This window comes from Mytilus trossulus, chromosome 14, assembly GCF_036588685.1.
Source record: "Mytilus trossulus isolate FHL-02 chromosome 14, PNRI_Mtr1.1.1.hap1, whole genome shotgun sequence".
Lineage (NCBI taxonomy): Eukaryota > Metazoa > Mollusca > Bivalvia > Mytilida > Mytilidae > Mytilus > Mytilus trossulus.
In genome coordinates this window covers 33682331-33754419 of record NC_086386.1, presented here as the reverse complement: position 1 = coordinate 33754419, position 72089 = coordinate 33682331, and the positions used below count along the sequence as shown (strand labels likewise).

The 72089-nt window shown below is 32.4% G+C and overlaps 3 protein-coding genes and 1 long non-coding RNA gene across 6 annotated transcripts in view; all 4 read right to left on the bottom strand.

Moving 5' to 3' along the window:
- Positions 1-3917, bottom strand: part of LOC134696009 (endonuclease V-like) — a 9141-nt gene extending 5224 nt beyond the window's left edge. Inside the window, exons 1-4 of the mRNA XM_063557530.1 lie at positions 3835-3917; positions 1445-1597; positions 723-909; positions 1-39 (exon numbers count right to left, since the gene is read on the bottom strand). The exon at positions 1-39 is cut by the window's left edge and continues 96 nt beyond it. Of these exons, the coding sequence (XP_063413600.1) occupies positions 1-39; positions 723-909; positions 1445-1527 (309 nt within the window). The 5' untranslated portion in view covers positions 1528-1597; positions 3835-3917. The remainder of the gene's footprint in view (positions 40-722; positions 910-1444; positions 1598-3834) is intronic.
- Positions 3918-14646: 10729 nt separating this feature from the next.
- LOC134697687 (uncharacterized) lies at positions 14647-15105 on the bottom strand. The gene has a single exon (XM_063559970.1). It carries the CDS (start codon positions 15103-15105, stop codon positions 14647-14649), a length of 459 nt encoding a protein of 152 aa, XP_063416040.1.
- Positions 15106-22589: 7484 nt separating this feature from the next.
- Positions 22590-59315, bottom strand: LOC134698152 (uncharacterized). 3 transcript variants are annotated; one of them, XM_063560457.1, is made up of 6 exons: positions 59225-59315; positions 42631-42777; positions 34018-34980; positions 29395-29571; positions 27220-27669; positions 22590-25667 (listed from the first exon to the last, which is right to left on the bottom strand). In XM_063560457.1, the coding sequence occupies exons 2-6, from the start codon at positions 42719-42721 to the stop codon at positions 24358-24360; spliced, it is 2991 nt and encodes a 996-aa protein (XP_063416527.1). In that variant the 5' UTR covers positions 42722-42777; positions 59225-59315; the 3' UTR covers positions 22590-24357. The 3 variants fall into 3 exon arrangements, with proteins under 3 accessions (XP_063416527.1, XP_063416526.1, XP_063416529.1); XM_063560456.1 differs by lacking the exon at positions 59225-59315 and adding an exon at positions 44070-44212; XM_063560459.1 differs by lacking the exon at positions 59225-59315 and having other exon boundaries at positions 29395-29559; positions 42631-43498.
- LOC134696474 (uncharacterized) lies at positions 45761-49300 on the bottom strand. Its single transcript, XR_010102953.1, has 3 exons — positions 49151-49300; positions 47406-47490; positions 45761-46222 (listed from the first exon to the last, which is right to left on the bottom strand). It is a non-coding gene; the product is annotated as an uncharacterized LOC134696474 (long non-coding RNA).
- Positions 59316-72089: the final 12774 nt, after the last annotated feature.

Below are 72089 nucleotides of genomic sequence, written 5' to 3'. Positions count from 1 at the left end.
TGCTGTTAATTTAATCATCTGACAATCTTCATACACAACCTTAAAAAAATAAATTATTATCTCAGTACTATATGACTGCATGATTAATAATATTATTACAATGTATGGTTGAATAAAATAACCCACTGTCTTTCACAAAATCTTGTAGTCCGAGCATGAGCCTATACTAAAACAAACAAAATATCCAACTTGATTGGTAATAGAAGCAAATGATTTCTTTGGTTTGACATGCTGAACCGAAGCTTTTAGTCAGTAACTCTTTGAATGTAACTATATACTTTTTTACCTTTGAACAAGGTCGATGGTAGAGCACAAAAAAAACAACAACATTTGAACCCAACATATCTATTTATATCTGTCTAAAGCAAGGAACCAATGATCCATTTTCTAAATGATCTTTTACACTTATTATTATGATACATTCTATAAATTTCTGTATGGTGGGAGTTTATGCTTTGTCTATTAGATGTTTGAATAATTTCTTAAAAAGAACCCTTATAAATTTTTTCTACAATCGGCTGCTAACTGTCTAGCTGAGTATTAACATTTTATGTTACAAATAAGTGCCAACATTAAACAGAAAAAAGTTCTGAATAGAAACCCAACATTACCATGTTTACAATTAATTTAACATAACATTACAATAATTGAATTTAAAATAAAAGAATTAATGAATTTCTTAAAAGTAAATGCAAATCAATGAATGAATGAGTGATCTGTACCTCTAGTTGTGGAAAATTGAGAACAATTAGTGCCGCACATGCATTCACATTATCTCCCTTGACAAAGGAAATATCAACACCACCTATCAAGAAATTATCTGAAGTTTTTCCATGGCAACATGATATTATCTTTGTTATATCACTAGAGTCTGTTAAAACCATCTGTTTCTTCAACTTCATCTGTTCTCTGTAAAAGTATCATGAATTAGTCAAATTATAACCTCAAATCAGGTATAGAATAAAATATTATCTGGTAAGAGAGGTTTTTCTTCATAATTTCTTTCTAAAATCTAAGACAGATTCATTGTTTTTAATTGTGATAAACAGTATTTTTCACAACCTTTTATCACTATGTGGAACAAACATTTGTAACTATTTTATCACATGGTTTGTAATGAAAGATAAGAATACCCGAGTGTAAAAAATAAATAAAAATTGGTCGATAAAAACAGCCAGGGTCATCCAAGGAAGATGATGGATGAAGAAGTAATTGGAACTTTATTGACCGTATTATATATTTCTGATAGTTTTCCTGACCTATTCACATATCTCTAAGCTGGAAAGTTTGACCTATTCTAGTGGCACATCCTCTCCTATTGTATTATAGGAAGAAACCAATCTTCAACCAGTCATAAATATTATGAAATGGTATAGAGTTGCACACCCTCTCTTCATATCTTGTAGCAAACACGGACAATCATTATTTAAAAAAAGTGAAATACCTCTCCCATTTAACTTTTATTTCATCAGGAATCTGACTTTGCTGTTCTTCCTGTCCATCCACAGTACTTCCTGAATCATCCATCTGAACTAGTCTTTATCTTGTTCCCAATATAGCACGAAATACCAAATGTCAATAGTACATGTATATATACCTGAAACATGTGAAAGTAACAATAGTTTATTATCTTCTTTTTATATGTTCTCTATAGGCCAGAATAGACTGATATACTGAGTCTAGAAATAATTTTTATCACACCATTCAATGATGAGTTGGAGGTCCTGCATATTGAACTTTTATAATCATGATAATAGTAAAGATGAATTGATTGATGGAATGGATGCCACAATTACAACATATTAACAAAATAAATCACTTATATAGATCTCACTAGCTGCAGAAATTTTGAAAAGTGCAAATAATTTTCATTGTCTAGTTTAAAATGTCTAATTTATGTTATTACTTATAATGTCATTTAAAATGTCCAATATAAGTGAGTGAATCTGACAATATAATGGACAAATTGTCAGTCAAAATTCTGATTGAGGTAAATACATGTACATTCATGTATCTGTTAGTTTCAACCAGACAAAACCTTTTTGAAAAATAAGATTATTTGCCTTCCTACCTATTCTTTTCTTTTATCAGCATGTTATTGGAAACACATATGACGTTGTTTTTTTTAAACCTTAAAGAAAACAGAAATTCACCAAAAACCGCTGACATCAGGTTCATGTAAATGTAGTATTTGTCTCATATTGTTTTGAATTTTTATGACAGAAAAATAGAGCAAGAATTCCCAGTAGATGTTTTGCCGGCTCAACATATTGATTGAAGTTTCATGTTTAACCAGGCCTGAAAGCAAGTTTTTTTGCAAATTGCTTTCGAGACATTTTGACCGACGAATCAGTACACTTAGAAATGTTTTGAGGCATAGCAGGAACTAGATAAGCAGAAGGTGCCAAGACAAACTAAGTTGGGAAAAAGTTTTGAGAAGCTCCACTCATAATATTCAATAATGTTGTGAGTACTTTCGATTTGAATGGTCAACATGGTCAACAGATGATCATGGACAATAGACATCAGCAAACATAAGGCGATTTATAATGCAAACTGTGTAACTGAGTGGACCATATGTCCATCATACCTGTCAACTGACCCGTATTCTGTTGGTGTGACCCGAGATTTTCACAATTCTGAGGGATCACCCGGGACACCCGCCGGGTCATTGAAATAACCCGGGAATTCCGAAATTGACCCGACTTCACCCGTATTTCTTAGCCTTGAGATTGATTTCATAAGTAATCTAGCTATGTAAACTGTCAAATTAAGTGACCCATTAAGTGCATGGCTTCACTTGACAGCGTTGGTGTCAAACACACTGTTAATTAACACCAATTACCGTAGCTGTAGGTCCTAAATAAATTGCGCTATTGATTTACAAACATACTAGAGTTACTTCCCCTTATTTGTCACCATTCAAAAACCATGACTCCATATCACATGAAACTCAATAGTCTGTTTATTTTACTATCTTCTGCAGAATAGAAGAAAATAAACATCAAAATCTAGGTAAGTCTTTCATTTCCTAAAACAAAGACTACATATTACTTTTATATATCTAGGTTCTGGCATGCCTTTTAACTTTCCTAGATGAGTCAGTTTGGCTGTTTGTCTCATAGTAAATGATGTGGTGTAAACACGTCCATACTGAGTTTTCAATACACGTATTTACACTTTTGGTATATATTTAGCTGCATTTTTCCTCCGAATGACCTAGTACATGTAACACCTCCAAATAACCTTTTGACATCAAGCAACAATCACCTTTTGGTTGTGACGTCAAATGTTTTGAATTATGATGTCAAAGTTTACAGGAACCCGTGTGATGTTATGTAATGGTGGTCAAATTTGCATACAAGTGTAAAAACAAATGTACGTCTATTCCTTTTGATGATATTTATTTTCACAGTGAAACTTCAATTATGACAGAAACTTCTTTAATTAGATGGCCGAAATTGTACATTTTTAAATGACCAAAAACACTAGCCTAAAGATATCTGATCCTGTGCATAAACAATTTTACTGATTCAATGTGATATATTACCCAGAGAAACTGCAGTACCAATTAGACACAAGAAAGCACATAGAGATCAGTAGTGTCAAACTAATCATTGACTTAGGATGAAGATCAGGATCAAGGCTGAACTGGCACCAGGACAGAAATGTCTTGCTTCCTGCAATTTTTTTTTTGAAGTTATAAGAAATAAAAAGCAAATGCAAGACTTTTTAGAAACATTAACGTGATATTTCATGAAAAATAGACATCGATATTGTAAAATACAACATTTTTGTTACATACATTTCTGTGCACTTATAACTGAAATATACCTTTAGTAAAAAAACACAGAATATGAAAACTGATGAAATATTTCGCAACTGAAATTATGCCGGATATAAACAAAGTGCATGTAATAAAAGAAATTATGCGGAGCAAGTCCGATGTAAATCCGTGGAAGCAATACAAACGAATGCTAGTATTTTCGAAAGCGAGGCTGAGAGAAAGAAGACGTCTGAAAGATCCTGAGAGAATTTTTCGTTTATTCCAGTGTTTAGTCCATATATTCCCAATTGTATTATATCCGTGTCACACCTTGTATAGTGCACTTAAATATTTATAAGTTTAACTTCTTAAATAACAGTAATTTTTGATATTTTTAAGGTTTTAGTTTTTCATTTTTGTTTGAACTTCGCGCCCGGGGTCCGCCATCTTTTCCCGTGCTGAAGACACCTGGTAAATACCAGTTGTACAACAATATAAAACCTATGTCACTTGTTAAAATCAGAGGCAACTGTTTCAAAATAAACTTGGGTGATGCCAGAAACAAAGATTGTAAAAGAAAAGCTATCCTAATTTCTGATAGCAAAGGAAATACATCCAACAAGAAATCTCGACAGAGAAATTTCTGGATCTTACAATTATTTCTCATCCAGGGTTACTAATAGATAATACAAACTTTATTTGGTCAACATTGAAAAGAACTATTAAAAAAAAGGAGAAAGCTATTGTATTTTTATGGATTGGGACTTGTAACCTTACATCAAAAACCGACAAGTATATCCAGCTGACCAACGATACCCCAAAATATCATAGTAAAATTGATGACATAGCTGACAGGTTATCAGACTGGAAAGCACAAATCCAGGCACGCTACAAACATACGAGAGTCGTAATACTAGAGTGTCCACCCTACAGTATTGTAGCATACAACAAAGCAAACGGTCACCCAAATCCTGCGGAAGGGAAGGAACAAACGTCTAGGCTAGAGGAACAAATTTACTACCTAAATGCACTTATCAGGAAAATCAACAACAAAAACCTGAAAGTTACAACAAAAACAAAACAAAGTAAAGTGGATTTAAACAACAACCAAGCAGAATCTGACAAAGCAGGCAAGACCAAACCAAATCACTACACCTCACCAAACTTCTCATCCGACGTATTACGTCAAACAAAGTTTAAAAAACAACAAACTAAGTACTACGTAGACTATAAGGTATACACAGACGGAATACACCCGGGTCCAGCATTGGCAAAACTTTGGCTAAGAAGAATCTGCCAAAGAATTATACAACTCTGCTATTAACAGTTTTAAACCAAGCAAGGCTCAAGCTTGCTAACAACAAACATCATTAAATATTAACAATCTTAAAACGAGCAAGGCTCAAGCTTGCTAACAACAAACATCATTTAGAACAACTCTGCTATTAACATATTTAAACTGAGCAAGGCTCAAGCTTGCTAACAACAACCGCCATTTAGTACAACTTTGCTATTAACAGATTTAAACTGAGCAAGGCTCAAGCTTGCTAACAACAACCACCATTTAGTACAACTTTGCTATTAACAGATTTAAACCGAGCAAGGCTCAAGCTTGCTAACAAACAACCATCATTTAGTATAACTTTGCTATTAACAGATTTAAACTGAGCAAGGCTCAAGCTTGCTAACAATAAACAACAAACATCATCTAGAACAACTCTACTATTAACAGATTTAAACCGAGCAAGGCTCAAGCTTGCTAACAAACAACCATCATTTAGTATAACTTTGCTATTAACAGATTTAAACTGAGCAAGGCTCAAGCTTGCTAACAACAACCACCATTTAGTACAACTTTGCTATTAACAGATTTAAACTGAGCAAGGCTCAAGCTTGCTAACAAACAACCACCATTTAGTATAACTTTGCTATTAACAGATTTAAACTGAGCAAGGCTCAAGCTTGCTAACAATAAACAACAAACATCATCTAGAACAACTCTACTATTAACAGATTTAAACCGAGCAAGGCTCAAGCTTGCTAACAAACAACCATCATTTAGTATAACTTTGCTATTAACAGATTTAAACTGAGCAAGGCTCAAGCCTGCTAACAATAAACAACAAACATCATCTAGAACAACTCTACTATTAACAGATTTAAACCAAGCAAGGCTCAAGCTTGCTAACAAACAACCATCATTTAGTATAACTTTGCTATTAACAGATTTAAACCTAGCAAGGCTCAAGCTTGCTAACAATTAACAATTAACATAATTTAGAACAACTCTACTATTAACAGATTTAACCTGTCAGTAAACCTAGCTTTAAAATCAATCCATCTAATACCTATATCAAGTACATCAAGATTTGAAAAGCAAGATTACTACTTGCCTCTGTAATTACATAGTGAACTCAAACATTACATCTACAATAAAGACTGTAACCAAAAGTTACCATTGTGCTACCATAGCAAGGATATAGCTTGCTGGCTACAATTTCCTACATCAAGTATATCAATATCTGAAAAGCAAGACTATAACTTGCCTTTATTACACCATAGTGAACTTAGAACATTCACCTACAATAAAGACTGTATCCAAAACTTACCATTGTGCTTACATAGCAAGGATATAGCTTGCTGGTAACAATTTCCTATATCAATATCTAAAAAGCAAGATTATTACTTGCCTTTATAACACCACAGTGAACTTAGAACATTCACCCACAATAAAGACTGTATCCAAAACTTACCATTGGGCTTACATAGCAAGGATATAGCTTGCGGGTAACAATTTCCTATATCAAGTACACCAGTAGCCGCACTCTAGTATAAAACCTAGATTTAAAAAGCTTAAGTTTAGAGAACAAAATGGCCATGGCAGAACAAGATGAAAAGCAAATATCAAAAACATTACGTAGAAGTGAAAGATCTAAAACTTTATTGAGACCCCCATCACCAGATAAACATGAAATAGAAGGAAAAAATAAAGGGTATAAACTTAATAGGCAAAATGCTCTCTCCAAGAAGATAGACAAATGTAAGTCAAAACACATAGAAGTCAATCTTAAAGCTGGAAATCTGTATATAGAACTCAGCACAGCAGCATATGAGGTATTCAGAACCAAACTCAAGACCTACCTATTTACAACCCCCTTTAATAAAGCATACCATACAACACGACACCAAAGTCATGAAGAAAAGGGACTGCAAGTTGAAGACATCTATAAGATATACAAAAAAAAGCCTGACGGAACCTATGGAAAGCAATCAAAATGCACTATAAACTCATACAGGACGAATAATTCCATCTTAGTTAATGGCTCTGAAATCAATATATTTATAGAAAACATACTAGAGCCAATACAAGAGTTCATTCAGCAAACACAACCTGCATTAGATGAGCTGAATAGAAGTATGGCTGAAACCATGAAGCTAACTATAACAGCAGCTTGTAATGGCCAAAATGAAGAAATAGAGAATATAAACCATAAAGACAAAGCAGCACCAAGCAATAAAGAAATTGTCAAGAACCCGAAACCACAAGATAATGAATTTGACAAAGATGACGTCCAACAACAACAACACAATGAGAATGAGAATAGTTACAAATGCCCAATATGCAGAGAAGAATCAGAAAATAACACAATAGCCTGTGACGAATGTAATGAGTGGTTCCACTACACCTGTCTAAAGCTTACAGAAATGGAGATACGTAAGATTGATCCAGACATACCATACATCTGTGATCTATGTAATGACGAGGCTCTCTTTAGGAGCACAATCACAAAATCTGACAGAGACCCTAATCAACATCAAGCTTCCAATCAACAAGCATCCAAATGTATAAAGGTACAACAGCAACCAACAAATGCTATAGAAATAGAAGATCAGAGTGAAAACAATGAAGCTCAACAAACATCCAACCTGGATTTACCAATTATAGAACTAGACAATGATGAGGGAACTCAGACTGATTTGTACAATGAAGAAGATAATATCATTAGAGAAACAAAACAGAGAACAGCAAGCCCTGAGCAGAAACATACGCAAATGGATAGTAACGTTCCTGAGGGAGAATCAGATGTCATGAATAGACCATCTCAGCACCAAATAGAGGAGCAAACCTCAGTAAAACAGCCAGTAGAAAGTGCTAGTGTAAATACACATGAGAATAATAGAAATATAGATAAACAGACCCAGAAACAACCAGTTAAAAGAAACAACATGAAAAACCAACAAAACCGAAAATTGGAACTAGAACAGATAGCCTACATAAGCTCATTAGAACAGCGTATCAAGAATCAAGAAAAAACGATAGATTTACTAAAGAAAAACATGGAGATCATGCAAAATAATGGACAGCCAACAGATAACATCAATAACATGAATAGGCAACCAAATATAGAACGAGGTAATCCAAATAGAAGCAATATAGATCAAATGAGAGATGAACTTGAAAAACAGATAAGACAAGAAATGCAAGGCCAAATGATGGAAATGAGGCTTAAGCAGCTAGAAAGTCAGATGGTCCAATTCATGTGTCTTAACACATCCATCACAACCCAAATGATGATACAGTCTCAAAAAGGCCCCACTCATTCACATCGAGGAGAAAGACATAATGATAATTACAACCAGTTACAACATCATCATGCCATGGAACAATCTAGAATATATCAGGAATTGAGGCCAAGTCAATTTCGTCAAAATGACCCAAGATGGTATGACTCTGGACACAACCAACAGCAAACAGATCCACAAGGGTATAACTCTAGACAAAATCAACATCAAACTGATCCTAGAGTGAATAACTATGGACACAGCCAGCACCAAACTGATCCAAGAGGGTATATCTCTGAGCAATTGTTTCATCAAAATGACCAAAGATATAACACTGGACATTTTAGACATCAAACAGATCCAGGAGAGTATAGCTCTGGACAAATCCAACACCAAACTGATCCAAGAGGGGATATCAATGAACGAATCCTACATCAAAATGACCAAAGAATGTATATCTCTAGACAAAGTCAACATCAAATGGGTCCAAGAGGGTATAACTCTGGACAAATCCAACATCAAACAGAGCCAAGATGGTTTAACTCTGGACAAATCCAACACCAAACTGATTCAAGAGGGGATATCAATGGACGAATCCTACATCAAAATGACCAAAGAAGGTATATCGATAGACAAAGTCAACATCAAATGGATCCAAGAGGGTATAACTCTGGACAAACCCAACATCAAACAGAGCCAAGATGGTATAACTCGGGACAACAACATCACCAAAATGTCGCAATGTACAACTCTGAAAAAAGTCGACATCAAAATGATCCCTATTAATGGACAAAATCAATCTTTCTTAAGCAGTCAGGTCCAATCTCATCTAAGACGTGACCAAGTCGGTCCAATTGATCCAAAACACTACAACCCAGTGTACCAAAATGATGTACTAAGACAAGAAATGCAGAGAGCTCCACCACCACCCTATCACCAAAATAGTCATCACTACTACCATAATAGAATATCACAGGGAAGACACGGTGATAATGGGCAAAGAAAAGAAAAGTCCAACCCCGAAATTAGCTCAAGTCCGCTAAGACATGCCGAAATAGAAATTAAACTGGTCCAAGCAATTGACCAACTTACAAATCCAGAATCTCTGCTAAATGAAGAACAAGACCTGAAAGAAACACCAACAATTATTGCAACTCCTGACAATGAAATAACAGTTCCTAATAATCAACAGGGTGTCCATCCTTCAATGAACCTTCCTCAACATCCAACAGAAGAAGAAAAGCAAAAACAACAGCATTTTTTAGAGAAAATAGGCCAACCAAAGGAACCACCAGACATCCAAGAACTTGGACAGGAGACCGAAATACTACTGAGACAATGCTAGATATTATCTCAATGAACATTGAGGGAATCAAAGGCAACAAGGTATATATGAAAGAACTTTTAAAAACAAACTCAATCCTTTGCCTACAAGAACATTGGTTACACGGATATGAATCCGTAGCACTAAAAGAAATTCTGCCAGACTGCGACTATCATATCTCAAGCTTTGATGATAACCTAATTGATTTGGAAATGCAAAGAAGAAGGGGGAAAGGGGGAGTAATAACCATATGGCCTCAATCAATTGCACATAAGGTCAGGAAGCTAGAAAAAGAAGAAAGAATAATAGTCACTGAAATTCAATCTGAACCAGTTAAAATCATACTAGTTAACAACTATATGCCAACAATGGCAACGGGATCAGATAAAGAGTACAGAGAACATCTTGATAAAATTTCATCAATCATTGATAAATATGAGCAAACACACAATGTGATCATAGTGGGGGATTTGAATGGAACACTCATGCCAAGTAGAAATAATAACCATGACAAACTACTAAAGAACTTTTGCAGTCAGCATCAGTTAAAGCATACAGTTAGAAATACTCACAAACCTACGTTTTATCACCATAATGGAAATTCAACCTCGCAGATAGATTACATCCTAGAAAACATCAGAGGCAATAATCTTTTAGATTCAACAATAATGGACCAAAATCCACTTAACAGTTCAGCACATGTACCAGTAAAGGCAAAAACCAACCTGATTGTTAAGGGAAAAACTAAGAGTAACAGCACAAAAAGCAAAAAGAAAACTATTCTGAAATGGGAGGAAACAAACATTGAAAACTACCAACAGAAAGTAAATCAAGTAAGGAAGAAGAATAAAATGCAAAGCGAAACTGATGTAGAACAACAAGCACTTAATATCATAGACATTCTACAAGAAGCTACTGAAATGAGTGTTGTCAAGAAAATAGTGGCCTTGAAAGGACCAAAGTGGAAAGCCTCACCAAAAGTAAAGGAATGTATAGAAAAGAACAAAAAAGCATTCTATGCATGGAAGCAGAAAAATAGACCAAAGAATGAAGGAAATACAGAATATCAAGAAATGAAAAAACATAAAAGAGAGCTAAGGAAACAAATAAGAAAAGAAGATCATAATGATAAACAAAACTTTTATAACAAGCTTATGAATAAACCTGATTCAAAAGCCTTTCATAGACTGATCAGGAGAAACAAGCATGAATCCAAAGATGCAAACTCCAAAGTCATTAAGAATGAGAAGGAAGAAGAAATCATGAATCCAGAAGAACAGTCACGTATATTTGCAGACTACTACGAAAAGCTAGCAGTTCCATCAAAGGAGGAGCACTATGACGAAGAATACTTAGAGGATAGCAAGCACAGGCTGGAGCTAATGAACAACATTATGAAACATCAAATAGATACCTGTAATATTACAACATTTAGTGAGGAGGAAATAATAAAAGCTGTAGGCAAGCTCAACCCAGGAAAAACAGCAGATGAATACTCACTCACAGCAGAACATTTCATCTATGCAGGTAAAAGCATAAGCCAAAATATAGTGTCTCTATTTAACAGCATAATGCTTACTGGAGAAATACCTAAAGTGTTCAAAACAGGAATTTTGACACCGGTACACAAAAAAGGAAAGGACTCCACCCTACCAACAAATTACAGGGGAATAACTGTTACATCAGCCCTAGGGAAAGTATTTGAATATGCCTTACTTGACAAAATGATAGATCTCAACAATAACCAATCCGAGCTACAATTCGGATTCACTCAAGGACTATCTCCAATTATGGCAGCATTAATAGTGTCAGAGGGCATAGTCCATGCAAAGCAACAAAACCTGAACCTGTTCTTAGCTACACTTGACAGTCAGAAAGCATTTGATGTGGTCCACCACATGATTCTCATGGAAAAACTATTCTATGAACTACCACCAGACATCTGGAGAGTGGTTCAAGATTTATATACCAATATGTCATCAAAAATTAAGTGGAACAGCCATCTAAGCAAGCAATTCTCAATAAAACAAGGAGTAAGACAAGGGGGAGTTTTATCAACCCATTTATACAAGCTATATATAAATGAACTACCTGAGGAGCTAGAAAGAAGAGGTTTAGGATTAAATATAGGTCTTGATTACTGTGGAAGTCCATTATGTGCTGATGACATTGTTCTAATGACAACAGATGAAACAGAAATTCAGGCAATGCTAAATATTGCCTACAAATTTTCCTGTCAGCATCGATACAATATTCATCCAGAAAAGAGTACACTTATCAAAACAGAGAGGATAAAAACAACCAAACAACAACATCCTATAACTCTGGGAGAAAAACCAATAAAAGAAGACCAACAGACAACCCATCTTGGAATCATCAGAGCAAGTAAGAACGAAACAAAACTAAATATTCAAGAGCATATCAGTGTAGCCAGACGGACACTATATACTCTAATTCCTGTTGGACTGAATGGATAAGAAGGACTTAACCCTATTACAGCATATAAGATATATCAAGCCTATGTACTCCCAAGACTACTATATGGATTAGAAGTACTGTCACTAAATATCACCCAAATGTCGGAGCTGAAGCAATTCCACCTCAAAACTCTCAGATGCTTCCAATCATTACCAATTAGGACATCTAGTGCAGCAGTTCTCATGCTAATTGGAGCCCTTCCAATTGAGGCAGAGTTACACAAAAGACAGTTGAGTCTTTTGTATTCCATACTAGCATCTGAAAATACAAAACTGAAAAGTGTAATGGAAAGACAGATGACCATTAATGCAGGGAATGCTGATAGCTTCTTTTCAAGAGTACAAGAAATCCTGAATTTCTACAATCTACCTTCAATAGCAGAATTCAAAGAACATCTGCCCTCAAAAATTCAGTGGAAAAAAGATACTAACAGGAGCATTGCTGAGAAATGGACAAACCTCCTACAAAAAGAAATGGAAGAAAAATCTACACTGAAACATTGTAACATCCAAAGCCTTAAGATACATGGAGTCCATCCAGTATGGAGAACATTACCTCCAGTAACATACGAGGTCAAAAAGGCAAATATTAAAGCTAGGTTACTGACAGGAACATACCTTTTACAAGAACATATTCAAAGGTTTAATGGAAATAGTGATGATCAAAAATGCCTGCTTTGTCAAATAGAACAGGAAGACTTAAAACATTTCTTACTCAGATGCCCAGCATTAAATGAACAACGTCAAAAAGTGTTTCCTGCACTGAAACAAGCTATTATATGCAATATAGGCCAGAATAAATGGCAAGAGAACTTCGATGGAAACAAAGAACTATTAATGCAAGTAATTATTGACTCAACCAAAGTACGGGAAAATATTCAAATTCTTAATGAAGAAATCTCAACAGAGATAGAAAGAATAAGCAGAAAACTGTGCTATGACCTCCATTGTGGCAGAACATTATTACACAAAAGGATGGCAGTATCAAAGCAGTCTGAGGCAAAAGACCCCGGGTGTAATGTCTAAATAACCATTAATTTATCAATTAACTTTTACCCCCAAAAAACAAAATAAAAAATTGAGTTGATTAATTATCAGACATATATATCCTAAATGGAAGCCTAAGAGTAAACTTAAATGGACAATGTAACACAAAAAGAGGAATATTCCATATTTTAGTTTTTAAAAGGCCTTAACTGGTAATGATTCAGATCAAATATTTTAGATTTTATAAAAGCTTTATGATTCCATATAATCAACCTCTATTTTAACTGTAGAACACAACAACTAGTTAAATAGAAATAAACTGATATAAATTCTGCATATTATGTACAGTAACATAACAGTTAATTTTAATTTTAGTGGTTTAAATAGTAATGCTAAATCCCAGACCATTAATAGCAATCTATATTTTTTATCTTTTTATTTTTTTTGTGTCAAGAAATAAATAAATAAACTATGTCCTTTTACCTCTCAATAGTAAATCTATTTCACTCCTTTTTAATCTGTGCGTTTTAAGATATTATGACTACATTATTATATGCTTAATGTACATAGAATAGTAGGTGTAAATATTTTTATGTTAGCTTTTACATTAATAAACGGTTTTAGGACAACGATAATCTTTTAAGGATTGTATATATTTTAACCTAGTCTGCTCCATATTTTTAAACAGTAATATAGAAATAAGGGATTTCTTTTTACCGTGTGACACGGGTGCTCCGTTGCGGAGGAATTTACTTAGAGAAGAAGAAGAAGCTAGTTCCAAGTCCGATTCGTTCCAAACCAGTTCGTTCCAGATTTGGACAATTCGTACCAAGTCAATTGTCAATTCGTACCAACTGATTTATTTTATTATTAATCAGACTTAACAATTTGTTCCAACTGATTTAGTTCATTATTAATCAGAATTAACAATTTGTTCCAACTTTATTATAATGTTTGTGTTCGTAAATCACTGAATTTGTGTAAATCAACCCACTGTTCATGGCAAAAATTGTCAATTCCTTGTCATTTTTTTATGTATATTTCATATAATAGATCGTTTTCAATCAGCCTAAACAATTTGTTCCAACTTTCTTTCACTGTTTATGTCCGTATATCACTGTTTTTGTGTAAATCAACCTATAGTTCACGGCAAAAAATCACCAATTTCTTGTCAATTTTTATGTATCATATTTTATGTTTTCATATTAAAAGATCGTTTTCAGCAATATCTTAGAAGGCTTTTATGGTTCGATTTTAACAAATATTTATGTTGAAAAACGCAGATTTATATGTACAATATTTGTTTATTTAGACATAGTTTTTTTGGGTTGTCTTTGTTTTTTCCCTTTTCATGTCAGCTTATATCATATTTCGGAATAATCTGAATCTTTTGCAATAAAAAAAAAAGTTTTAGGTTTACAAGTTTATTTGATATCATGTCATTGACACATATATATTAATAACAAGATATAACAATAACAATTCATTGATAATTGTTCAAAAGTCATGCAGTTTTTCAGAAAGTTCTACTAGTCAATGGACGGCACAACGATTAGAGCAACGGATGACATCAGCTGGCTTACTGTTAGTTGCTGGCTTCTGTAGCTGTCCCACAGCTCCATCAGCTTGGACTGGGACCTCTTTGTGGCTGCTCTTTGGTAGCGCGTCAGTTTGTGCTCCGACACTAACTGTATCTGCATGGGTAGGTACCTGGCTTCATCACTCAATACTTTCAGCATCACATACAAGTGAAGGCTGGCACCCTTGGCCTTGCGGTTTAGTCTGTTTTGCCAGCCTTCCACGTCGTTGTTAGAACGAATGGGTTGGCCAAAAACAGTCCAAGCACTGATGGGGAAGATGGTGCTGTCTATCCATCTGCGTTGAATGTATGTCAGCAGGCGGTACGTGCGGTTGTTAGGCTGAATCCGACTTTTAAGCTTTTGGAAGGCTGCTGGAATGTGCTCTTTTGGTAGATAGGGAAGAGCCATCAATTGACGGATAAACCGGTGAACGTTGTCTTGCTTAGAGTAGGCGACCTATAAAGATTAAAGAACATGTTAACTACATGATATACGTATGAATATGTGTATTTACTATAAATATATCGGCACAACAATGTTAATTAATTGTGCAAAAAAGTTGCTACAAATGAAGCACTTGCATTATGTACTAATGAATTAGTTCGCCTTTTACAGCTGACTATGCAATGTGGGCTTTGCTCATTGTTGAAGACCGTACAGTGACCTATAGTTGTTAAGGTCAAGTTACAGATTTCAGTAAAATTTGGCATACAACTCTGGCTCAATGAACTTCAACTGAAAATCGAAAAATTAATGCGTTTATCTCAATTATCATTTGAAATATTACTGATTGAATTCTTACAAAATGGGTGAACATTTGTATAGAAAGCACATAAAATCGACGAAAACCCTTCTAAAATTTGTCTTAAAATAGCCAAATCTCTAATTCTACTCCATAGATTTTTCTTAAAAAACTATATGTTGTTGATACATAAATTTCCGTTATAATGATGCAAAAATAGCATTATGCTACACCGAGATTTTAACTGCCCTAATATAAACTAGAAATAAATTTCAATATTAACTCAAGTGACAAGGAGATACAAACTAAACTCATGGAAATAACTACATTCACCTAGCTCACTCAAATCCATGAAGAAAGGGAAGCCTTCTTTACACAGTACTTATCACAAACCCATCACTAATCAATACATCCAATATCACACCTGGCATATCAGACCATTTTAAATGAAAACCTTACTATCATCCTAGCAAACACATGATCCGTTATATTAACACAAAGGCAAACTGGAACAGCATTAATTAAAAGAGGAAATTACGCTAACATCAACAATACTCCGACATATGCATTATCGTGGAATTAATGCACAAGACATTTATGGACTAACACATCCCATCTAAAGAATTCGCTCAGTAGTAAGCAATTCTGAGTTGACTTGAGTTATCATTGATATTTTCATAATTTTAAATTTACTGTTCACAAAACTTCAAATTTAAAAAAAAAAAGGATTTTCTACCTCAGGAATAGATTACCTTAGCTGTATTTGGCAAAACTTTTCTGAATTTTTGGTCCTCAACTTTCTGCAACCTTGTTCTTTATTTGGCATTTTAAACATTTTTTTATTCGAACGTCACTGATGAGTCTTTTGCAGACGAAAAGCGCGTCTGTCGTTTATGTAAAATTTCAAGCCTGGTATCTATGATGAGTTTACTTCAAGAATAACTTACCCTCGATAAACTACAAAATAAGGAAACTGTTAATAACAAAATAAAGGCAATACCTAAATGCTTAACGAGCTAAAAGTGAACAAACTAAAGACAGTTCCAACATGAAGTAAAACAGCAGGTAAGGAAATCACTAAGCTATTACTACAATGACACTATCATTAAAAGCCTTTAACAGTTCAAATACAAAAACTAAACCATAATGGTTCCAGGAAAACGAATACAATTGGTGTATAATTTTATTTTAAACGAAGGCAAGCTGGTCAGTTACAGCAAAGGGGAGACTGAAATTTTTCTTCAACAATTCAGATCCGTATTCACAATTGACAAATCAATATCAATACACAAAACTTCGCAATACATCGGAGAAACCATACCATAACTACTAAAGTTATAGAAAAACTACGTGAAAAATATGTGAATCCACCGAAAGCGTCTGGACTAGGCGATATAACGGAACAATTTCAAAAAGGGAAACAAACACGTTGTAGAAAACTACAGACCAGTCTCATCAACATCGGTACCTTTCAAGCTCAATCATGGATTCAGATCTGTCTATTCGTTCGAAACACAATTGCAAGTCAACTTACATGACTCCATGAACACATTCGACGCTAAACTACAAAATGACATTGCAACCCTAAATATGTTTCTGACATAGTGGAAGATGAACGTGGTAGTAGAAAAAGAACAGTCTGAAGAAGTAAAAGAGGACTCATGAGTTCCACGTGGAACAATAATTGGACCATAACTCTTCTTATGACACATAAATTACCTCCTGGACACTGTCAAATCATCAATACGGCTGTTCGCCGATGACTACTTACTGTGCAGAACCATTAAAACAGAGGAAGAAAACAAACTACTGCAATATGACTATACAAACCTGGAAGATTGGGAAAGCAAATTGGCGATTTAACGCAAAATGAAATGCTACATCCTAAGCATCAGAAACAGATGCTAGAGATTCTACACGTCCAACAGCCACAGGCTCAAACAAGTCTAGAACAACAAAAACCTAGGAGTACATTAGTCAGTAGATCTGAAGTGGAACACACAAGTGTTGTAAAAAAAAGGCCATCTCAACCCTAGGATTCATTAGAAAGAGCATAAGATACTGTCCACAGGAATGTACAAAAACTGCTGACATTTCTCTAGAACGTTTAACTATGGAATATGCACCAACAGTATGGAACCCCGATAGTGTAGCAGTTACAAATAAGTTAGAAAAAATAAAGCGGAATACACCGCGAATCATAACCGGCGACTTCAAACAGGAAAAGATGGATGCATAGCAAAAATGTTTGCTAAATCAGAACTCCAAAAATTGCATTACTGACTCACAAGCCCAAATCTTATAATTTCGTACAATGCGGTTGAGTCTCTGGATCCTGCTATTGATACAAACGACTTAAAAAATTCAGCATTACCAAGACCAACCATCACAACAAAAAAGTTTGACAGTTACCAAGCAATTAAAAGTGTTGAAAAAACAAGTGAGAAACAATATAAGTTGTTCTGACATTCCAACCAGTAAAACACCGCAGCATGCAAATTCATTCTTTGTGTCCACAATAACTAACTGAAACCACATAAAGGACACAATTGTGCGCGCAACAAGTATAGAGAGCCTTAACCCCAAAAGCAGAGAGAGATCGGTGCGATGACGAGGTCGACATTTTTTCTTAAGGTCAATTGGAGGCAACAATAGTTTAGTTAAGTTCCAATCCCGTAAATCCATTTTGAAATGAAGATGGGTCTTTTTTGGAAATAAAAATCAATCGAGAATGGCAAGATGAGACGAATACTTACCAATCAAATAAACATTTTGTTCGTGTTTGTATTACTGACTGAGATTACTGAAGCCAATCGACCAAACGTAAGTACAATCGAGTTGGCAAATGCCGGTAGACAATCGACTCTCGTTCTAGCAATGTTTGCAAACCTATAAAAAATATTGCTATGAAAGAAAATGTTTTGTGGCTTCATAAAATCCTCTTTACCCAAGAGTTACTGGGAACTATAAATATGGTCTTCTTCAAAATACAGGTAAAACTCTTACAAAAGTAGGGCGTCTGTTTGATTGAACGGGATGTCCAAGTAATTACACGTAACCACGTCCGGTCAGAATGGGGAAAGTAAGTTAAATTAAAAAAGTGCCACACCCTTTGTACGTTAAAAACTCTTGCAACATCTCTTTTGGTGGTCCGTATATGTTGCCAAATTTCTGTCCCCGACAATTATATAACCTCAGTCCGAACGTGCCAGACCTTCATCCCGGACAATCTATATATTAGAGGACCTATCTATTGAAGTTATTGTTGATTTGTTCTCGTCCTGAACGTGAATTAAATATTAGTCCCCAACAGGCAATCATTTATCTTAAAAAAAAACCAATATGGGTTTTTTTCAACTTTCAGCTAAAAGAACATATTTTTAATATTTTTTTTCATAGATTTACCACACAAAGATCAATGACGAATATGGTAAACATCAAAAAGACATATGAGCTTTTATCTTTATAAACGCCTACAAAAACATTTTCAAAACAATAGCACACATCATTTTAGATGCTTATCAGAATTTATTTATACATGTTTCTTTCTTAACAGGTTATCTTATGTGATCATTGTTATTTTATATGATTTCCATTGAATTATTTGAAATGTTTTTCTGTTAAAATCTCCAGTGGTGACATAATACTTTCCATAAGACATGTATGACAGATCTTCAACCGGTACTAATGATCAGGGGCCAACAATTAATAAAATTCTTCCTTTTGATCAACCTGCATTAAAACCAACAATCGTTTAAGGCATTCATACATTGTATAACATGAATGAATTAGCTCGTTTCAAATTTCTTCGTACATAAATTAAAAACTTAAATTCACCAATTATCTAAAGCACATGCAATCAATTACACAACTACGACGTGTCACTTCAAAAGCAAAATAAGTACAAAAGATACGTGAGCAACTGTATCAATTTACCTGCTTTTCAATGTAAACAGAATGTTCAGAAATATGATTATGATATGATGTAATCAGTAAGTGACATGCAGCTTAAATTTATCCACATTATGGATATACATGCATTTTATTTCAAAAATAGATCCAAGTCTCAAGTATATATGTTAAGTTGTTAAGAAATTATTATAGAGTTTTAGCTTAATACAACTTCCTGATATAAAAATAAATAAAACTACGGTATATTCATAAAATGGTTGCTACTATTGTCAAAAAAGTTGCTAGATAAAAGAATAAACTAATGAAAGATTTGGTATTACACAACGAAGACATTCATACCAACGTGTGCAAACTAAAACCTTTCTGCTCAAAGAATCATATTAGGTAGAAAGTAGATACATCAAAACATTATTAGCATGTTAAATTCGTCATTCTTCAGATTTTGTAACTTAACTATTAAGAAATAAGCAGAAATAAAATAATTAAAGTAGAGCATTGAAAGGGTATTGAAAGGGTATGTTTTCTAAACAGAAAAATAAGTGAAATGCTATCAGAAGTAATAAAAAACTAGGGGCCTTAAATTTGAACTTGTATCATATTAAACGCACATAAAAGTTTATAAGATAATCGAGCAACATTTCTTTTTGAAGTAAAATGAAATGAAAAGTGAACGATTTTTATAAGAACTTGCTTCTGATACCTTCTTGCATGAGGATCAATTTTATTGTATATTCACAATACCACGATATCTTTTTAATAAGGACCGCATATCATCTCTAAATTATTTTGTTAATAGCTCATTCATATTTTTTATAAGCTTAAACACATTTTTGCCAGAATCAGAACTCTCATCGATTGTCGAAATGGTCATCTGGCGCAAGACAAATTGCTACTGCATATTTTATTAAAATATATTTTTGGGTTTAATAGTTGCATAAAAAAGTAAATAACAAAAATACCGAACTCAAAGGAAATATAGAATTAAAATAATGACATTGTGTAGTCGCACCAATGGTTCACTGTAGTCATATAACACTGCCGCTTAATACTACATGTAAACTGAAATAACACAAAGGATAATATTGTATTAATTGAAATTGCTTATTCCAGGATCGTGTCGGACATTTAAAAAAATACACATTCCTTTACACGTTATATACTGTATCACTCTGATTAAATGATTAGGTTACACAATAGAAAGTATATAGACTCTTTGATAACAGTAACGATACGACCAGAACACTGCAACTTAAATTGTAAAAGCCCAGTTCTTCAACAGATTGAAAAATGTAAATAAAAAAGATTGAAATCATTCATGTTTGTTTATCAAGATCTAACAGCAATGTAATAAAAAAGTTTTGAAACTATCAAGATGAAATCCAATGTAATAATTAAAATCACCAGCCCTGATTACGATATAAAACCCACTTAGAAATAAACAGTTTCTTTTTTGTGTTCATCATATTATAGAAATGCATAACGCTTGTTGGGTTTCAACAGATCTGGAACGTCACAACTGTAATCAAGGTATCCAATGTAAACACAAATGCTAGACGTTTATTTGTCAAGATCTAACGAAAAGTTTTAGTTAAAACACTTGTCAGACTTAATTAGTGCAATAATCTTTGTAACCAAGACACAAATAATTGTCCACGACACATTCATATTTACATTTAAACCGTCAAAAAATAATCAGTGTTGAAGTAGTTTTTAATTACATCACTATGACTAAATCCTATGTGACATAAACCAAACGTCACCTAGCACTTATTTACTTTAAACACAATGACTGAAAATTAAATTAGAGGATGTAAATAAACTCATTATAGATACCAGGACTAAATTTAGTATATACGCCAAACGTGCGTTTCGTCTTCAAAAGACTCATCAGTGACGCTCGAATCCAAAAAAAGTTAAAAAGGTCAAATAAAGTACGAAGTTGAAGAGCATTGAGGACCAAAATTCCTAAAAGTTTTACCAAATACAGCTAAGGTAATCTATGCCTGAGGTAGAAAAGCCTTAGTATTTCAAAAAATTCAAAAATTTGTAAACATTAAATTTATAAATATAACCATATCAATGACGATTCATGTCAGCACAAATAGTAACAGAGACCCAATTTTCTTAGCATTCATTCAATTCAGATCTATCGTAACTTGCTAACTCTTCTTATGAGCGTAACGATTTTAATCAGATTGTCGATAATAATGAAAGTTTTCAATATAACCAATCTTCATATACCTTCATTATTAACTTCAATTTTAAGTAATATACAACCAGTTGTTTTATGTTGACCGTTCATGTTTTCATTTTAAGCTTACTATCGGGTTCGCTATCTCACTTGGTGTACACACGGGTAGTATTTCAGATATGTCTATATTCATTAATATATCATTTAGGTTTGTTCTCTCTGTAACTGTGCATTATTTACATGTATTTATTTGCTTAAAGTCCGGCAACAAACAGTTCATGTAAATTTAACGACGACAGCGCAATATGAATGTAATGCAAATATGCTTAGAATTTCTACTGTCATTCATCTATAAAATAAAGATATGTTATATAGCGGCAACAATTGTTTATTGCAACAGGTCACATATGAACCCCTGAAAAGGTTGTTGCAAGTGTTACTTACTTACACGCTCCTTACGTCCATTTAATACCGGACGTAACTGAGTATTATAAATCCCACACGGTCAAATGCACACCTACCGCCAGCATCGGTTTTAATATTTTTTAATTCATACCCGTTGGAAAATAACCATACTGCTATACTCAACAGTATACTTTGGGAATTCCAGGGATAGTGCGTAGTCTTGTATTATCAAATCTATTGTGTTTCTTATAAAAATCTGAACTTCTAATTTATTCAATGAACCAAGCTATGAACATAGCAGGAATTTAGGATGAGTTGAGTGCGTCTCTGTGTTAACAAAACATAAAATCGTTATCATTCTATAGACCACTAAATCTGCACATTGGGCAGGTCATTATACTTTAGATGTGATTTTCAATTTTTCAATTACTTTCTGTTCTGATTGCTCATAGCTTCCTTTGCTGATAATTCTGTAGGAAGAATTACTTGGAGATTGTTTAACTCTATCTATAAATCTGTAAATTGTATAAACTCCAATTAATTGTTCATTCTAACAGAAACGTTTTAAAGGATTTTGTGGTTTTTAAATGTAATTTGTCAGTATATATATATTAAATATACTGAACTAAACAAACTATAATACACGTTTCAATGTTTAATAATCATTTATAACAAAATATAAATAAATAACGTCAAACATCTTTAGGCATGCACACAAAAAAATAGCAGTAACTTGCATCTCATGTTTTATCATTTAAAAGTATGTGTCTCTTCAAATTTCAATAAAGATAAACTTTAAAATGTCTGAAAATAATAAGGAAAACATATATATCACAATGATTAAACAACATGAATAAAAAGCATTAAACATTAAACATTTTTTTGGTAAAAACAACCACTTATAACAGTAATTTATCATTTTCATGTTGATAGTGGAAGATTATATTAAAATTACAAACGTATCATTTTCTCGGCAGCCTTCAATTTCCTTGACAAAAAGAGTATTTTTCTCATTTTTCTTTTAATGCTATTTGCATTGTATTGAAATGCTAAGAAGATAAATATTGCACTTAAGTTAATCATACAAAGCAATGAGTTGTGTATACATATTTTGTTTCATACAATCCTGCCTTTGTTGGCCTCACCGAAAAACGAAAGCGTTTTTAAAAATACACTGGTGCTTAATATGAACATTTATTTCAAAATGTGAAGAAAAAAAAGAATTTGTTCATTATACATTTGATCAAAGCATATTTTGAGCAAGAAAATCCAAAAACCGTTTGCAGCAAATAGCAGAACTTTAAAAAAAAAGATTAAATTATAACCAAAAACAAACATGTAGACTCATTACAACAATATATAATCTCTTATTTAGTGTATTTGTATCTTAAAAAAAAAAAATATGATAAAATACTTTCTTAAAAGCACATGCGACTTTAATCTAATATGGAATAAAACGTTTCGTTAATGAGACGTAAATCATTTATTTAACTTTAGTTTTTCTAGAAACGAGATCATATTTTTAATTATTTGACGACAGAAAATAATGAACATTTTGCATTGTTCAAGCATGCATCTTCACAAATAGTTTGTCTTGTGTAGATTTCAAAGAAATTTAATATCATATGATTACAATTTGAGTACTGAACCAGCTATCGTGTCTCTCGTCGTCGTTAGTCAGATTACTTTAGTAATTTTTAATGAACAATCAGACGAGTGAAACTAGTAGAACAAGAAGTTATACCATCAAGAAAACTACGACAAAACCTAATTTGGTAGAACTCCTATAATTCAATCTATGTTTCTGTGGAATGTTACTCGGATTTGTATTTTTCCTTTCGTATTTTGTTAAGCAGTATGTTATGTTTCTTTCGCTGGCATCTTCTTCTCTTGTTGTACACTATGTAAACATTGCTGAAACAATTGTGCTTTTTTGATTCATTAAAAATATACATCATTTTACATGCATGTTAAAATGTATCAAAAACTGAATGGTAATCTGTATGAATGATAATGAGAACGCAATACAAATATTCATGAGGCTTCACAGATTTAGAATTTCCCCATTGTACTTGCAATTAATTACTTTTGTGATATCCTAAAAATATTTATAAGAAAGTCTACAAGCACATGGTAGAATGTGTGTGTGTGTTTTTTTTTACTATGCCGCAAGAGGAATAGACAAATAACCTTTTAAATAGAAATTGACAACACACCAAGACAAAAAGGCACGAGAAAAATTATATGTATCCAGAAAAGGCTTCCTGCAAATGTTGACCAGTGTTGTTCTTAATGTCGTCATATTAATTAAAAGCTTCTTTATATGTAAAATGTGATGAATATTATGATATTTGTATATCTATTGCGTTACAATCAGGTGGTAACCAATAACAGCTATTTATCTTCAGATTCAATCTTCTTCTTCTTTTGTTTTAGGTGAGATCTTTTCAACGCCTTTCCACTTCAATTTCTCTAATTCTTCAGGATCAAAGTAAGACAAAGGGTCGTCATAATCAATGAAATCATCGTATTCCATCTCAAGGTTGTCAGAGGTGATACTTCTACTTGGTGACAACGTTAATTTACTTTTAGAACTATGAACACTTCTCGGTGTGGAATTCTTTGATGATTGTGTCAATGAACTTTTTGGACTTTCTCCATCGGGTTGTGGTAATCCTTTGTTCCTATCACCAAACTTTCTTCTCTTTTCTGAAGATACAGAATTAGATGAAGGGAAGTTTTTATGAATTTCATTTAATGACGTAGGTCTTGGTGGACGTTTTTCTGATATAAATGACGTAGTTTGATCGATATTATCAGGCGATGACGATTCGTCTGACGCACCTGACGCAGGATTTCTTGTTTCTTCTGTCTTTGCTAATGACACAAGTGGTATATCTACCTTTACAGGTTTGTCAGTTTCATTTTGAACACACGGTGATTTAGAATTAGTCGGCGTAAGAGTATCATGTGAATCGGGGCTTTTGACCGGGTCAAAAGATTTTTCCTCCACAACAGGGGTATCATCGGAACCAGGGACTATTCTTTCTTCTATGTCTTTAATCACCTTATCACTTTTACTTCGCCGTCGTCGCTTAATTAATAAATCATATTTACTGTCAGGTGATGTTGGTGTTTTTGCTTTTGATGAATGTTTAAATCGCGGTGATGGATGAACTTTCGGAGATCGCGGTTTTCTATTTAGTAAAGGACTAGTGTTAAACAGACTTTGTCTTTCAGAACTATCATCTTTAATTGCATTTAATTTGGGACTAGGCATAGGACTATATTGTTTCAGGATAGGTTTAGGACTACATTCAACGGTTGCTTTTACTTTCACTTTTAATCCGCTTCGATTACTTGATACAGATGAACCACGTGACACTCGACCATTGCTGTCCTTTTTCTTTACACCTCCTGTTAAAGGACGCTCCATGTCATAGTCAATTTCGACACCACTTCCAGCACTATGATGACTCGGAGAACTGTGCATGCTGGTACTTTTGGCGATATGAGTGGGCGTTTCCTCGTGGGCAGCCATTGAATATTTATGTTTTTTATGATAGAAAAACTTATGATAAATAGCAAGAACACATAATATGAGAACTACGGTAAGACAGAGTGATATTCCAGCAATTGTTATGGTACTCTCCCAAATGCTTGACTCGTGGTGTGAGGTGAGAGGTATGGTATCAAATACAACCGATGAGGAATTGTCAACTGAAAAGAAAAAGAAATACAACATGTAAGTGAATTGGGAATTTATTGTTCAGTGGGGTTCGTGTTTCATAATATTTCAAAGTTGGTTGAACATTACTTGTCTTTTATCAAAGCACTGTCCGGTCTTTAAATGTATAGTATGTGAGTGTCCTCTTTCTTAAGTTAACCGTTTTAATATGACAGGTATAATTAACTCTTTTGTACTTAACTGTGTTATAATTTCAATAATGCCAAAATATATAAGTACATTTCAATGAATTCCTTTGTGTCCGTGTTTGTTTATGTGGTTAATATATCAGTTATTTTTTTTGTATTCAGTAGTGCACCATGTGCGTTTTTCTCTTTTCTAAATAAGTAAATGCACATTTAGATATTCAAAATTACGTAACACTTATTTTTTATACGTAACACGAAGCTGAATATACATATTTTCGTGTACAAAAATGCGATTAAAAGTGTGTTTGTCTTATTACATAATATACAATTTTGTCTAACCCTATGAATGAAAGAAGATCAGATTAATTTTCCTTTTTTTTGGCAGTTTATGAAGATGATATAGTAAAAATGTTTCAAACATAATGTGTTGGATTATTTGTGACAATCTATATTTGTATATTTTGTTTAAATGTACCAGGAATTCCATAATAAGTTTTCTTTTTCCTTTTGAAAGGTAAAAATGTTTCACCAGTTAGATTAAATTAAATCAAGTTGAATCAGATTTTGTACAGACACAAATAAAAAATGTCCTGCATTTGTATTTTACTCAATAATGTAAAATAAAAAGACCTTGTTGGATCTCATGCGATTACCTCCCTTTCTATTTTTTTCCTTGACTTGCATATTCTGACTAGATTTATAATATTTGAATATCGGTTAACATCTGTTGCCCTATTTATGTAATTTTGCAAGGAGATTTAACAATATTATTGTTGCAGTTTCTTTCTTTGGTATTGACGTAAAACCCCTGTTCTAGATTATGGAGAAGGTGGAGTGTTTGCAAAAATATTTAACTCCGCCACAATGACATTATTTATGTGCAAGTCCAAAGCCACCTGTAATTTAGTGTTTGTCGTAGGTTGCATTATGTATAGTTTTTGCTTTTCGTTTGTTGTTTTAGGACATTAGATTACTCTGTTGAATTGTTTTAATTTTTTCATGCCATGGTTTGCGGTATGCGTATGCAGGGTCTTTGCCTAGTGACCCCTAGTTGCATCTTCTCTGATTTAATATTGACAATCACACCACAACTCCTTGTTTAAATGTTGATTGATATTAGGATGATGACGTGATTAGAAATTGACGTGTAAAGTCCATAGGCATACTAAATGCATAACCAGTACGATAGTACATGTTTATTTGAAATGATTATGAACCATGCTTTGTGACTCACATGTTGAGTCGGATTTTAAACGGGCTAGTTTAAAGGGAATCGAATGGTCTTGGAAGTCTTGCCGTCCTTATTGTCGCTTGCTTGAAGCGAGCATGCTACGACTAGCTCACCAAGTAGGTTAAAGATTAACTTATTAAGACATTTTGTCATTTTTAGACTTACCTTCCGACTTGTATGTGGCAATGAAGCCATATGATGAAAGTTTATGTGATAAAAGCCCTTTACTATGTGGATCAACAGCAAGAAGCCTACGGTGATACAATAATGGTACTGACACATTAAATCTCGTATTGAATTGAATAAGAAGCTTATTCGATGACGACACAACTTTAGAAATTTTGATTAGTCCATAACTTTGAGCAAGTAAGTTATCATTTGACTTGGCGCCATCTCTGACACGGAGCCACTGCTCATCTATCAGAATGTTAAAATACTGAAATTTGAGTATTATAATGTGTCCTTTTCCCACAGCAATAGTCCATTGAGATATTCCTTTGCATCTTCCTGTGCCGATAATTTCTCCTTTAGAAGCATTCAGAGTGCATCCACCACACGCACAACTACCCTCTAAATGAAGATGTTTGAGTGGTGTATCCGGAACTGTATCTTCTTCTAGAATTAACAAAAAAGTATTAGATTAGTGCACTAGTATATGAAAATATATTTTACTTTTTGTCAAGAAATAAATGTAATCATTCATAGAAAAAAACCGCTATGTTTAAATTTTGAACACACGCATTTTCCCCCCTTAAAATAAGATTCATCAGTGATGCTCTGGCAAATTAAAATTTTGGTGATGACCAAATAAAGAACGAACTTGAGGATCATATCTACGTTTAATAAATCAACTTCCCTTTATTACTCATTTTTATCATATTAAGGAAAACAGGAATTTGTTGTTTTACAATTACGTGTAACGGTTCAACGGTATCAATATGTAAGAATTTAGTTAGTCATTTGGTTTGTTTGAATATCGTTGATTTGTATAACTTTAGACTTCATCGTCCTTTAATTAATAAAAGAACGGTGGCACACCAGTAGAACATCGCAGGAAAAATGGTAACAAGTAGTGTATCAAATAAAGGCAACAGTAGTAGTAAACCGCTGTTCAAAAGTCATGAGAGAAAACAAATACTAGTATCCAGGTTGTAAACTGAAACCGAGTGAAACCTACTATAAGATGAGAGAAACAATGAAGTGTAACAAAAACCAAATGATAATCTACATAGGACCAGACTTTCTGATATCAACTGTCATATTCCTAACATTGGACAGGACATTTTAAGAAAAAAACTGGAGGCTTGATTCTGGTATTAGGGCTAGCCAAACCTTCGGTTTATATAGGATTGTTAAAAAATATCGTTAAAATGACAACACTACAGTATAGAACGCAAGAACACTCAGCATAGAGAAACGAATTAATATCTACATAAAACAATATTTTCTTGCAAATGCTGCATGAATTAGGTATAAAGAAAGTTCGAAAGGACCCACTTCTATAATGTATTCACTAACAGCACAACGAATATCTTGAAAAGAACATTATGTATAACGAAATAATTCTCAAATTGCAAATTACAGTGAATAAGTTATCCCAAAAAGTATATCATTCATTCCGGCGAAGGAATACGATCATAAATTGTTGTTTTAATTTACGGTGTTGGAATATTACACCACGAAGTAAATATAAACCTTCAATTATTACACCAATGCAGTCTTAATACATTTAACATAAAATGCTCAATAGTGCCAATTATTTGTCTCTTTTAACGCAAATCGGCACTATTTGTTCATTGTACGTTTATAAACTACAAAATGTAGAACCGATTAGTGGTTCAGATTTTAATTCAATAATTCATGACAAGTTTAAGGTGTACAAGTGAATTATAAAAGTTAAATGTTTACATTAAATGCCTGAAATGTGTTTATACCTTTCGAACATTGTATAAGAATATAAAAGATATCAATGAGTATATCACAGATTCATGTTGCAATGATAGGGTATACATAAGATTGACTACGAGTTATTCCTGTAGTAATGAAAATATCATTTCAACATCGAGTTTTGCTCTTTTTCGTCTTCACTATTTGGCACAACTTTAAGGAAATTTTGGTCTACAGTGATCTTCATCTTCGTACATTATTTGGTCTTATAACACTTTTTGATTTGAGCGCCACTGATGAGTCTTATGTAGACGGAATGGGCGTCTTCCGCAAATTTAAAATTTCTATCCTGGTACCTATGATGAGTTTATTCATGTACAAGGTAGTAAATATCGTGCGTATCCAACTTACATGATTTTTTTCCATTCTATCATGTACAGGCAGTAACCTTACCTGAACACTCAACTACACATGGTCTGAACTCTACAGGGAAGCCATTACAGAACCTCCCTCCATTGGCAGGTTCAGGATCTGTACATGTTCTTCCACGACTCCGTTTACCAGTACCACACGTAACACTACATGTACTCCATTCAGACCACACTGCCCATTTACCATCTATTGGCAAAACTGTAAATAATTGTAAGTATGATTAATAAAGATTTTAAGTTGTGCGCAAACGTCAAACTTATTGTTCCATTACTTTTCATTCGACTTGTGGACTTTTCTTTGTCATGTATAACATTTTAGAATTGTTCGAGTTACAAAAATAAAATTGACAAGCATTTGGTAACATGAATTCCATGTGGAGCAGGATCTGCCTAACATTGCGAAAAATCTAAAGCACCATTATTTTTTTTCTGCCGTTTTTTCGTGTTGCTCAGTGTTGAGTTATTTATGTTGTGTCTTTTTGGTTCTTGCTATAGCGTTGTTTATTCCTTTTCAACTTGTGAGTATCAATTTTCCTTTGGTATACTTCGACACACTCTTATATACAATATAAAAACATTTTGTGATATTCCTACAGAAAATTGTTTAAATTTAAGCAGTTTGAAGTTCAAAAAGAGACAACAAACAACAACTAGAAAAATACAAAAGGAGACATCGAAAAAGTGAAAGAATGATTTCTATTTGATACAGTTGAAAATGTATGTGAAACATGGGAGGAAATCAAAATATTTAAAACACGACTGAGGAACGGACACTGGTATATAACAAAATAGGGGTTAAAAGCTAACCAATATAAAATGAAAATAATAATAACTTGGCATAGTTAGCAATTAATTAACACAACGACAACTTCGACCTTTCTGAGTTATAATTTAGGATTTCCTTGTAAAGAGCTGTTTCACCAATCATAGTAACGATAATATATAGCATTTAAACTTTCTTGGCCGAAAGGGTACTTTGTACGATAATATATAGGCTTTCTTGGCCGAAAGAGTACTTTGGAATACAAAACAATAAGAGAATATTGATACTTTATCCTTCACCTACTTGTAAGATGTGAATGGTAAATATGACAAATGGGCGAAAACTTGTAGAACAGTCTGAATAATTCAGTTTCGAGTGACATCAAATCAGTCACTGTAGTAACCATAACTATGTTATTAATTTAGAAATACCTTTGGGACATTTTGATTTTTTCCCTGGTTTACACTGTATTGACAAAAAGAAATAATAAGTGATTTTGAATAATCACTAATAGTTTTAGTGATTTTTTAAAATCCGTGAAAGTTCAGTGATTTTATATCTTGGAAATATCCACAACTTGATATCAGAAATGTGTGTTTCTTAATACAAATTAAATTGAGGTATATAGATATCATTCAATCACTTGAGAAATGTCTGAAGATAAATTAACAGTGAGGTAGGTATCTGTTGAAAGTTGAGATGACAATATCTGCTAATCGAAAAAGTAAAACATATAAAGTACAACATAAATGTAAAGTGTCAACCTGTATGACAATCTAAAGCAATCAATATACTTTTTAATCACGTATTGATTTTCCAATCAATCGACCCAGTGCATGAAGCTGAACAATAAAGTGGGAACAACATGCAATATCTACATAATGATAATCTTAATGACTAGGTGTGTACCGGGAAAGAACTCAAGCAGAATGAAAATAGCAGGAAGATTGGAAACTCCAATTTCAAAAGACATAGGATATAACCTTATTTCAAAATCTCAGATACCACTTATTTTCGTAGACTTGCTTCTTAATGCGGATCATCATTACGCTTTGATAATCTTTTATTTAATGTCAGAAGATCAAAACTTGTTGCAAAAAAAAAACATACGAGAAATCATAAATCTTCAGCGGAAAAGAAAAACAATCTCAAAGATAACTCATCATTCTTTTCGGAAATTGGAAACACATACTGGGCTTTGATGATGCCAAATACATATCACGCTTATGTCTGTGTTTGGAGAAAGGGCCGTCATTAGTATACAATAGTATCATCGATGACGAAATCATTTCTTTCAATACATGGTCGAACATATTTGATAATCCTCGTTAACAACCATTTAATATTTATTCAAAATAGGTCTTCTAGTTGGTAAAAAACCCCTCAATAGAACCATAAATTAATGTATTTTGAAACACTCCATTAACTTTCCTTCCTTGGGAATGCTTTTAAATGCAGGTTGTAAAAAGCGTAAATAATATATTGATAACAACATAGAAAATCATGCATAAAATACAACATATTTATTTTATTTTTTACTTACTCAAAATGATCCCATGAGAGGTGTTAAATGAGGCGAAAAGTAAAATAAATTATTTAAATATTATAAAAACGAAGGTAAATGAAACACTGTATTGACTTCCTAAAGATAATAACATATATAGCGGTAAAAAGCACCTGGTTAAGTTGAAACGTCCGGGTAACGTATTCATATTGAAATCGCCCATAAATTATAATATATTAACTATTATTTGTGGCTAATTTAAATAAATTGAAATGTATTTGAGGTTAGTGACATATGGGTGATCTATTAGCATTAAGATCATTCATCATTTGCAGAGGATCTTGTTAAATATCACTGGAATAGTACATTTTTGTTATTGTTTGCTTTAAATCTCTAGCAATGAAATATATGAGACGTTTTTATTTTTGCTTTCAGCTACGACAGCCACCTAGATTTTTTTTATCATCAGAATAGTTGGTGGACAAGCTTAATATGAAGAAAATATATATGTTACAGCTCTAAAATCATAAGTTAGAACACAAACGAACAAATCAGTGAAAATAGCGGAATTGCAATTATTCAAAACAGGAAAATACAGATTACATCAACGGCAAACTTTTCTAATTCATATACCACATTACCATGCAATACTTTCTAGTGGTAAAATGTGACGATTACACAGACAATTTTATCTGATAGCAAAAGGATATTTGGGTGATTTATATTTCTTTTATGTCGATTTTAGTATACTGTAACTCTCGTGAATTTTAAAGTTGTTCGCTTAAAATAAATTTTATTACAGTAGATTTCCGCATATAATGTAAAGAATTTCCGGAGCAGACCGTAACTACTGGAATATCTTAATAGGAAATTATCTCAATGGGAAATTCTAACTAATGTATTTAAACATATTTTATAAATACACTGATTTTTTTTTATATGATTATAATTATATTATAGAGTTTATGTAATAATTTTGTTTGTCTAAACAAGTGTCTACACATACTCTAAGTGGATTTAAGATTTATATATAAGATCGTTCTTCGACAAAAAACAACATTCATGATTAAAGTGTTTTATTACATGAAGGGATTTTGAAGTCTCTACATTATAATTTTAAAAACCTAAAAAAACCCAAAGAAGCCAGTTGCTTGGTATAACTATACTAAAATGGGCTTATCTTCCGGATATCGACAAATCTGATGTGATTAGCAAGTATTATTCGAGATAAGATAACTAAAATCACAGAGCACCATATTTATCAGTTAAAGTGCCAATAATCTTCTTAAACATCGATAGGTTAACATGTTTTGAAATAATATGTTGCTTGTCCTTATGAAATCAATATTAAGCTCTTTGCTAGACAAACAAAATATTGACTTTCTATCTTGACTTGAACCTGCTACAGATTATAACAAAGACACCCAATAATTGTCAATCTGTCAACTATAATATTAACCTGGTCATCAAAAACTATCAATGGCTTCATATTATCACGTTGTAATTGGCAGAATGGAATTATTTAGAAGGAACAAGAAGGGTAGATGACACACAGAACTGTATCTTTCTATGTTACAATGTATACCTTGTTATCTTTCAATTCTTTCAATTACTCTAGCATTCTAGCATATTTAGGAAAGAATTTGTATTGACAAGCCATCTTTACTAAGTGATTTTTAAAAGTACACAAATTCAAAAACAACCTCTAGTTTCCTCAATAGAAAGTCCAAGAATAATTTGTCATTCCAATTTGGATGATTTTGTCTTCAGTTTCTAAGAAAGGTGCACATAAACATGGCTTTACTGGCAGCTAATTATTTCTACTGTTTCCTGGCTATTTAAGTACTTTATATGAAGCCTCAGACAGCTGATTATTTTTTGCAGTTTCCTGACTATTTGAGAACTTTATATAAAACGTTATGTGATATTTAGGACCAAGTCATTACAGATAAATTGATATATGAGTAAAAGTCACGACATTAAAATTAAGCTTCCATATCAAAAGTATAGAAAAAAATAAATAAATCGAAGTTGATATATTTGCGTCATATCATTATCTTTTATGTACATGTTACATAAAATATTTAAATTTCAGAAATAGATTGGGTATTTCAAAGTATTGCATTGAAACTAAATTTCTAATCAAGAAACGAAATGTGTGATTAATATCTGATTAAAACTTGTTTGTACATATTCATGTAGACAACAAAATCAGTATTCGAATTACGTAAATAGTACTTTTCATGTCAATGAAACTAACCATTGATATTTAATTTAAAACTTTTAACACATTTTAACGAAAAATCTGTAGTATGTTGTGAAGGCTTTGTATAATATATCATAAAAAAAAATTGAATAGATGAATGTCTAAAATTTACCTGTATTAGGATGGGCGGAAATGCATACATCGTCCTGCTCAGTTACAGAACCGTCAGATGCCATATTGACGTAGACAAAACAATACCCAACTGCTTTGGCGTCAAAATAACCACAAGGAAACAAAACAGATGATTGATTGTTGAATGCTGGCTTTTCTGTGACGTATATACGGTTAAGAGGCACTGCTGGCGATCCCGTCAAGGTACGACGAAGATAGTACATTCGGAGCTGGTCCCTATTTCCTGGACAAGTAGGTTGTACATACTTCACAGATAAATGACCTTCACATGGAAATACACTTGAAGAATAAATGCTTATTCTATAAGCAGTACTCCATTGCACATGTAGAATATTTGACTGAACTATTACTTCCGAATCGTCATACGTATTACGTAAAACGGCAATATAGCGTCCTGCAACTTCAAAAGTTTCACATGTATACTCAACGCTTCCTATTTTCGTATCTATTTCGTTGAAAACTTTCGTATTTTTTATTTCAAAATTAAGTTTTTTAGTAGACGTTTCGTCATCCTTGGTATACTCTAAATCTAGATGAAAATTATGGCGTTTCACGGGTGATTTACATTTAGCTTCTGACGTATACCACATTGTCAATGGTTTTGTTTGTGCTATGTGGTGAGATGGAGTGAAGATGAGTTGAAATTTTGGCCACGTGACTTGAAAGGAAATTGTAGTAAGCAAAGGTCCTCCAACATACATGTGCAGTTCGATATAATGAATAGCAGCATACTCTATTTCTCCACAAGATATCTTTATTTGTCCAACTGGTTTTCCACCTTCTAGAGGACGTGTTGTTATCTCCTTCTTTGTTCCCTGTGCTCCAGCCAGTATTCGAATATAAGCATTTGGAAGGGATACAGTTGGTGGTGTTGTGTAGTTGATATAGAGATCTTCCGAGAAGGCAACATAGACTTTCGGAACAGACAGTGTATAAGTTCCATCTAAAAGTACAAAAATGATAGGTTACAAAGCAAACTCAGCACAAAAAATACTATCCTTTTTCAAATATTAATATTTCGTTTTTTTTAAAAATAGCTAAATTAAATGACATATTACACTATGTATAAGCAATCAGAAAAAGACACAAACTAATTAGTTGTAACAGATCTAAAGCAATGTCACTAAATCCATTTACCTTTTAAAAGAAGTTTATATGGTCTTTGTAATATAGGTAAAAGATAGAAAAAAGGGCCATTCAAACTCATAAGTAGGAAAACAAACTGACTACAACATGGTATAAGAAGGGAATATCGGTCAAAAAGACAAACATCAGTACACATAACAAAAACATAGAGAACTAAAGACTGAAAATCACGAACACCATAAAACGTAAAGGTGATCTCAAGTGCTCCGGAAGGGTATGCAGCTCTGCATATGGCATCCTTCATATAATTAAAGTATGTTATTTCTTAAGGTGGCTCGTGGGTACAAAAATTTTAGCAAAAAATTAAACCTTTATTTTTTCATTACAAATTTTATTAATTACACTATTAGTTGTTACTTTATGATATGGTACAAAAAACAACCCCAAAAAATTGTTTGGTTTGGCCCCAGATGACTTTAAAAATTGAAAAAGCTCCAAATTATCTCCCTTTGGTGCAAAAATACCATTTGTTGGCCTTAAATTTGAAATATCTTTTTTAACTCATCGGTGACCTATATTTTTTATTATTGTTTTCAAATAAGCTGTACATAAACTAAATAATTGTAAAATTTAAGCGATTTCTTATATTAGGTTATTTTTTTATTTTATATTTCCTCTTTTTCTCCTATTAGTTCAACAGAAAAAAAAGGACATTAACAAAAATGTATGCTTCTTCCAGAGGCAGATTTTAGCTTAAATGAACTGTGACCCCATTTTTTTATTTCATTTTTCTTTTAAGTATATGATAAAGATCATTTATGAAAAAATATAGGGAAATCCTATATTAGAAAAAAAAATCATTTATACCCAGGAGCCCCCTTAAGAGGTGTTTTTTTGTTGTTGGAACTGGTGGGAAATTGAATATGCTTGATTGTTTATATCATATCTTTTCACAATTTGTTTATATTCCGACCGATTTACAACTGGAGATATACCTCTCTAAAATTTGAGGAAGGTGTGTTGTCCTTTTGTTATTTTTGTAGTTTGGTGGCGGTCTTAACTTCTTAAATTTATATTGGGAAATGAAGTAAACATCACGATTGGGAAATGAAGTAAACATCACGATGACAACAATTCAATGTCTGACCGACAAAATCGACGGCTGATTATTTCTACAATGCTAGTGTTCGCCTCATAAAATCATTGCATTGTTTCTTCAAACTGTAGCAAGCTTTATAATGGTTTCTCCGCTATGGTATAATTGTATTTTTCAATGTTCCCTTTATAAAACATAAATTATACATGAGAATTAGTTATTTAATCTGTATTGAACATTTGCGACTTATGTCTCAATAAACATCTGCTTCCACTTGCCAGCATATGTTTTGCAAACGAAGTTTTAATTGATAAGGGTTTACCAAGATTGACACGGTATCAATTGAATGAAAGGGGTTCTTAAAAAGCCTTTGTCCAGTTCTCATAAATCTGATTTTATGATGATGCAAGGTGTTCACACTAATTTCTATTTCTTTCAAAGTAAGAGGTTTACAAGAGTGTCAAAATTATCCAGTCGTCAGTGTCAATTGAATTTGAAATACTAAGGGTCAATCGTGTTATGTTTACTTTTCAGTTTTGCTGAAATGCACATCCTTGTCAATTTCCACCTGCTTGCATAGTTCACATTCCGAGCTCATGCTGGCGACAAATCGTTTAATGAATGAAATATTTATTTTTATTGTGTGGCCATATTGTCTTTTATGTCCTGTTTAATGATACAAACCGCCAAAATACATAATAAAATAATGTTATAGGTTTTTAATTTAGATGAATTTGATATCCGACAGTGTATTCAGGTAGAAGATACAATAAGCTACTTATGTAGGTAAATTCACACCAGGTACTGTCAGATACGGTACGGATGAATGAACGTAAGCCGCTTCGGCTAAAAGCCTTCTTAACAAAATGAACTGATGTCTTGGTCCTGGATTAAATTAATTTTGGGGTAATGCACGAAGATGAACTCACAAACACAGCAGATGCAAACCACCCTTTTCATAAATAGCTGATTTGTTAAGTAACTTTATATATAAAATTTTGACATTTTTGTAAGTAAGATGGTGATATAATCTGATTTTTGTTAGTGTTAATGATCATGTTTTAAGTCTGCAACCTTTAACATTATAAAATTATGTGAAACCTTGTCAAAGATACCAGGTTTATAATTTGGAACGTCAGACGTGGCATCTTACATCCTTATCCTATTTATACCGTGTTCATACAGCGATACTCATGAACTCAAGATTTCTGCCAAATATGAAACATTTTTTTTAAATGTACTAACTGCCTTGTCATGGTCTTTTGGATAAACATAACTAGGTGGCAACCCAACGACACATATCGAAAAATACATTCAGAAGTCAACATATGCTCTTTGACAATAAAATCTGGTTCCTATATAGCATATAAAAAAGGAGATGTGGTATGGTTGCCAACAATTATCCACCAAAGTTCAAATGAGGTGGATTCATGCAATTTTAGACAATCACACGACCTTCAACAATGGGTTAAAATCGCATACCGTAAACGGCTTTTTAAGGACAATTCAAGTAAGAAAACTAACGGCTTAATTTATAACAATGCAATAAACGAACGAAAATCAAATACGAAATACATGAACAAACGACAACCACTGAACCACTGAACTACAGGCTCCTGACTTTATCTGTTTTTCGAAAGAACAAAAAAAGAAAGGAAAATCTTTTTAGGACAGGCATTGACACGTGGATGATTCAATACTAGTTTAATATAGACGTGGAAGTACATGGGTACGTCTGTTGTGACGTTTTTGATTTTAACGAGCGCAACCTATGTATTACTGGTAAATTATTAAACCAGGGATATCGTTACCATAAATTACTTAAAACCTTTATTTAATTTTTCCAGAGATATAAAGATTTGGTATTGAAGTTTGGTTGTACCTGTAGAAAACTTATTTCAAACGGGGTAGCACATCCTGTTTTTTACGGAAATGTTGTTAACCGTGCCCGGAAATTTAGAAATGATCCATGTAAACTTGTCGCTCCTTTAAATAAACTTATTCTAAAAGGTTACCTATTCAACACTGTAATAATATCATTGAATATTGTTTTTATTGGTATAAATATTGATTTTCACATTCCCCATTTCCATTCTCAATTTTATTTGTTATCAGTAAATTAAAAGCTAACTAAATATTACTAGTATGTTATATATGATTTTTATAGTTCGTTCTTATGTTAACTGTTATACCACTGTCCCAGGTTAGAGGGAGGGTTGGGATCCCGCTAACATGTTCAACCCCGCCACATTATTTAAGTATTTGCCTGTCCCAAGTCCGGAGCCTGTAAATTCAGTGGTTGTCGTTTGTTAATATGTTACATATTTGTGTTTCGTTCAATTTTTTTTACTTAAATAAGGCCGTTACTTTTCTAGTTTGAATTGTATTATCGGGGCCTTTTACAGCTGACCGTTATGTGGTACGGGCTTTGCTCATTGTTGAAGGCCGTACGGTGACCTATAGACTAGTTGCTAATGTCTGTGTCATTTTGGTCTTTTGTGGATAGTTGTCTCATTGGCAATCATACCACATCTTCTTTTTCATATATAATATGTGTTAACATAATGGATTTCTGTGAACTTTTACATATGTTATGTCTTTTTAAGTGTCGAAACATTCACACATACATTTTTATTATCGCATATAAAATGGACAATTAATGCCTTGTTTGAAAACTTTGTCAGTCAAATTTAACCTAATAAAAAATAGTCATACACCCGCCTTTCCAAACACAGTGTTTAGTAACAGTACTTAGATATTAGAGTCAACAAACACTTGAGTATCACTTTAATTGACAATTATAACTGTACCCATCTTATTAAATAGTCCAGTATTTGCATAGGATGTTTATAATTTGTCTTGCTTAGGAAATCAATGGCTGTTTAAAAATCATTTATACTGGGTAACAATAGCATGTTAAAGTTCTCTACTAACAACTTGATAAACATGTAAACCGAAGATTTTAATGGAAGAAAAGTCAATATTTGTTGAAAAAACATTCAAGATCAAGTAGGAGATTTAACAGGTTTATCTAACGGTATTTGACAAGGGCTATTGGAATGGATTGATTAATTAATTTGTTTGTCTAAGATGATGTATTTAGAATCTGCAAATAACGTTAACTTCTCAGTTGGTCTAAACTATTTGAACTTTAGCATGTATTTGTAAACCAATGCAAGGAAACTGTTGAACTCTCCCCCTGATTTGAAACTGAAATATAATGATTTTTGTAAAAAAAAATGGAAATCAGAAATAAAGAGATAGAGAAGGTAGAACCTTTATAATGAAAGGAGTACGGACAATAAGATCCTTATTTAGACCAAATATAACTGCAAATTTAAAAGTAACATATATTCTAAAAAAATCCAGCTAGACTAAGGTACAAGGCGTAACACATTCAACAGAAAAAAATCCAAGCACAACATAAACAACTTAATCATTGATAATAAAAACTCGTAACAACGTTTCCCTTCCTTGTTCAGTTTGTCGAAGCAAAAATACATCGAATTGGTCTGACAGACACCATGTCATGAGATTTTTCATTTATTAAAGAAACTGCACATTTATACCACGACGGGTTAAAGTCATATCATTTAACAAATCAAAATGATAACTATTTAGTGAAACCTTGGACATAATATTGTGTTAAAGTATCCTCTTTAGAAGTGTAACATTAAAAATCTATACACAAAATCCGGCTTGGTGGTCGTTTAAATATGGAATTATATATAGCACCTAAATGTTAATTCCCCATATCATACCGGTTCGATTAGGCTTCTTTCTACATCTGTGATCACAAGCTTAACGATGTGGCTATGAACAGTAAAGCACGCAATTATAGCTTTCGCTAGAAGTGTACTTCAAACAGGATGAACAACGAGAAAAAAAATGCATTGAAACGCTCCCGCAGGTTGCATCACACGGATTGATTTTTTATTTGATAAAATTTCAAAAGAAAGAAAGACCAGTTATTCTTCTCTGCTGGCTAGCGTTGACATATGTTAAATTATTTGAATGCTTTTTTTTATTGAAATTGAATTTCAGAAAATCGCATTGTTTATTTTAATTCTTAGTCTTACAACATAACTTTTCTACACTTGAGGCTGTTAAACGGTTAAACACTGAATCAGTTTTCAAATTTAAAGATATAAAGCAGACGTCTGTCGATAAGTACAAAAGGGTATTTAATTCAAAGTCTTTAAAGAAACAGGAAGTGCTCAGAGAAAGTAACAATAAAACCAACAATTTGGCACTCCGTGGTATATGTACTTTTAAACCAAATATCCTTCAGAGGGAAATTTCAAATAAAAAACTAAATACCATTTGTTTCCCGTCGTATTTATTAAGGAAGAGTTCTGTAGGTCTCAAAACAATTTAGAACTTTTTACAGATTTCGTTTTGATAGCATCTCAATGATAAGATCAACTAAACAATAAAGCTAAAAAAGGAAAGTAAAACAACCCCATAAAAGATGAAAATAAAAGACAGTATTTCATTTGACATTCCTTTCATGTGCACACAAATAAGTTTGTTTACCATGTTCTAGAATGCTCGATGAGTGCTATTTCTTAATTGTGCTTATTTATGCATGTTACATTTGTATGTGTGTTCTGTTACACATTTGGATTACTTTGCAATATCTGATTTTATGTACATAACTATTTGTCGTCGATTAAAGTTATTATTTACATCTTGGACATTTTGTATAAAAACGACATGGCTTCTTCTTATACTTACTCTTCATTATCTAGGGTTACAAGCCTAATACCAAATGTGTCTTCAGTTTAGATACCTTATATTTATTTTTTTAATGTATGTCCGCCCAGTCTGACTGCAAACGTTAGATCCCTGGTACCTGGTACAAGACATCCAAGCAACCGCTCTTCAGAAAGGTGAATAGGTGAATTGCTGTCAAGCTTAATTTATTACCCTACTTAACATGCGCTCGTTTTCCGGTGGCAGTAAAATTTACACACCCCTTCTCCTTGTCCATTTTGTACTTTCATCTAGGTTATAATTTATTTATTTTTTTCACTGGGCGTATATCATAAAATAACCCATCAATATGCGTTTTTCATAGGGCTATTATGAGCCATATCAAAAGAAAAATTCAAAATAATTTCTCTTTGATTAGCCAAACCCTGTAGAGAAAAGACTATGGTTAAATAACCTAAATTGAGCATAACGTCATCAACAGGTAGACATAAATGTAGACCACAGTAGGCCATTGAACAAATTGTAAATACACATGGCAACACTTTAACTTTGAAGAATCCGTGCACATTTGACTTTTTTTCGGGATTTTTAGTTTCTTCAATAAATCAATGTATCCCATATTGTTTCATTTAATATGTCATTTCTCCTGAACTACAAAATTTTGTCACTTAATTTATTAAAGTTATAACTGACAAGTTGTATGGACAAAACCTCTTGAACTAGACTTTAAAGAAACTTGTTATCATATTGTAAATACAAGATACTTATAAGTATACGATAATTTTATCTAAGATCTGTCAATAACCTCTTTTATTTAAGATTTAAGATATGTTTGATCAGTAACAATTCAAAAAGTCTGACGTCGTTGTTTTGACTTCTAGCTTTAATTGTTCTCTACGTTCTTGTAGATACTAGTTTTGCTTTGTCATGGCGGTAATTTTGATGATAAAATGAAAAATTATCTACCCTTAGTAATTCTTCTTGCATAATTTACTTACTAGTAATTTGAATGCAAAAGTGTACTTAATCAATTAAACGAATGGCATGTTTGCTTTAAAATTTATATGTTATATTTTTAAAACTAAACACATACTGGTAGTTTTACGTATTATACCTTTCAACTAATTTTAAGCAACTGAGAGGGGTAAAAAAAGAGGCGAAAATACCAAAGGGATATTTAAACTCAAAACTCAATGCTTAAAATTTGTGTATAATTATTTTTAAGCTCAGAAATGCTGCAATAATGAAACGGTGACTGTACATGTACTAGGGACTACTAAAATAGACGTATTGCATGTGTAATAGGGACTGTTATACTAGACGTCTCGTACTAAACTTTCTTAAACCTTTTCGGTCAATGCGGAAAGAGGATTAACATTCCACAAAGATAAATCTAACTGGTATCTAAGTAGAATTTATATTTTATAACATTATATCATTATTTGACATGTCAGCAGATGCACTCAAATGCACAAATGCACAATAACGTTTTTTTTTATAAAAAAACCCAGTTTGAACAGCCTATAAATCTCATATATCGTGTAAAAGTGACATGCTATTGGGTTTCTATTAAATATGTATGTAACAGCTTTCCACATGAAATTACAGCAAATATTATTCAATCTTACATACCTGGCACATCAATAAATGTTTACGACATACTTTCTATTTATATTGTGTCAAGAAAACTCTTACCTGGCGTATTACACTTGATTAATGGAAGGTACAGACAAACCGACAAACATACACATAGCCAGTCATTCCACATCTCGTCATATCCCTTCATCAACCATGCAAATAACAGTCGTCCACATTCCGCTCAAATAGTCATTAGAGAGCAGTCTAAATTAAAAATATTAGAGAAGTTGTAAATCAAGCTGCTTCCAACTAATTTCATGTGTAAATCCCAAAATCAAATTCAAGCACTTCAGAAAGGCACATAAAAAAAAATGAAAATCATCCAAAAAATACCACAAAGTGACACTTTTGTCCTATTCTGTAATATGCAGTAGTCTTGGTAATACGCATGCAATTTGAACGTTTAATTAGCTTCTGCGTATATTAAACGACGAAATAAGGTATGTAAAATCCACATTAAAGATTGAAAAACGAATAAAAATCTTCTATATAAAATCAACTTGCAGTTGACGAAACACAATTTTAAATTAGTCACAATATTGAGTTACAACATTAAGGTGAAAAACCCAATGAACCAATCCATCGCGCAGCTGTAATTCGCGTCTGTCTTTGTTGATTTCATTCACGTGTAGACAAATGGTCTTTTTACCTGATCTAAATAGAACAAATTCACCCCACACCTGATCACCTTATTAAATATATAATAGACTAATCGCTATCTTGTCATTTCTCATAAACGTTAGTCCAATGTCACCAAGTTTTTCTTATCAAGATACACATTTTTTCGATCGATTTAAACATTTTAAATCTTAATACAACTTGAAAGGATATTTAAGCTGGCCCGTCGCTGCTATCGGTTGCATGGGCACATGAGCTTCAAAGGTTGACAAATATTATTTGTGCACCTTTCATCTTTTATTGAATAATTCACTACTGCGGAAAAGAAAGATTATTACAGGTAAATTGAATCAATAAATTATACATAATAGGAGCACAACTTTATGTAAAGTATATAGTATATAACCTCGACAATACTCTAGTTACTTAATAAGAGTGGGGAATACTTGATCTCTATGCTTATACAAGGAAGAATGCTCGTTTAAAAAAATACCAAAGTTTTATATGAGACGTATTTTATTGCACTTAATGGCAATCTAGAAAAACAGTCTTGCCTTTCATAAATAACGATAAACTGAATAACGTATTCAGAAACAGAAACCTAACTTTAAACTAAAAATTATAAATTGCAAATAAACAATTTTCAAAAGCAACATATTAAAGACCGTACTACTTACATTTTGAAATATAACTTCCTCTTTTTATTACAAATCTTTTTTTATCATTTCTGTTAAAATTATTTTAAACGCTATTTATTTTTACCTTCATATTTTTCCTTTTTTATATGACAGTTCATTTTTATGACCATAAATATTGTAACGTGCTCATTTAAATAACTCTTGAATTATAACCTTTGAAAACCAATAGCATATACAAACCACAAAGATCTATATTGTGAGGATAAATCCCAGTGTAATGCTGATAAATTGAAAGCTGTTCGCTTCGAAAGCTTCTCATTAAAAATTAACATGAACCTAAATTACAGCTATTTTCTTTCGTTTGTGAACTTGTGACAAAGTGAAATATATCAATGAAAAAAAATTGTATGTCATTGTCGAGTTTGTGACAATGAAAGTGCATGTTTGCTCTCAGACCACGACCTCGTGGAATACATTAGTTGAAGTGTGAACAATAATCTGTTGTTCACAAGACATTGTTAACAAATGTGTCAAACTTTAATGACAAACCGTCATAATTGAGAAATTCCGATATTCGTACCTAAGGGGCATTATAAATCATTATAGAAAAGGAAACAACGTTACGATATTGATGTAATATAATTCAATTATAATTTATATATATAGTTAAAATTTGACCATAATTGCTGTATCTTAATAATTATTCATAACCATGCAATAGCTGAAAATTCCTGACACTATTTTATCCAGCACACACTTCCCAGTAAACAATCCAACGTTGGCATTACGTCGTGACAACGTAATACTATCGTTGTGACAACGTAGTGAAATTACGTCGGTACAACGTAATTTTGTGAACTCCAAGGCACGTGCTGACAACCATCCACACAACGTTGTCACAACATAATTTGTGACGTAATTTATGACCTTCATTAGACGTTGTGACAACGTTGCAACTCAACTGTAAATGACCCTTGTCCTCATTTGATTGATAAGAGCAATAAAATTTCATTGAAGAAGTAAACAGGGCCTATATTTTCTTCTTTTCACCTGTTTTTTTAGTAGTAAAATTTTCAATGTAGGCAAGTTGGACACAATAGATATAGGAAGATGTGGTATGAGTGCCAATAAGACAACTCTCCATCCAAATCACAATTTATAAAAGTAAACCATTAACGGTCAAGGTACAGCCTTCTACACGGAGTCTTGACTCACACCAAACAACAAGATATAAAGGGCTCCAAAATAACTTGTGTAAAACCATTCAAACAGGAAAATCAACAGTCTAATCTATATATATATATAAAAACAAGAAACACCTATAAATTACATTAAAAAAACAACAACAATGTTGATAAGTGCTTTACTTCCAAACTGCCAGCAGTTTCCAATATGGTTACCTTTTAGTCAGGTTTAAATATCAAATGTATTTTGTCCAATTCATGATTCACACAGTTTAACGTTAAAGTTTTATTTTTATTTTTTGCAATACTGAAGTACAAGATTTACACATTTACATTTAACAAAAGCAACTTTCCTTCTAAAATTTTTAACACATAATACTATTCAAAAGGCGAGATTTTGTATGATGGCCAATGAGACAAGTAAAACCCTCTTTCCTAAAATCAAATATTAAATATGTTAGCAATTATGGTAAACATACAGCCTTCAAAATGACACTTTGGTACATGCTACAACTTCTAAATGTTTAGGGTTTCAGTGTCCTAGACTAATAGTTTCACTATATGACGGTGGAAATTCTAGAATCTAGATTTCGTTTTGACAATGGAAACATTTTTTAATGAATTATTCAGAAGTACAAAAAACTACCACATATACCTTAATATGTACTGTAGAATCATTCAGCTGGATTCCCTACACAAGAACAGGCTACGAAAAATGTTTGGAAAAATCCCCAAAGTCTGTAGTTTTCAAATATATATTTCTACACAACTTATACAACTCGTCTAAACATCAACCTAACAATGTTAGGTCTGTAAATTTGCTTTCACAAATTTTTTGTTCTTCCCTCGCCGAGATTCAAACTCATGCTACTATGATATCGTGACACCAAATCGCCTGCACAGCAGCCATACCACTAGACCACACGACCAACTTATACACACTTCTAAAAATATCCCACAATGAAGAAAATAACTGAAATTCAATCAAACCAACTATTGCTTTTTTCCATTGACATACCAGAGAAAGACCTATCCAAAAGTTAGGACTTCTTTTTTCTTATGTACATGAACCAATAATAAAATAATAGTATGTTTCTGATTTTTTGAAATTTTATTCCAAATTCTAGTCTTGTGTCGGTTGTATACGTGGCATTCAAAGTTTTGGTTTTCTGCCCTCTCATCAGCTGGTCTTGTGTTGGTTTCCAGTCTCTGAAAAAAAATTCATATATATATTATAAAATATTTTTTTTTATCCCAACTTAGGAATAACAGCAGTTCTTAAAAAATATCCTTGTTTAAACATAATCAATATTTTTTATGCGCGGTCGGTGGTATAATGAATCTTACAGATTCATAATCATGTTGTGTTGTTACTGAGATGTTTGTATCTGCCAATTTTATAAACATATTTTGATAATGTATGTTCGAAATTTGAACATAATTTCAGCAGAATATGATATTTATAACTTTTAGTTAACCTTTGTCCTTGTTTAAAAGAAAATATGTTATGAAATTATGGTTGTTTCCACCCCCAGGGACAACCTTTTTTTAAACCCCCAGCACAGACAGAATGAAAAATATATAAGAACAACACTCCCTTTAATTTGCATCTTGGTATTTCAAAAACAACCACCTCAGTATTAAAACAGGCGTATTAAAAGGAAGTATATGGTTTCTCAAAATTGTCATTCATCAATTCATTTAAGATATTCTTAGGATTTTACCTTAATCTGACATGTTAATAAATTTATCATTCACATCATAACAGCAAGACCTTACACTACAACTCAGGTGGGTTTTGCTTCGTCTACCCGTTCACAGTGGGAGTGAGCACCGGGTGGGTAAAATTACTAGCTTGTTAAATCAAAAGACTTGCAAACTTACAATCAATTGAAAAAATCAGATAAGCAATTATAATCAATATTTCTTACAAAAAAAAAAGAATTATAGCTGGAGTGGGCACAGGTGGGTTGTTCACAATGGGCCGGTGGAAAAAACAAAATCCACCCAGGCTGTTGTGTATATCATATATGCCAATGAACGCAATCTTATTATTATCTATAAATGAACCAATTATCATTTAATTTATAAAATTAATCAAAGAATAAAGTGTCCATGAGCCACAAATGATGTTATCATTGAAGGACATACTAGTAACTTATAAAGAACAGTTAAACAGATGGTCTCAAAAATCAAACTCTGCGTTTTATGATAACAAGCATTGTGTATAAATGTCATAACATGTGGTTCAGGCAAACTAAAGTTAGAGTTCAGAAACCAATTTTGAGTTCAATGTTCATGTACATGTATGTACATACAGTACAAGAGTAAAACCATATGGCCCAGTGAAGGAGGGCATAAAAAGAGCTGATCAACTGATCATGATGTTTACCTTTTTATATCTTGGTCCATCTTGTGCATTCCACAACCTCAGACACATGATCACACATTGGATCTGTGAATTTTTATACAAGATTCTGGAAAAAAATCATAAATACAATCAATTATCTTCTATATTGATCAGTCTGTGTACATACTACATGTGTGTCAGTCCAACAAATCTTTGGGAGAACTAGGTACAAAAAAATGTAAGTGAAAAATGTACATGCATTCCATACCATAAATTGAAAAGCAAATAAGACTTCGCTATATACTGTTTTTTTTTAACCCCAGTAAACTAGGTTTTACCCTAACAAAAGGATAATTTTACCCAATTTTTCCCAACTGGTATGTGCACATGGATCTTAGTCTAAATAATTATGACATCTTGGAAGGCTTTTTTTTTAAAGTTTCTGTGACGCGTATCTATGACAGTTTTTATTGGTAAAATTGTCTATTCCTATGTCAGACCCAGTTAAACATTGATTGATTGTTGGTTTCGTTATGTTCAGTGGCAAATATTTCATGCAGGTCTAGGACGACCACCAGTTATAGACTAGTCTTCACACTTGCGACTGGTGATACATGTAGTATTATCATTAATAGGACGAGTTTGTAATATGCCAAGTTTGTAATGTGCCGAGATTGTATTAAATGTGGCAAGTTTGTAATGTGCTGAGATTATAATCAGGTAATGGGGCGAGTTTGTTATGTACAGAGATATCTAAAAAAAATGTAGCTTCGCATTTGTGATATTGATCAGACTTTTATGATTCCAACAATATTTAAAAATAAGTGCAAAAAAAACTTACAGCTTTTAAATATAAGGATTATAAGTGGTGTCATGGAGAGAAAACAATTGCCCTCCCCCTTTTTTACTTTCTATAGTCAATTGCTTAATATATCTTTAAAAAAAACACAAGTTAATGGAGAAGTTTGAAAATGGTTTCATAAAACACAAATGTTGGCTTAAATATCCTGTACAATGTACCAGTGCAATAATATATTGACATTAAAAGAAGAAGTATCATATTTCAACTCGGTAACTATAGTCGCCGTCACGTAAAATTGGCACCATGATTTTTGTCAAAATTTTCTAAAATATCGACCGCGTTTACTCGAGATCATGTTTTTCAATTAGCGGGATAAAAATCCAATCCAAATATATACTACTGTCCTACCTTTTATTGTGTTTGCACTGTATAATCCTGACCTTCACATTTTTCAAGATTGTTTTCATTGTAAAACCGCCATCTTGGTTTCTATGAGGATCCCTTACTACATAACATTCGTTACTCTCCAGGTAATATCATTGTCATTGATGATACGATTTCCCGCGCTTTTTACATAGAGATGACGCACAGCTCCGAGAGACACAAGAAAATTGAGAGCACGTGGACTCCACGGCAACACTTCCGGTAATAACAATGTCGGATTCCACCATACAAAATAATCCTGGATTTTGTGAAGGTCAGGATTATACTGTGCAAACACAATAAAAGGTAGGACAGTAGTATATATTTGGATTGGATTTTTATCCCGCTAATTGAAAAACATGATCTCGAGTAAACGCGGTCGATATTTTAGAAAATTTTGACAAAAATCATGGTGCCAATTTTACGTGACGGCGACTATAGTCAATGAGTCAACAGATTTGAACGAGGCGTCCTACACGGCGACAGATGTTATATTTTTTTGAATTATACTTGTTGTTATCATGGAAAACCTTTTTGAAGTAATGTGCAATTTATATTTTACCTTTTTCTTTGTTCTGGAATCTGAATCGAGATAGATTTCACTGCAACTTTTATCACTGTTTTCAAAATTCAGGCGGTAAAAGTGCGCATGCTCAGAGTTTTCGTAGTATGCGGCGGTAAAACCCGAGGATTGCTGAACATGCACTATTATAAAACGATTATAAAATTATTAAAAATAATAAATGACAAAACTTGATAATGGTATAAATATTTATATGAGAACATTTAATTTGAATTTATAATATTTTCTTGGATATTTTGGTGCAAATAATTTTAATTATGTCTGTGCGGGGAAAAAGGGGTGATATTTTGAAAATCGAAAAAATCGTTAGCACATTTCAATGAAGGTGAATGCTGTATCTAGTCAGACTCATAACCACAAAATTCTCCCATAAAACCAGATTTTAATGTGTAAGCTGGTATTTACAGGGTCTGTTCACTACGTTATTATAATGTTGACAGAACGTAACAAAATGTTACGTCGGATTATGACTGTTATAAGCACGTCGTCACAACGTAATAAAATGTTACGTCCTGACAGGGTACTAAATTTACGTAAATCCGACGTAATTTTATAACGTCGTCTCTACGTCTACATCCAACGTTGGGATTTTACGTTCCCACAACGTTGGTACGACGTACAATCCAGACATGACGTTCAGACGACCATTAACCGACGTTGGGAGTACGTCGTGTGTTTACTGGGTTATCATGTAATACTTGCTTCTGACATCTGTATTTACAGAATAAAATTGAGAATGGAAATGGGGGATGTGTCAAAGAGACAACAACCCGACCAAATAAAAAAACAACAGCAGAAGGTCAGCAACAGGTCTTCAATGTAACGAGAAAACCAGATTAACCTCTACAAGAAATACTGCATGTGAACACAAGTACATAGATATAGGAACATGCATGTAATTTCAAACATTTGTTTTTTTTTTGTTGTTTTTTTTTGTTTTTGTTTTTTTATCTGAAAGCTGTTTACATTAATTCTAAGAATATTAACCTTGTAAAGTAAAACAATTTAACTAATGAACGAGGGTACTACTAAAATATTGAATCAAAACGGAATGTTCATTATTTCCAAAAAAATACGGTTATTTCCTTTGTTTCAAATTTCTTATGACAACCGGATCTCTTGTCAATATCTAGGTATTTATAATAGGAGCTCTGATGTATATGTTAATGTCAGCAATCGAACAACACAAATGGCCAACTATACTTTTTTTTTTTTTAGATTGTTTTGTGATAAATTAGGCCGTTGGAATTGTTTCTAATGTTTCATGTCGTATCCTTTAATGGTCGTCTATACAGTATGGACTATTCTCATTGTTGAAGGCCAAATGGTGTTCTATATAAAATAATTTAAGAATATTGTTTATGCATGTTACCAATTTAAAGGTATGATAGTATAGAGATGTTGGTGAAATTTTATTATAAAACATAAATCATAAATAAAAAATAATCAATATCATTACGTCATAGCCTTTTCTATAATGATTTCATACGAAAACACTTAATGTACGAAATTTCATATTATTAAATTATGACAATTTGCCATTAGAATTTGACACGTTTGTTGACAATGTATTCGGTAAACACCAGATTATTGTTCACACTTCGGCAAATGTATTCCACACAACTTCCACGGGGTCGTGATCAGAGACACAAACATACATATCCTTTGTTATACACTCAACAATGACATACATTCATATTTCATTTATTCAATATAACACAAGTAAAATAATTTTTAATAAATATGAACAGCTGTTTTTTTTATGTTCATGCTGATTTTTAATGAGGACTTTCCAATTTGCAGAGCATTCAAGTTATCAGCGTTAAACTAAAATTTACACTTCTTCCAAGCCAACAGTGATATCATACCCGACCAACAGTGGTAAGACCCAGACAACAGTGATATCAAACCCATACAACATTGATATCAAACCCATACAACATTGATATCAAACCCGACCAACAGTGGTAAGACCCAGACAACAGTGATATCAAACCCGACCAACAGTGGTAAGACCCAGACAACAGTGATATCAAACCCATACAACATTGATATCAAACCCATACAACATTGATATCAAACCCGACCAACAGTGGTAAGACCCAGACAACAGTGATATCAAACCCATACAACATTGATATCAAACCCATACAACATTGATATCAAACCCATACAACATTGATATCAAACCCATACAACATTGATATCAAACCCGACCAACAGTGGTAAGACCCAGACAACAGTGATATCAAACCCATACAACATTGATATCAAACCCGACCAACAGTGGTAAGACCCAGACAACAGTGATATCAAACCCAGACAACAGCGGTATCAAATTTACTAGCGAATTTAATGAAGCCATACTGACTTCTCGCCACTTATTTTGTTATCCATATCAAAATGTTTTATTTAATAGTAATTACAAATGTATATTATTTTATTATTAATTTCAAGTAATTTGAAAATGCTCATCAGGGAAAATCCATGTGGAATAACAACAGAAAATGTTAAAGAATGAATTAGAACACGATGACAGATATCAAACAATAGTCAATGCATGACACAATGATAAAGGTGACAGTAAAAAAATCCAATTTGTTATTAAGCTAGAAATAATTATGATCTAGCAGACTGCAGTCTCAAAATCTTTATTTCCCCCGAGTTTAACCCTTTCACGGAATACTACATTTTTTTGGTTGTAAACACAGTCTAACATTTCTTTATATGCTTTTAACTAGATTAATATTAGAAAATCTGGTATGTACTTCAACACATATAAATTGAAGTAAAACAACACCTTCTTGAAAATGGGCGCTTGTGGGTGAACCGGAACGACATATCCTTCAGAAGCACATGAGTGCATCCATGTTTTTGTTGGGATCCATGTTTGTCTGTCTCTGTATGCTGCTCTTTACTTTGCTTTGGTTGATATTAAAAGCGTTAAATGCTTATATCTTTGACTTCAGATGTTTTGATTACCATTTAGTATCATTATACTTTTTGTTAAGCCTTTCAAATTGATATTTAATTGAAAGTATATAGTTTTGAAAGGCGTTTTGCTATTCAATTCAACTGGGTAAAATGAAAGGAATCAAGCAAAAAGAATAAAATGGCGGGAGATACCATGGGGAAATTCAAAGCACACAAGGCGGAGAGAAACTGACAACGACATGACACCCCCCCCCCCCCCAAAAAAAAAAACCACGAAAGGCGAGGTCCGCCCACAAAACAATACACAGAAACTTAACTAAAGTTACAAGTCCATTCGAAAGTATTCATACACATGCCAAAACTGTCAAGGTTTTTTACAAATAAATAGAATATTCAGGTTAATACAGATATTATAAAGCAATAAACGATAATGCACTACGGGAGTTGACATCGTAGTCTCGAATATATTTTTGGTATTATATGCATAACCAACAGAGAGAGAAAAAAAACTAAATTAAAGTGGCATAAGTCTTTAAATTTGAAGGATAATTGTATTATATTACATACTTTTTACATTAAAATACATGTTACGCTTCGTTACATAAATACTATTAAATATTCACTTATGAATGTTTGTATAAAACTAATGTGTTTACACGCATTAAAACACTACTTTTATCGTCTTTATTTTTAATAACAAAACCGTACGTTTTAGAATCGTATGAATTAGAAAATAAATGAAATGGAATTGACTAAAATAAGGCAAATTTTCAGCGTTGTTTATGCTGGTATCGTCTAACTTTTAAGCTTTCAAAATTAAGTTTAAAAGTATTCCTAAAGTATAAAGGCAAATGTGAAACTGCATTAACATAATGATAATGCCAATGAGACATATCAAGCCTATTTTTTTTTAAAGATTGTGAGTATGTCACTTTATTGGGAAGTTCTAATGGTAGGTCAATGATACTTGGTATGCAGTTGTTTTAGCATGGGGATATTATTTTCACTTCAAGTTATTGCCTATTGACTTTGAACTTTTTTCCATAGTTTACATGTTAAGAGTTTAAAAAAATAAATATGTACAGTAGCGTATATATCAGAGTAATGTAGAGGATTGGCTTAATATGCAATAAATAGGATTATTTTAAGAGATACAGCCTCGCTTTTAGAGTACGCAATACGTTTTTAGTATTGTGTATGCAGTGTTGCATTTACCAAGTTTTTGCATTATACTATAAATTTACACAACTGCCAGTCACACAGTTGTATCTCTGTTTCAACAGTTTATCAATTCTTATTCTGATAATTATTCTGAAACACTTGAGCAACACGACGGGTGCCATAAGTGGAGCCGAATCTGCTTTCCCTTCCACAGCACATGAGATTATTACCAGGTTTGGTATGGTTGGTGTTAATCAGTCTTTGGTTTTATGTGTTTTTTTTGTAGACTTTTTTTTATTTTATCGTGTGTTTTTCTATGTTGTGATGTTATGCTATTGTTTCAGAAAAAGGGAGAAGGTTTGGATCCATTAAAACGTTTAATCCCGCTGCAAATGTTTGCACCTGTCCTAAGTCAGGAATCTGATGTACAGTAGTTGTCGTTTATTTATGTAATATATACGAGTTTCTCGTTTCTCGTTTTGTTAACGTTTATATAGATTAGATCGTTGGTTTTCCCGTTTGAATGGTTTTACACTAGTAATTTTGGGGCCCTTTATAGCTTGTTGTTCGGTGTGAGCCAAGGCTCCGTGTTGAAGGCCGTACTTTAACCTATAATGGTTTGCTTTTTAAATTGTTATTTGGATGGAGAGTTGTCTCATTGGCACTCACACCACATCTTCATATATCTATTGTTTGGCTTTCGGTTTTTTTTGTCATATCGTTTCGTTTTCTAATAAATTCGAATAACCCCTTGGTATCTTCAATCTAACTGATACAGATTATCAGACATCATCGTGTGTCGCGGATATTTCCCTGGAGACATCAACCTTTCCAGATATGTTGTCCATTAAACTCTCGTTAAGGTTCAGAAATGTAATGCATGTTGCATGTGTAGACAAAATTAATATATGATGCACGATATTTGTACACCAATGCTGAGAACAATCATAATTTAAAACGCATTAACTATGTACGACGGTTGTTTCGGTTTAAATCTAATATATCTGTTAAAAAATAGGCCAATATCAATATAATGCGAATAACGAGTTCGGGATCAGAGGTTTATGAAGATTCCAGCGTGCATTTAACATTAACCCTTTCCTCTATGAAATTTTTTGTTATACATCAATGAAATTCCAGTCAGATACTCTTACAATGTATGAATATCCTTTTTTTTTTATTAGATACAAAAAATGTTCACTCTGATAAAGCTTTTTTGAAGGCAATACGTTTCAAGTGAGGCACTACACATGCGTCGAAAGGCGTCATTATGAAGTAAAGGGGGTGGCGTCAGTATGGAGGAAAGGGTTAACCTTCTTTCCAGTGGAGATTGATAACACACAATCTATTATGCCTTTTGTGCTCGTTGTTTATTTTCACTGCATGTCTGTCCAAGTTTGTGTCTGTTAAGAATTCAGTACCGATTATCAGGTTTTTCTGAATATTGATATTGTGAAATATGAGCTGCGAGTCTCAATATCAACCTTTTGTCGAGTGAGCGCAGCGAACCATATCAAAATGCCTTTATATTGTGTCGAGCAGCTGATATTTTACGATATCAATATGAGAAAAAGCTGATTTTTTTGCGTCTTTTTGAAGTGTTTCCAGTTAGTTTCACCAGCCCGGTCAACGTATTTGACGTCATGAAGCCGTGATATGCAAAATTATTAAGGGCTCATCAGAGTTATATAGATAGTGGGACAACCGATAAATTCACATATTTGGTTGTCCCTATTAGAATACTACACAATCTGGTTTTCTGTGATATCTTGTTGATTTATCCAATATCGCTTTGCCCATCTATACTACCAGATTACTATCTAAGTTCTGACATATATGAGATCGGCACATGAACACCATTTAAAAATGCAATCCTTAGAACAAACATTTCCAGAATTTGAATAGATAAATGAGCCATTTTTCAGCATTTGCACAATCGTTACCTTTTCAGAAAGACTGCTGTCAGATATATTAACGAGTTATTATACTCTTAATTTAATTAATTTAAAAGATCGATTGATAAACGTCAAAAGCATTCAAGGGAATTTATCCTCCTATCCCTTCAGTGTTTTTAATTATTTATATGTTTCCCGTATATACAGTACGAAATCAAGGCTGAAATCTAAACATAGACACTGTCCAAGTCATGTTGTAGACACTGGATTTTGAATTTAAGTTTTGTTCAAAATCTTAATAAATAATGCTTCATGTAACATTAATTGAACTTAACACAATATAAACATTTCTTTTGATTTGAAAATAGTAGTTTAATACGAAAAAACAAACTTTCATCTTAAATAAATCAATGAATAACTGGGAGATTTTGTTAAATTGCAAAGTTGATGAGCCTGCACGTTAATCAAATATTTAGTTTGCTGATCGAACATATACTGTATCGTTATTAACTCAAGATTAATCAAACACACCTGTAACATCAATGCATATTTAACACGAACCAATTAATCTCTAAAAAAGAAAGTGCTAAACAAATAACCTCTAAACAAAGAAAAGTTCAAAGAAGTGCCTGTAACTTGTACAAACAATTGAGATACAATTGATTCATTTTCAATATAGAATCTTACTTGTGGCAAAAAATAAAACTAAAGTATATGAAGCACACAGTGTTCATGGTTTTTTTCTATATGCATGATGGATATGTAGGGGAGGACAATTTATATTTCAATTTAATTAGCAATTATCGACTAAGCCAATTTTTTGTTTAACTCATTCGAACCCAAAAAATTTTGGAAAATTAGGCAATTTTGAAAATTTGCAAACAAATGAAAATAAGTCGACATTCGGTATTAAAACTTGGCGTTTACTAGTAATACGGTAAATACATTTTGCGAACATGTGTATAGCAAGTAAACCTCAAAGTCATTTTGAGAAATTGTTGATCATGTGGTTAGTCTGTAGTTAAGTCAATGTAACACAACATCGATAAAAAGGTAATCCCAACAGCTCAAATTAACTACTTACTGACATTTTGTGTGCAGGAAAATGTCGAGGAAAATGTCACATGCACAATTTAATTCATGCCTGATTTGTTGCTTTAATTAAGACTAAATACACTTTACGGAAATGAGTAATAATGTACTCAACTATGAATAAGTATTGATTTTTAATAAATGATAAAATACATCCTCAAGGAAATAACTACGATAGTTTTTTTTTAATTTTAAATAATATATAGTGTCGACAATTAAAGATTTGTTCGATAAACGTGTTCGTCATCGTGAAACGAGGAGCATTTATTGGACAGGGTGATTTCATTTAAAAGTGTAACATCTAGAGACTAGCAAAGAGAGACGATGTCGAAACCAACTGACAATTCCATGACAAAAAACGACAAAAAGACAAACAAAAAGTACATAAAACACAACATAGAAATGTTGACACTGAGCAACACAAACTCCACCAAAAACCGACGTTGATCCTATGTGCACTTAATGGGTAAGCAGATGCTGCTCTACAAGTGGCACTCGCCGTGTTGCTCATGCAACTACACACCCGGTGATAAGTCTAATTCGGGGTGGTTACGATAATTGGAGCATATTCCTATTACATTACGATCTTCCAACTCGTGATGGCGTCCGTGAAATGTTTGAAGGGATAATTTCAACGTAACCACTTTGAACTCTTGGTTCAATAGTTTCCAGCTTGTAAATTGTTCAAGAGGTTCCGAAATTAAAGAAGTAAAAGAGTACCAATCTGTTAAGGAGCATTCCAAAACACAAAAGTTTATTGTATTTAAAAAAAAATATAAAAACAAATTCAATGGACAACCGATAAGAATAGGAACATTTACCTAAGAAAAAAGAAACGGTTCAGAGATACATGTACTTTTAAGCATGCTCATTCGTTTTATGTCATAATTGTGATACACCAACGAAGAAATCTATAATTTTATATAAAACTGCATTTGATTGTTTATATAAACATCAACCTTACAGTTTTCATATAACAGTATTGAGAAGAGCTGGTATCATTACCAGAATATACTCCATCTACTTCAGGGGTAAACTCATTGCCTTATTACAATATGCGACTCATGACGGATGTCATTAATCGGCGTTAAAACTGCACTTACTTCCGGAAGTAATGTATATATACCTGGTTTGTCCAATAGAAGTTTCATCTAATTATTATTCTTCTGGGTTTTTGTTTTCTGTTTGTCTTTTTTCTTTAAATTGTGCTGCCAGTCTACAAGCTTTATTACCCAATTGTCTTTTCTTAATCTTTGTAAATTGGAATTTGTATGAAGTGTCAGGTCAAGCAACAATTATCCATTTAATTAAAATTCCTTATTTTTTTATTTGTTCTATCTGGTTTTAATACATTACTTAAAGAATTTAACAACCGCATCGAGATAGCAATTAGGTATGTCGGATGTAAAAATTGTTTTCCAATAAACTAGGGATATTGGAAACTGTCCTCGCATTTGAAGTCCTCAAGGATCAATACGAGTTCTAGTTATAATAATGATGTCGAAACTCTTTGAATAAACACAAACCAACTTACTATAATATTTCAGTTGTATTCTTTGTCCAAAGTATTTATCACATTTACTTGTACCTAAATGACTAAGTTTCAGTCTTTAAAATGCAGCAATAATTACTACTATTGAGGTGTAATATCACCATTGATTTCCACTATACGTCTTTGTTAAATTTGCATTTTAAATTTTTTCAACTACAGGGAAATGCAGGGTTAATTTTCCACAACTGACAAATTCAATGGAATACTTTTTCGACCCTTTTTCGTATGCAACCGGATTTGACGTGCTATGAATTGGTGGTATTACACCTGGTTCTCAAGACTGAACTTTAACTTCTTGTATTAAAGAATTACTTTTATTAGCATGCTTATTTCAAGTTCAAAATATCATGTTTGTTAAATGGTATTGTGCATTGAAAGCATTAACTTAAAACAGTGGTATTTCTTTTTAAAAGGGAGAGACAAAATTAGAACAGTGAGCGGAGTTTTTATTGAGTATCTATTTTACATCAAACTGTTGTTTTGGACGTACTTACATTACAATTTACCAATTTATGTCTAGATTGTCAGTAAATTATGCTTAGCGCATTCCACTACAACCAGTTACGCACGTGTAGCCGATTGATGAAAAATAATATTGAACTACTTTTACAAAAAAATTGCTTTTTGCTAAAACTTATGAATGGTTATGAATAATGGTCTATAGGAAACCAAAGTTATCGTGTAACTAAGATTGAATATACGGTTCAACGAAATTTAAGCACGGCACGCTCATTGCCGTAACTTTCGAAACATTACGTCAATATTACAAGGTATTACAAGGCTTAGCTTCAGAAATTACCGTTATTAATAAGATTGCATGACTGCATATTTTGAATCATGCCACCAACTGGCAAACACTGACTTTCGTTTAGGGTGAATGGTAGACTTGGGACTTACAGGTACACCAGCAGTTGAATATGACGTTTAAAAGTGATCCAAGTAAGACAACGATAATTTTTAAACAAAATTACTTATACATTATTGGTTTATGTTTCTCTGTACCATTTTGTCTCATCATATTCTCTAATTTGAACTCTAATGTTCTATTATTCCATATATTGTATTGTATTATTTTGTTTTTCATTGTATTACATTGTATTTCATTGTATTGTATAGTATAAACTTATTGTTTCATTGTATTGCTTGACCCTCATGGGTGTTATTTTGCAATAAAGAAAGAAAGTCTAATGAGTCAATAAAACTTAGTACATTCAACAAGATCCATCTTTAGCTCTATTTATTCTTACTTTCAATTGCCAGTTTGGCTTATCTTCTATTTCGTATATAGGAATAACAAAAACGCATTTAATCTTTAATCCTGTTTTGTTTTGATTAAAATATGATGATAGAATTATCAGTTCATTAAAATGTTTATCCGAAGAATTAAGCTTTTGCCAATAAAAATGCTGTATTGCTTACCTGTCAGGCGACAACAACCAACAGTGAAAGACCAGATCAATACACCAACAATTTTAATTTCGTACAAAAATCAAACACGCATGTCTGTAAACTAATTATTGTACGGAAGAAATAGGATTTGATATTAATTATTCCGTGACCAAGCAAGCTTCAAAGGAATAAATGTCAAATTGAGACTTATTCAGAGGGGAATTAAAACATTATGAATATTTATTGTCTATCTAGTAATTTGACCTTACATTGACATTTTAACTACTGTAAAACTCTGATCCTAACATTGTACATATTTTGATTTTCCCTTCTGTGATAGTACATTAAAACAGGAGTTTAGTCTTGATTTCATTGATGTACATTGTCTTCAGGATAATATTGCATGACATTTATTTTGAAGTTAGTGGCCGATATTTGGGTACACCAAAATGGTTCGAGTATTTTTAATAACTTTGTTTGTCTGTTTGTATTTTTCATTTTTAGCCATGGCGTTGTCAGTTTGTTTTAGATTTATGAGTTTGACTGTCCCTTTGGTATCTTTCGTCCCTCTTTTAAAGTACACTTTTATACAATATTATTGAGAATGTGAAATTCAACAAGTTTTCACTTATCAATACAGAAAAATGCTGCCCATATTTTATGTCTGTATAAAAGATATCTGGGATTACCCTGTTTTGCTTGACTGATGTTTTTTTTCTCCGTTTTTCATTGAGTATTATATTCAAGTGATCGAGGGAGTATTATGTTTTTATATATCTCGGCTTTCAAATGTTTGAATTTTATCTTTCAAGCCTGCAAAATGCAAATCCAGAAAAGTCAATCAGACATACACACGCAATTTATTAAGTGCTATTCTCAGTTTATAACAGATGTACTCGTCATAAGCATTTTAAATAAATTGACAATTCGTTGTCTATTTTGTTGTTGTAAATTCCAAATCAATCAAGCAGACAGCTTTTTTCAATTCTTTTTTCAGTTTGAGTAAATCTAGTTTTTTTTTCAGTTGAAATTCGAGAAAAAATAACTTATTAGAAATTTATATAATGTTACCTTTCTCTGATTTATAAATTTAATATTCATAGCTTAAAGTTCTTGATCATCTTGCCTCTGTAGTTCTACATTTATCTAGTACAGGTTGTCATGACTGAAAGTTATGCAATGAGTAGAGCCATACATCGGACTTCATTACAGAAAACCAATACCAATATAAAGATAGAGGATTTATTGACGGTTTGATATTGCTCATTATAAATCATTATGCTTTCACCTAATAAACTATAAATATTTCATTAGATAAATTACATAAGACATGTTGATGTCTGTATAGGAAATTTTTGTCCCATAATTGAGGCTAATATTACATAAAAGAGTCACATAAATAGTTCACAGCTACATACCAAATTAAAGATCATAAAATCAGTTAACATAATACATTTGATTTTTTCCCCGGCAAAAGTTCTCATGGCAGATCGCCCGAGTTCCATAACATTTTCACGCTAACGCCCCTTTTAAACACAAAAATCTTAAATTTAGATGAGTACTTAAGGACGTCAAATAGAGAATGATTACAAATTGAAAGGGCTTTTTAAAAAAAAATATTTTCAAGTATATGCATTATTTTCACAAAAGACATGCATCATGACCACTAACATTATTATAGCGTTATATATATAATACTTGAAAGGATTGCATACTGCTGCTTTTATTTGTAAACTATGTGAACCAAGTCAAAAATATATACATTTGTAGGGGTGTTTTTAACCACATACGAGGTTCTCGCACGGTCATAATCAAATATATCAATACGTTTCATGAACCAGTTGCCATAGATAGAGGAAGATGTGGTATTGGTGCCAAGTGAGACAACTCTCCATTCAAGTAACAATTTTTAAAAGTAAATCCAGATTATAGGTCATACTTATTAAGGGATCTGTACGACTATTAAGTAGTATCTATAAGAGCAGCACTTTTTTTACATGCATTTTGTTGAACGCGTAGTATATGGTACGTTTTCCCCTCAATTTTGAAGGTTTCATAATGGCCTATAGTTCTTCAATATTTCTTTAGTCTTTGGTTTATACAATTCCAATCTTATCTCATACATGTATATTCCAGTCACTTATTTTGAAAACATAGGAAATATTTTTTTATTCAAATATTCTTACAATAATTTCAATCTTTTTGCAGTTGAAGCTGAATGCCTAGTTGTATTACCCTTTTGCATAGAATTATGATCATTTGAACCTGTTGATGTTTTGACAATAAAAAGGGAACTTATTATCTATAAAATTAATTAACAGTTTTTTTTAACAATGTATTTGCGATAGCTTTGTATATCGCATTATTCCGTGAAAAGATCAGAGTCTATTGTTAGTTGTTAATGGAACTGATGAAAAACAGGGATTATGCACTATTCGTTCAGGTCTGTGACTGCATCGTCAATACAGATGATGAAAAGAGAGATTACAGATTCAGTCTCCTGGCATATAAATCACTCTTGAATTTCATCAAAGTAGAACATAATATCAATTTTATCCTGGAATCGATTTACTCATTATGGTTATTCCAGACAGGTAAATTCCGGGACACTGATGAATAGTGTAATCACCTGCTGAGCTGATCAATAAATGACTTTACACGTTCCATGATACATGCTATTAGTAATGTTTGCGGATATTCGATCAAATAGACAATGGAGTTCAAGAATTACAGACAAGAACAAAAATGATATTAATACATACTACCTGTTGAACAAATATAAATCAATAGTATCATGAATGACAATGCTGTCTAGAAACAGTAGTAAAGCAAGTAAAAATAAAATCCACTAAAACTAAAACAATGTTATATAATGTGTTAATTAAAGATTATGGACTGTGTTATTATACAGGAATTTCCAATTGAAGTATAGTTTAGAACTTATGGTAACATGCAACCTGAGCTATGTAATCTGCTTTCAAAACTATTTTTTTTAATGAAAGCGATTAAAAAAGGAAGCATACATTGATCGTGGCTCTTATGTGAGTTGTTTCAACCAAATTTCCGTTGAAATAAGATGGCTTATCAAATCATTGATATGACTTTCCATACTTCTGCTTCCTTTTTGATAATGGCCACACTCAACAATCTGAATATGCTGTCATGTCTTTCTTGCGCATACGGACCCTCAAGTTGAATTTAGTTTATTTTGCCATCGGGGCTTTGAAAACCTCGATTAGCGGTGCTGTTACAACTCCTAAGGAAGACCCTTTTCAATTACTGATATTTCGAGGGAAACATTAACATTAGTATTAGCGGGCATCAATTGATGTCGCCGGAATATGGTTTTATCGTGAATGTTTCTGACAGTGGTTCTGGTGGCATTTTATGACCTCCCTCTGTATCTTTACTTCTTTGTTCAATTGTCCCAAATATCTCCAGTCAAATAGTTTGTGCATCCGGCTTATAGTCGACAGACCACACTAATTATTTATAAAATATCGTGGTGTTCATCTTGAATCATCTCGAGTCGATCAATTATTTTAAAAGTATTGATCCAATACTTGATTGGCGTATTTTGATAACGGTCTTACGAGTGTTTTACACGAATTTCCTTTAGCAATGGTCCGATCTCGTTAGGAAAGCCCTTTTGAACTTACCGTTTTAAATTTCCATTGGAGTCGGTATTTACGTTAATTAATATATCTTGTTCCATCTGTTTTTACTGCATATTTCCCCCACAGTTATTCCAATTTAGTTCGAAAATAAACTCATCATAGAATATACGCCAGACGCGCGTTTCGTCTACAAAAGACTCATCAGTGACGCTCAAATTCAAAAAAGTTAAAAAAGGCAAAATAAAGTACGAAGTGAATGAGCATTGAGAACCAAATTTCCTAAAAGTTCTGCCAAATACAGCTAAGGTAAAGTGAATGTACAGCTTTGGTTAGAGAGTATGCAATTATTTTATTTGGTGTTGTTTTTCCGGCTGTAGTACGAACATTACTTTTGCATTTTTAATAAATGTTACACATGTGTTACCAAATTCTTCTTATCATGATTTTGATTAAAATATCAATAATCTATTAAAACTGGCAAGCATACAACAGACGAACAGACCACCAGATCAGTATGTCATATGGGATATACATGTTCAAACTACTTTGGTATTCAAGAGGTTGCAGATGCTACTCATATATATATATATATATATAAAACAAAAACTAAGACAGTAGGTTCAACAAGAACATATAGTTATCAAGATAGGTACCAGTACTATAATTTAGTACGCCACACGCGCGTTTCGTCTACATAAGACTCGATCGTCAGTGACGCACATATCAAAATATTTATAGTACAAAGTTGAAGAGCATTGAGGCTTCAAAAAATATTGCCAAATACAGCGAAGGTAATCTTTTCCTGGGAAAAGAAAATCCAGTTTTTTCGAAAAATTCAAAGTTTTGTAAATAGAAAATTTATAAAAATGACCCCGTTATTGAAATTCAGAGACTTACCTTTTTTTTTACACACAAACAAATAAAAACTGACCTTGACCAAAGTTTCAGCAATCAATGAAAACCGAAGAAACTATTCTCTTATATAAAATCAATTAGAACTGACAATAGTGGAGCTGCTCCACTAAAAAACAGTCATTTCAACATTAATGACACAAAAAAAGAGATCAACATATTAAACGAACAATATCAATCAGCCTTCACCAACGAAACAGAAAAAAGTATACCCCATCCATTTATAAATGATCACTCATGATTACTATACCTTGTATACAGAAACTTTGACACAATATCAATCCACACAAAGCCAGTGGCCCAGACAAAATCTGCGGCAAAACAACTCCAAAACATAACGGCACCAATCCTCACCATCATTTTTCAGAAATCAATTACAACTGGCTCTATACCATCTGACTGGAAACATGCAAATTCACCTAAACAGACTTAATAATCATGGACTTTAACAAAGCGCCTTTGACAAAGTCCAACACCAAAGGCTATTATACAAACTATAATGTTTTTTAGGTCCTGTTCTATTTCTGGTATATATAAATGACCTACCAGAATATTAGAAATCCAAGAAAACCCAGACTGTTTTCGCAGACGATTACATCATATACAAAAGTATCAAACCTAAAAATGGTTGTGATAGTCTTCAGGAAGATCTTGATGCTGCTGCAAATTTAATTAGTTAGAAGACTGGATGGTGGCTTTCTATCCTGACAAATGTACAGTTCTCGCTGTTTCAAACAAGAAAACTACCATCAAACATGAGTACATTCTTCAAAGTCGTACCTTAGAATCCGTCTCTCCAGCAAAACATCTTGGCATATCTTTTAAATCTGATTTAAAATTAACTCAACACATGAACAATATAATTGCAAATGCAATTAATTAGTTATCCTAGGATACCAGGCCTATGCTTTCTTGAAAGAAAAAGTATCAAATCTTATAACGATTGTGATATTTTTCAGGAAGATGTTGATTACCATCATAATTACGTATACCAATAGACAATAGAACCCGACAAAAATCATACAAAAACTTAGTTGCATATAAAGACTGTTACCAATTACATTTTAGAATAACGCAATACAATTAACTTCCTCCTACACTTAATTTTTAAGAGAACAGGGTTGAGTTCAATATCTTTGTAGCAATTAGTCTATAGCTAAACGTTCAATTTTCACAATCTATATAGAACTGCGTAGCTGCTACGATATTGAACTCAACCCTGTTGACACCTACTGATTTCAACAATATAGAACAAAAAACCTAAATAGTAAAGTAAATAGTTTAAACCCTATCATGCATATGGATTTGGATGGAGAGTTGTCTCATTGGCACTCACACCACATTTTTCTATATCTATTAATGTTATGAAAGTTTTAATTTTTGTCACAATTGTGTTGTATATAATTATTAATTATTAAGCAGTTGTGATCATTAAAAATGACGGATAACTGTATAGTATAAGAAGAAGAGGGCAAAACACCGCCAAATAACATAACATACACAGATAGATGAAAATAATTTGATGTAAGGTATACAGTCATGGAGTACATAAATTGATTTTACAAAAAAAAAAAATAATGTGATGTTCATAGTACAAGACCAGAACAATTATAGTCATACTACTTATATAAAATCTTGAATATATGTTACACTCCAAAACGTGTCCGATTTCCCCAAAAATGTCTATTTTTCAATATTCCCCGAACATGTCCGACAATTTTTGTTCGCTAAAAAATGTCTATTGAATGAATGAATCTGTATTGCATTAGCACCACGTTGCTTTAGCGAAGAACAAGGTATATACATATATGACAAATATGACAGACTACAGAGAACAATGGAATAAATTAAATAATGCAGAGATAACTCATATAGTAATATGAAAAATATATTAACTGATAATTTGCAATCTTAGTTTCCATGGAGCTTTAATATAATTACATAGATTTTTTGTTACACTTTTGACCTAGCTTGTAACAGAAAAAATAGCTTTAGTTTAGTGTATTTGGCCATGAACATTAATACTTTGACAAAAAAAGGGCATTTATTAAAAAAAATGAACACATTTTGGCGCTGTTTTCAACTAGACATGTTTTGCAGTTCAGTGACGTCGATGTGGACATGTTTGAGGGAAGCGGACCATCTCTGAGTGTTACATACATAAAGATAGACATACGAAGTATTACATTAAATAGCCAGAATGAACTACAAATTGTATCAACAGGTCAAATTAAAACGAAGGTACGGTTTGAGAGTACTCCTAGTTACTGAAAGCTTGTTAAAAACAATACATAATAATAATTAAAAAAATTCATCAGAAACCGAAATAAACTAAAACATTTATTAAGGATTTAGTATTTTAATGTCACGGACAGTCAAAAAGGATATGTTGACAATGAAAAACACGAAGTATCGTCAGGCAGTAGGATATTATAGAGTTAACTTTTAAAAAATTAAGTATAATGCTATTTAGAAAATGAACGTGGATGTGTACTTATACATCCTGAAATAATAATAACAAATATATGTTTTAATTAGCTGATGACGAAATATATTTTTGTGCCGATATTATATTAACTATTTACAACATCGGTAAGATAATCTTTACTAGTAAGTTTCCTCAACCCTTTCGGCGCCAAACCAACAAAAATGCCGCTTTTTTTAATTCAAATTAAGTAGCATTGATTAACACAAAAATAGTAGAGGAACAGAAGTGGCAATTCCATCCGCTGTTAAGCGTTACAACTTTACTATGGATGGAGAAGATTTTGGGGATCAACTCCTTTTACAATTTTAGCCGAATTTCAAAAGTGCAAAAATGTAGAGAAAGCTTATATTTCATCAACTAGTACTGCTGCAGGTAAAAGATAATTTGTAAGTTTAGAATATATAAATTTTCGTCCAAAGGCATTAAAATATTGCTTCATAAAACTAAGGAGATGGTTGATTGACAATGAGACAACTATCCACAAAATTCAAATGAAATGGATTAATTAACATACTCGACTACAGGAATGACTGCAATATTTTTCCTGTCTATGAAGAAATAACATAAAAAATTTGGTGCACACCGAATAACGTCGCGTAGTTATTTAACAGTGTGCACCACATTTTTGTCTGTAGTTTCGAATAAACAGAAAAAAAAACTTTACAGTAATTTCTTATAGTTTAATTCTAAATTCCATTTTGAACCGTAGAAAACGTTGATTGCGTCACGGTCACATGACTCAATTATGTCTATGGGCTGATAACAAAACAATGTCAGCCAACCAGAAGACGCGTTACATTCAAAATTAAATTATATTGAAATAGATTAAAAGTTCATAAAAATGCTACATATAAACTTGTATAGGTGTTAAAGACATCATATAGCATGTACAGGTGTTCAAAACTGTCATAGTCTAGCGAAAAAAAAAACCCAACGTCAATATCAACTACAGGAAGTTCTATTAACTAATCATATCAACTGTTTCCTAATATGCAAATCATCGTCCAGTTTCAAATACCTAATACAAATAAATTATATATTTTCCAAAAATGTACGTATATATATATTGCAGATATAATTAAGCAGTTAAAATGCATTGACATTATTTCATCATTATATATTTAATATTTGTGTGAAATATCGTTTCACTCACTGGCAAAATTTGGGAAATTCTACATCTCCATTCCTTAATAATACTGACATTGGTAGTTCTCTCAGATGTTTTTGGGTTAAGCTGACGTCTCAGCAATACAATCTGTAAAAAAAAGTATTTAAGGATGTACTTAGGTGAGGTTAAGTAATCTCTGTTCCATGTTGGGACTCTTTTTTTCTCCAAAAAATACAAGGACAATAATTTGCCCTGTAACACCCTTTTATCATTTCATATAATACTTAATAGGTCATCAAATGTCATTTAACAAAATTTAAACAGACACTTGAGTTTTTCTTTCTTTTTAATTGAGACCCAAATAATAGCAGTGCAAATACCAGGTTATAATGAGGCATTACTAAAGAACAGTTAAAGTGATTCCACCAAAATTTGGACTTCATTTGTGTTTTGTTACATGTAACATGCATTATGTTTTCATTGTTAAAAAGTACTTTCCAGGTCAAAGTTGGTAATCTTTTTAATAAAATGACCCATGTCATTATACACTCAAGAAACAATTAGACATTCCTCATCAGTAAGACCTGTGTAGATTTTTGCATCAGCAACTTCTCTACCGCACAACTGATAGGCACTTCTGAAGCATTAAATATAAATTCAATAATTTGTCTTTTTAATATTAATTAATGATAAAATTGCAGATTTACTTTATGTTTTTTAAATGAAATGTAGACATCATCCACTTTGTTTATTCTCTATATACTGAGGCAAAAAAGTTTAGCAACAAAAATGTGAAATTTTATTTAATTACAAACTCATAAAATCAAATAATTTTAATAATAAAAAAATAGAATAATGATATGTCAGAAGCAACATGAATGTTTATCCCTCACATTAATTGGAATTTTCTTCGTATGGAGCGCGGGAGGGTCAAAATGCTTAAATGAGTATAGTGTTTTTCAAAATCAATTTCTCAGCCATGTCCTAAGTGCACCAGTGAAGGATTGACAGGAACACCAGCTGCTTCCCTTAGTCAATGCACTACCTTTTTAGCCAAAAAAAAACTTGTCACGTGTTGACGTAAAGCGAAGGAAGCGCTCCTCCCTTGCCGATAGTTTTTTTTGTCCACGAGATATCGACCTATCCTGTGCAGTTGTAATTTGTCGATATCTGTTTGTTAGTCTCTAAACTATTGCCTTGTTCACATTAAATAGAGTCAAGACCTTTCTGACTGTCATTTTCGGGGAGGCCTGGTTGACGCCCCATGCAATTTTTTCAAAGGTGTTTGTGTTTTTCTCACCAATGGTGTGTGTCTGAACGTTAGTGAAAAAGAAATTTTTAATATTGTTTTAAAAGTACAGGTTCAGAAGGTGAAACATCATTTACACGTGCAAAGCTGAAATGGCGCAAAATCAATTAGCAGGAAAAAAAGTACGACTGTTTTAATTTACAGGTAAAACCAAGGATTATATCAATGATTTTTATATAACTTTTTCCAAAAGTAACAAAAAAAATTATTAAAAAAAGTGTTGCTAAACTTTTTTGGCTCAGTATATATTGTTTTAAAATGTTGAGCATTCAAAATGACAAGAGTTGCATAAGTAACAGAAGAAGTATATGTTCACAATCATAAAATAATTTTATATAAGAAAACTAAAGAATGCAGGTAGATGTATTCCATTGTTACCGTAAATGATTGCCACCAATGCACACACATTTCTCATCATTGACATTGGTTAAATTTCCTGAATGAACATCTAAATTTGACTGGTTGACCAAGGCAAATGGTTGAGGTGATGAAAATTCTTTTATATCATTTTTCATCTGAAATGTTAATTCGTTTAGATTTATGTATAAATAACACATAGCTGAGAGGATTTTAGAGTATAATTGTTAACCAAAGAGTACATTGTCAAATGAGGAAAATTACTGAATGTTCAATCATTACTCATTGTTAAATTTTAAATCAAAAGCACAAATACGGCATTTTAACCTAAAATATAATAATGTAAATTCTCCATCATATCACCTCCATATTATCAAATAAAAAGTCATGAGTTATTTAGATACCAACCAGTTAATACAATATGCTTTCACATTTAATGAGAGATAACTCAATGATTTGCTCTGACATGTTGCTGAACATTCTTTTGTTAATAAATAAGTAATAATTGTATAATACTTAACAAAATGAATTACCTCCATAACAAACATTTCATCCACATCCTGAAAACTTATTTCATCAGGGGCATCACTTATTTGGGATAACTTCACTCTGTATGTTCCTACATGTGAATATAAAATAGAAATATATATAGAGAATAATACATGGCAAAATCTGAATCATATGTCATATCATCCCGAGACACCAATATCAACCCATATCATAAATTGACTTGACAATTATTTACAATACTACAAAGGTTTATATCTAACCATTTTCAATATTTAATGTTTAAATGCGGTTCCGGAATTCTGAAATCATAGTTCCTATTCTTAATATTTTTTTCTGTTATTGATGACCAGATAACTTGATATTTTTTTTACACATTTTAACATAGAACAAACATAATCTCAGAAAAGATATGTTATATTTGTCATTGGTTAGGCACGTATTTACAGGTCTATTTGCGATTTTTGAAAGCAGTTTCAATTTCCCAAAATTTATCATCTTAAATTGTCAAACATAATAAAAAAAAATGTTAAAGGCAAAATATATTTATTTCAGAAATTACCTTCAAAAACCTTGTTACAAATATTATTCATTGATTGTTCGTTTTCATGAACATCTACAGAAGTGTTGGCACTAACAGGTAACGAAATAATTGGTGGTATATGTATTTTCTTAGTAGACTGTGGTGTCTTCTATAAAAAATAATAGAAAGAGATATTTCAAGACTTTTCTCTGTATCTGAAGGGCCAAGTAATATAGATAGAGAAAATTGTAAGTAGCAAGAATGTTTAGTAACATTAAGATCTACAAACACATCACCATCACCAAAACCCAATTTTGTCATAAATCCATCTGCGTACTTTGTTTAATGTGCACATAGACCATTAAGTCCGAGTACACAGTTATCGTCCTTTGATTTTCGTTGTCCATGAATATAGTCCTTAGTGTGGACAGTGTGTTACTAGCCAATTTTTGTTATACCCCTTCCAAATTTATTTCTCCATGTTTTATGCCTCATATAGCAAGTTGGGGGGGGGGGGGGGGGGGGGTGATATGACACTGTAAAAAAATATGGGTCATAAATATTAATGTAAAGTAGTGATTAGGTCCAGCTGAAAAAGGTAAAAAATTTGCACTTCAGAAAGCTGTTAAAAGATTTCAAGACCCCCTTAACATAAAATTTACCATATTTTGAGTTAGAGCTGATGAAGTTTTCTATAATTTTGATATAATTTGTCCCAAAAGTAGTACAACACACTGTAAAAATATTATTGAGAAAGCGCAGGTGGATTTTTTTTAATTTTCATTTATTGTCTAAAAGAAATGCACTACGAAATTAAGTGGTACAAGAAAAGCTAAATGAGTATGTTAAATTTGATGTATGCCTTTTTGTGATTCTTCGTTACATTTGTTGTTTTTATAGTGATATTAAGATGATAACACAATATTGACTGCTGTACCCCTATTTTTGACATTTTTACTCTTTGAGTATGTTTGATTTGTTCAGTCATATTTGACAATGTAATGGAATTTGATGCGACTGTCATACAAGTGAGAGGTTTGGCTAGCTATGAAACCAGGTTCAATCCACCATTTTCTACATTAGAAAATGGTGGATTGAACCAAGTCAGGAATATGACAGTTGTTATCCATTCGTTTGATGTGTTTGGACTTTTGATTTTCCTTTTTGAATTTTCCTCGGAGTTCAGTATTTTTGTGTTTTTACTTTCTACGAAATAACTGTGTACTCGGACCTAAGAGATGAAATCAGGAAATATAGAATCTGTACTTTGGCAACTTCCCTGAATGATTTGATGGTGTCAATTTGTCACATAGCATAAAACTAAAGGATTTAAACTTTTATTTGAGAGAATTTCTGCAAAAATGATCAATTTTGGCATTATATGGTCAAAATAAGCATTTCATAGCTTTTACAATTTTGATGCATAAGTGCCATTCTGACTTTCTCTCTGACATGTTTTCATGTGTCAATTTTTGTGTTTCTATGCTTTAATCCAGTTGTATTACTCATTTGTCAACTCTGAATCTACAGAAAAAAAGATTATCTCAGACAATATGAGCAAAATGTGTTGTATAATTGACCCTCGTCTAACGCCCTTTTTGGATCAAGTTAAATGTGAGGAGCATGGCACATAAAAGTTAAAGTCCATAATAAAGACCTCACTAAATTTGTATAAAAAGCACTTAACAGTGTCTTTTGTACCTGTTTCATTTCACATAATATCTGTAGGATAGCATGTGGTTTAAATATAAGCCTGTTGAGACTAAAATTGCATGTAAGTTTTTCACTAAAAAGTGAAAAATCTTTGTATCAGACCATACTGTCTGCTAAAAAAGTTAAATGTAAGAGCCTTTTTGTGCTCAGATTTATTGTATCATGTCACCTGAGTATAGAAATGATAAAAAAGACACACATTTTTATTTCCTTTAGCTTCAATATGCATTTTTAAATGTAAATATGTGCTATGACCTAACTTGACCCTATATTATTTTCAGTCTTACTTGGCCTAGGACCCTTTTGAACTAATATGATATGTTATTTGTAAGTTTTCTTTCCTTTTAAAGTACATTAAATA

What these genes read in the sequence shown, in the direction of transcription:
- LOC134697687 (XM_063559970.1), bottom strand. Translation starts at nt 15,105, where the DNA reads ATGGCTCTTCCCTATCTACCAAAAGAGCACATTCCAGCAGCCTTCCAA.
- LOC134698152 (XM_063560457.1), bottom strand. Translation starts at nt 42,721, where the DNA reads ATGAAGGGATATGACGAGATGTGGAATGACTGGCTATGTGTATGTTTG. An exon ending in AATCAAGTGTAATACGCCAG is followed by an intron (nt 34,981 to 42,630) that starts GTAAGAGTTTTC and finishes TTGTACTTTTAG; the next exon opens with ATGGAACTTATACACTGTCT. An exon ending in TTCCGCCCATCCTAATACAG is followed by an intron (nt 29,572 to 34,017) that starts GTAAATTTTAGA and finishes AATTATTTACAG; the next exon opens with TTTTGCCAATAGATGGTAAA.